Here is a 72,089-nt window from a genome sequence, read left to right on the forward strand (position 1 = left end):
GCAAACATCCCAAATATTTAGAGTGTCATCAAGTCAGAGGGAATCTGACAGTGTTAAGTCTCTTGACCCCAGGCCAGATGTGTTTGTTTAGTCCATTAATTTCAACTCTCAAAAGATACAGCAAGAAGACCTTGGTAAGTCAGAGGACAGCCAGGTCTACATAGCACATCAAGCACAGCTAGGATTCTAAAGATAGACAGAAGTCTCAAACTACACACAAAAAATTTCTAACCCCAAATTGATACCTGTGTGCCTTTGATGCAATTGAGAGAAATAGAGCTGTTGTGAAACTTGACTTGGTTTTTAACCTGTATTTTATACTCCAAGACTGTGGCAGAAAGACTTGGTATTCATAGGCCAGGTGTCAGAAAGATGCGGCTCTCTCTAAAAAAACAAACATACAAACAAAACCAAAACCAAACCAAACCAAACCAAAACAAACCAAACCAAACCAAACCAAACCAAAACAAAACAAAACAAAACAAAACAAAACAAAACAAAAACCAAACGAAAGTCTAGACATGCTCATAAATGATGGTAGGGTCTTACCCATCAAAGACATGAGTGTTCAGATCTCTGACATCACAGTCTGGTGCAGGATCTTTTGAGAGTCATCAAGCAGTGTTCATTCCTCCCAGGAGAAGTACACAGCCACATCCTCAAAGGATAAACAGTCCTGAACAGTTCAACAGAAAGTTGAAATTATATGAATCCTCCTTGTCAGGTATTCCTGGTATCCTTATGTCATTCCCACTGAGCTTCCTACCTCAGAGGGTACCAGGCTGTGAACCTATTCTACTGATACCTAGTCTGTCCTTGAGGTCCCACCGACTACTGTGCTCATCACTTAGCAACAACAGTTGACATAGTGGCTTAATTACTTTTCTATTACTGTGAAGAGACACCATGACCAAGGCAACTTATGATAACAAGGAGTTTATTGGGCCTAACACCTCAGAGGGTCAATCTGTAACCTCCATGTCAGGGAGGATGGATACAGGCAAACACAGCACTGGAACATTTGCTGAGAGCTTACATCCTAATCCATAGTACAGTACCAGGCAGAGAGAGTTAACAGGGAATGGCAAGAGCTTTTGAGATATACTAGCCCAACCCCAGTGACACACCTCCTCCAACAAGGCTATACATCATTAATATCTCCAAAGTGTTCCACCAATAAGGAACAAGTATGCAAGTCTATGACTGTTTGGAGGGTGAGTTCATTGAAACCATCACAGCTGGAGTCAATCCAAGCGAGAAGAATGTCCCTCCTTTCAATCTGAGAATTCACATGGACTCCTTCCAATCAGACACTAACATGGATTCCTCCCAATCATCTGTTTCACACAGACTACATTTGGGGCACTGTTGTCCACTCTGTCCCTGGCACAAAGGCCAGGAAGCCATGTGTCCATGACCTCAGGACACACACTTCAGTCTTCACACTGAGCTTCCATTCAATCTCAGTATGCAGACTTAGCCCACAGATGTTGTGCTACTACAATTCCTACCTTCCACTAAAGCCAGCTGATCTCATGCATGCCTGAGCATTTCTAATCATCCCCAACCCATCTCACTTCCAGACCTGGTCTAATGTCATCACTGGAGATTTAAGACCTTTGAATCTTCAGCCAATGGTTACCATAAAGGGAAGCCTGTCCATGTAATCCCTGCTGTGGACGTGGGGACCTTTCATTCTGAGCATGTGCCAGGGAAATCCAATGGAAGGACAGAGACAATTCTAGCACAGAGTCCCAGGACTCCACAGTCCCAGAGTCCCTTATGTGTTAAGTGAGGAGTGTGATTCCTGGGCATCCTCCACTTACCTTTTCCTGGTTGGCAGGTTTCACTGAATACTGGGAAACCTGTAGAAAAACAAGATTGTGAGTAATAAGCAAGAGTGTTGGTATCCCAAAATTTCACCCAAGTCCCCTCTCATACATGCTGTCAGGTACCCACTGGGCTCCATCCTTTAATGGTGTCTCTTACTGGGTGACCTTGGACAAAGATTCAATCTCTTCTGTTTGTTATCTGAGGATAAAATTTACTGTTTTATTGCCGTGAAGAGACATCATGGCCAAGGTATTCTTACAATTAAAAGAAAGCATTTAACTGGGTGCTAGCTAACAGTTTCAGAGTGTTCATCTAGGATTAGCTTGGTGGGGAGAAGAGAGGCTTGGGGCCAGGGCAATACCTGAAGACTTTACATTCTGATCTACAGGCAGTAGCCACACACATACACACACACACACACACACACACACACACACACACACACACACACACACACACATGCACTGGATTAGGTGTGGGCTTCTGAAACCTCAAAGTTCACTCCCAGCCACGATGTTTCTCCATCAGTACCTCACCTCCTAATCCTTCCAATTCTTCTCAAACAGTTCCACACCCTGGGGATTGAGCATTGAAATATCTAAGCCTATGGAAACTGTTCTCATTAAAACTAACATACCTTCCTATTCCAAAAAGAGACTCATTGGTCTGGAGAGATCACCCTCTTTTGGTGTTTTTGAAGATAGCAACTGTGCACTCATATACATAAAATAAATAAATCTTTAAAAAAACAAACAAAAGAGAATCACAGTCTCAAACTCAGTCCTATGTGTGAAGTATTTGGTACAGGCTCTTCCTGAGCACATGATTAATGCTTCTTTAAAAAGTTTCACAAATGGGTACATATGATTTCAAAATGTTGTTTTGTCTACCCACATTGAATTAAGACTTTGGAATTAGCCTTTATACAACATTTGCAAGGCAGAAGCAGGCAGACTTTGTGCGTCTGAGGCCACCACGATGTATATAGGCCAGCTAGAGTCATGGAGAGTTTCAATGGGGAGAGGGAGGATAGCTAATAACAAGGCAGACTACTCAAATGCTGAATGCAATCACACAATGGTAAAATCTTTCAGTAGTACTTAAAATTAGTAATATTAATTTTAATTACTAATATATCTTCGTAATATTATTTAAAAAATAAAATTTATTTTTCATTTAATTTTCCCCCACAGCTACACTTAGCTCAGCAGCACATCCTGATGCCTGAGTTTTTAAAATTCACTGGAAAGGTAGGTGTGTTTGGCTTCGAGTAGGGCGCTTCCACCATGAACCAGAGTTCAGTTGGCAGCCCTTACCCAAAGGAGACCCTAACCCTCAAGAACGCAAATCTCTGTGAATTCGAGGCCAGTGTCGTGTAAACAGTGAGTTTGAGCCAAGATTAAAAATAAATAAATAAAGTAAAAATATAACAAAGTGTCCTTTTTCTCATCAATTGGGAGTTAGAGATAGAAGGATCTCTTTGAGTTTGAAGATAGTGTGGTACATAGAGAGACAGGACAGCCATGACTACATAGAGAGACACAGTCTGAGGTAGAGGTAGGGGGAGCGGGAGGGGGAGCGGAGAGGGGCAAAGTGAGAGGGGAGAGGGAGGGAGTGCATGAGCTCACAAGGCCCCCTGTGGGGGGCAGCAGTGGAGGAAAGTACAGAGAGGGTTGGAAATGGGCATACTGAGAGAATAAAATAACTCCATCCAAGATTTTAACACCACCATCACCCACCCTACTGTCATGCCCCCTTAGCCAGCAAGGAAGAAACCACACGGTGGGATTCTTCTCAACAGCCTTTATTGCAGGAATGCCTAGATGCCACTACAGAGACCACGGGAACCCTGGGAGGACTGCTTATATGAACCACAGCACAGGAGAAGCCTCTGTGTCCCCGTGGGATTTGTCAGTCTGCAGGCACCTAATTTGCATGCACCCGCTCCAGAAGGGTTGGTACCAGATTTGGGCTAGCGCCTGAGCAGTGGTGTTGTTTACCACAAAGGACACTGGAAACCGGCGCCATCTTAGAGTTGGCTTCCTACATCGTTCTCTTTTTGTTTAATAAAATGAGGCTGGTCTAGGCCTGGGCAAATCTGTCCATTGGCCATGGCTCCTGTCTTAGGTCGATCCTCTAATATCACTGCCTTACCAGTCATAGGGTTATCCTATCACTTCCAGGCCCCTTGTCTTAGGTTGGTCTGTGCACGAAAAAAGGTGCCCGTCTCTGGATACCATGAATCTGTGTGACTACAACTGCCAAATGACCTAGGGCAAACTCTTACTTTTTTAAAGAGACCAGCCAAATAGTGGGAGATGTGCCATCTTCAATTGCCAACAAAGTTTGGTAGACCACTGATTTATGCTGAGCATGCTCTCTTTTTAGTTGACACAATAGCCAGATGCAGAAGACACACCCCATGAGGACCAATGCTCCCCAGGCCAACATTCCTGCCCACTCCTTAAAAAAAGAGAAGGCATTGGTGATCCAGGAGGTGAAGTCTCCCAGGGTAACAGGTCGAGTCAAGTGCCATTGAGTTTGGCAATCTGGAGGAGCAACTTTCTGGACAGCTGCTCTGCCTTGGCTGACCAATTTCCTTTAAGATAAGGAATTTTTGTGTCAGCCTTTCTGGTACCCAAATCGGATATTCTTTATCCTGTGGAAAAACACAAAAAGCTCCCCTAAATTTCAAAATAACGGGATCTGGGCCATGCCATTTACCACTTAAGACATCCTTCCATTTTACATCATGCTGAACTATAGGTGAAATCATGGCATGTCTGTCTGCAGCCGAGCGACCATGATCATTGAAAATTAAAAAAATTGACTCGAGCCCCAGGCTTCCTTGCCAGCGGAGTTGCCAGACATGTGCAAGGGCCCACACAGTATTCCCCACGGGATCCTAAGACCTCCGGTGAGTGGAACACAGCGCCAGCCCCAATCCAATCGCGCGGAACCTGAGACTGCGGTACATAGGGAAACAGACTACCCGGGCCTGACCCGGGGCAAAAGCCCCTACCGCTCCACTCGAGCCTCGGGCTTCCTTACCAGCGGAGTTGCCTGACACCCGCAAGGGCCCACACAGGATTCCCTACGGGATCCTAAGACCTCTAGTGAGTGGAACACAACTTCTGCCAGGAGTCCGGTTCGAACACCAGATATCTGGGTACCTTCCCTGCAAGAAGAGAGCTTGCCTGCAGAGAATACTCTACCCACTGAAACTAAGGAGAGTGCTACCCTCCCAGGTATGCTTATAGAGGCTAACAGAGTCACCTGAAGAACAAGCTCTTAACAGAGACAACTATAACAGCTAGCTTCAGAGATTACCAGATGGTGAAGAGCAAACGTAAGAATCCTACTAACAGAAATCAAGACCACACACCATCATCAGAACGCAGCACTCCCACCCCACCTAGTCCTGGGCACCCCAACACACCGGAAAATCTAGACCCAGATTTAAAAACATTTCTCATGATGATGCTAGAGGACATCAAGAAGGACTTTCATAAGTCACTTAAAGAATTACAGGAGAGCACTGCTAAAGAGTTACAGGCCCTTAAAGAAAAGCAGGAAAACACAGCCAAACAGGTAGAAGTCCTTAAAGAAAAACAGGAAAACACATCCAAACAGGTAATGGAAATGAAAAAACCATACTAGAACTAAAAAGGGAAGTAGACACAGTAAAGAAAACCCAAAGCGAGGCAACGCTGGAGATAGAAACCCTAGGAAAGAGATCTGGAACCATAGATGCCAGAATCAGCAACAGAATAAAAGAAATGGAAGAGAGAATCTCAGGTGCAGAAGATTCCATAGAGAACATCGACACAACAGTCAAAGAAAATCCAAAATGCAAAAGGATCCTAACTCAAAACATTCAGGAAATCCAGGGCAGAATGAGAAGACCAAACCTACGGATAATAGAAATTGATGAGAATGAAGATTTTCAACTCAAAGGGCCAGCTAATATCTTCAACAAAATAATTGAAGAAAACTTCCCAAACATAAAGAAAGAGATGCCCATGATCATACAAGAAGCCTACAGAACTCCAAATAGACTGGACCAGAAAAGAAATTCCTCCCAACACATAATAATCAGAACAACAAATGCACTAAATAAAGATAGAATATTAAAAGCAGTAAGGGAGAAAGGTCAAGTAACATATAAAGGAAGGCCTATCAGAATTACACCAGACTTTTCACCAGAGACTATGAAAGCCAGAAAGAAGAGCCTGGACAGATGTTATACAGAAACTAAGAGAACACAAATGCCAGCCCAGGCTAATATACCCGGCCAAACTCTCAATTACCATAGATGGAGAAACCAAAGTATTCCACAACAAATCCAAATTCACACAATATCTTTCCACGAATCTAGCCCTTCAAAGGATAATAACAGAAAAGAAGCAATACAAGGACGGAAATCACGCCCTAGAACAAGCAAGAAAGTAATCCCTCAACAAACCAAAAAGAAGACTGCCACAAGAACAGAATGCCAACTCTAACAACAAAAATAAAAGGAAGCAACAATTACTTTTCCTTAATATCTCTTAATATCAATGGACTCAATTCCCCAATAAAAAGACATAGACTAACAGACTGGCTACACAAACAGGACCCAACATTCTGCTGCTTACAGGAAACCCATCTCAGGGAAAAAGACAGACCCTACCTCAGAGTGAAAGGCTGGAAAACAATTTTCCAAGGAAATGGTCTGAAGAAACAAGCTGGAGTAGCCATTCTAATATCTGATAAGATTGACTTCCAACCCAAAGTTATCAAAAAAGACAATGAGGGACACTTCATACTCATCAAAGGTAAAATCCTCCAAGAGGAACTCTCAATTCTGAATATCTACGCTCCAAATGCAAGGGCAGCCACATTCATTAAAGACACTTTAGTAAAGCTCAAAGAACACATTGCACCTCACACAATAATAGTGGGAGACTTCAACACACCACTTTCATCAATGGACAGATCGTGGAAACAGAAACTAAACAGGGACACAGTGAAACTAACAGAAGTTATGAAACAAATGGACCTGACAGATATCTACAGAATATTTTATCCTAAAACAAAAGGATATAACTTCTTATCAGCACCTCACGGGACCTTCTCCAAAATTGACCATAAAAATGGTCACAAAACAGGCCTCAACAGATACAAAAATATTGAAATTGTCCCATATATCCTATCAGACCACCATGGGCTAAGACTGATCTTCAATAACAACATAAATAATAGAAAGCCAAAATACACGTGGAAACTGAACAACACTCTTCTCAATGATACCTTGGTCAAGGAAGGAATAAAGAAAGAAATTAAAGACTTTTTAGAGTTTAATGAAAATGAAGCCACAACGTACCCAAACCTATGGTACACAATGAAAGCATTTCTAAGAGGGAAACTCATAGCTCTGAGTGCCTCCAAGAAGAAACGGGAGAGAGCACATACTAGCAGCTTGACAACACATCTAAAAGCTCTAGAAAAAAGGAAGCAAATTCACCCAAGAGGAGAAGACGGCAGGAAATAATCAAACTCAGGGGTGAAATCAACCAAGTGGAAACAAGAAGAACTATTCAAAGAATTAACCAAACGAGGAGTTGGTTCTTTGAGAAAATCAACAAGATAGATAAACCCTTAGCTAGACTCACTAAAGGGCACAGGGACAAAATACTAATTAACAAAATCAGAAATGAAAGGGGAGACATAACAACAGATCCTGTAGAAATCCAAAACACTATCAGATCCTTCTACAAAAGGTTATACTCAACAAAACTGGAAAACCTGGACGAAATGGACAAATTTCTGGACAGATACCAGGTACCAAAGTTGAGTCAGGATCAAGTTGACCATCTAAACAGTCCCATATCACCTAAAGAAATAGAAGCAGTTATTAATAGTCTCCCAGCCAAAAAAAGCGCAGGACCAGACGGGTTTAGTGCAGAGTTCTATCAGACCTTCAAAGAAGATCTAATTCCAGTTCTGTACAAACTATTTCACAAGATAGAAGTAGAAGGTACTCTACCCAACTCATTTTATGAAGCCACTATTACTCTGATACCTAAACCACAGAAAGACCCAACAAAGATAGAGAACTTCAGACCAATTTCTCTTATGAATATCGATGCAAAAATCCTCAATAAAATACTTGCTAACCGAATCCAAGAACATATTAAAGCAATCATCCATCCTGACCAAGTAGGTTTTATTCCAGGAATGCAGGGATGGTTTAATATACGAAAATCCATCAATGTAATCCATTATATAAACAAACTCAAAGACAAAAACCACATGATCATCTCGTTAGATGCAGAAAAAGCATTTGACAAGATTCAACACCCATTCATGATAAAAGTGTTGGAAAGATCAGGAATTCAAGGCCCATACCTAAACATGATAAAAGCAATCTACAGCAAACCAGTAGCCAATATCAAAGTAAATGGAGAGAAGCTGGAAGCAATCCCACTAAAATCAGGGACTAGACAAGGCTGCCCACTTTCTCCCTACCTTTTCAACATAGTACTTGAAGTATTAGCCAGAGCAATTCGACAACAAAAGGAGATCAAGGGGATACAAATTGGAAAAGAGGAAGTCAAAATATCACTTTTTCCAGATGATATGATAGTATATATAAGTGACCCTAAAAATTCTACCAGAGAACTCCTAAACCTGATAAACCGCTTCGGTGAAGTAGCTGGATATAAAATAAACTCAAAAAAGTCAATGGCCTTTTTCTATACAAAGAATAAACAGGCTGAGAAAGAAATTAGGGAAACAACACCCTTCTCAATAGTCACAAATAGTATAAAATATCTTGGCGTGACTCTAACTAAGGAGGTGAAAGATCTGTATGATAAAAACTTCAAATCTCTGAAGAAAGAAATAAAAGATCTCAGAAGATGGAAAGATCTCCCATGCTCATGGATTGGCAGGACCAACATTGTAAAAATGGCTATCTTGCCAAAAGCAATCTACAGATTCAACGCAATCCCCATCAAAATTCCAATTCAATTCTTCAACGAATTAGAAGGAGCAATTTGCAAATTCATCTGGAATAACAAAAAACCTAGGATAGCAAAAATTCTTCTCAAGGATAAAAGAACCTCTGGTGGAATCACCATGCCTGACCTAAAGCTATACTACAGAGCAATTGTGATTAAAACTGCATGGTACTGGTATAGAAACAGACAAGTAGAGCAATGGAATAGAATTGAAGACCCAGAAATGAACCCACACACCTATGGTCACTTGATCTTCGACAAGGGAGCTAAAACCATCCAGTGGAAGAAAGACAGCATTTTCAACAATTGGTGCTGGCACAACTGGTTGTTACCGTGTAGAAGAATGCGAATCGATCCATACTTATCTCCTTGTACTAAGGTCAAATCTAAGTGGATCAAGGAACTTCACATAAAACCAGAGACACTGAAACTTATAGAGGAGAAAGTGGGGAAAAACCTTGAAGATATGGGCACAGGGGAAAAATTCCTGAACAGAACAGCAATGGCATGTGCTGTAAGATCGAGAATTGACAAATGGGACCTAATGAAACTCCAAAGTTTCTCCAAGGCAAAAGACACCGTCAATAAGACAAAAAGACCACCAACAGATTGGGAAAGGATCTTTACCTATCCTAAATCAGATAGGGGACTAATATCCAACATATATAAAGAACTCAAGAAGGTTGACTTCAGAAAATCGAACAACCCCATTAAAAAATGGGTTCAGAACTGAACAAAGAATTCTCATCTGAGGAATACCGAATGGCAGAGAAGCACCTGAAAAAATGATCAACACCCTTAATCATCAGGGAAATGCAAATCAAAACAACCCTGAGATTCCACCTCACACCAGTCAGAATGGCTAAGATCAAAAATTCAGGTGACAGCAGATGCTGGCATGGATGTGGAGCAAGAGGAACACTCCTCCATTGTTGGTGGGATTGCAGGCTTGTACAACCACTCTGGAAATCAGTCTGGCGGTTCCTCAGAAAATTGGACATAGTACTACCGGAGGATCCAGCAATACCTCTCCTGGTCATATATCCAGAAGATGCCCCAACTGGTAAGAAGGACACATGCTCCACTATGTTCATAGCAGCCTTATTTCTAATAGCCAGAACCTGGAAAGAACCCAGATGCCCCTCAACAGAGGAATGGATACAGAAAATGTGGTACATCTACACAATGGAGTACTACTCAGCTATTAAAAAGAATGAATTTATGAAATTCCTAGCCAAATAGATGGACCTGGAGGGCATCATCCTGAGTGAGTTAATACATTCACAAAGGAACTCACACAATATGTACTCACTGATAAGTGGATATTAGCCCCAAACCTAGGATTCCCAAGATATAAGGTACAATTTGCTAAACACATGAAACTCAAGAAGAATGAAGACTGAAGTGTGGATACTATGCCCCTCCTTATAATTGGGAACAAAACACCCATGGAAGGAGTTACAGAGACAAAGTTTGGAGCTGAGATGAAAGGATGGACCATGTAGAGACTGCCATATCCAGGGATCCACCCCATAATCAGCATCCAAACACTGATACCATTGCATACCCTAGCAAAATTTTATCGAAAGGACCCAGATGTAACTATCTCTTGTGAGACTATGCCGGGGCCTAGCAAACACAGACGTGGATGCTCACAGCCAGCTAATGGATGGATCACAGGGCTCCCAATGGAGGAGCTAGAGAAAGAACCCAAGGAGCTAAAGGGATCTGCAACCCTATAGGTGGAACAACATTATGAACTATCCAGTACCCCGGAGCTCTTGACTCTAGCTGCATATGTATCAAAAGATTGCCTAGTCTGCCATCACTGGAAAGAGAGGCCCATTGGAAACGCAAACTTTGTATGCCCCAGTACAGGGGAACGCCAGGGCCAAAAAGGGGGAGTGGGTGGTTAGCGGAGTGGGGGTGGGTGGGTATGGGGGACTTTTGGTATAGCATTGGAAATGTAAATGAGCTAAATACCTAATAAAAAATGGAAAAAAAAGAATTGGGAAAAAAAAAGAAAATTAAAAAAATTAAGGTAAATAAAGCTAAAGATAATTGTTCTTTGGGTGCTCGTCCATAGGCAATTCCCTCCTTTTGTTTTTGTAACAGTTCTTTCAAGGTGCTATGTGCTCTTTCCACAATATCTTGGCCTTGTGGGTTATAGGGAAGGGCTGTGGTATGACTAACTTCCATAGTTTCGCAGAAGACTTGGAAGGATGTTGATGTATATGCAGGTCCATTATCAGTTTTTAAATTAGATGGTTTTCCCCAAGCTGCCCATGCGTCTAAGCAATGGCTAATAACATTGCAGGTTTTTTCACCAGACATAGGGGAGGCATACATGATACCTGAACAGGTGTCAATAGAAACATGGACATATTTAAAATTTCCAAAGGCTGGAACACGTGTAACATCCATTTGCCGTATTTTTAGAGGTATCAATCCAAGAGGGTTAATCCCAACATGGGGAGGGTGATGAAAGTGCACGAATTGTGGGCATTGCAATACAACAGTTCGGGCTGAGGCCCGGAAAATATTAAATTTTTGCTGCAATGTTGCAGTGGGGACATTATACAATTGATGAAAACCTTTTGCAAGCTCTAATGGAGTAAAATGAAAAATGAATTCCATATGAGTACTTGCATCTACCAGGGTATTCCTTTCAGTCATAGGGCCTGGCAGAGTAGAATGAACCGGAATATGCTGGATAAAAAATTTACTTTTCCTATTCCAACAAGTTTTGTAATTCTAATAAGATGGTGTACACAGGGCTGGTGGGTCTATTGGGTCCCTCAATTTCTTTTTTTTTTTCTTCCATTTTTATTAGGTATTTAGCTCATTTACATTTCCAACGCTATACCAAAATTCCCCCATACCCACTCCCCTCACTCCCCTGCCCACCCACTCCGCCTTTTTGACCCTGGCGTTCCCCTGTACTGGGGCATATAAAGTTTGCAAATCCAATGGGCCTCTCTTTCAAGTGATGGCCTATTAGGCCATCTTTTGATACATATGCAGCTAGAGACAAGAGCTCCAGGGTACTGGTTAGTTCATAATGTTGTTCCACCTATAGGGTTGCAGTTCCCTTTAGTTCCTTGGGTGCTTTCTCTAGCTCCTCCATTGGGGGCCCTGTGGTCCATTCAATAGCTGACTGTGAGCATCCACTTCTGTGTTTGCTAGGCCCCGGCATAGTCTCACACGAGACAGCAAAATCTTGCTAGTGTATGCAATGGTGTCAGTGTTTGGAAGCTGATCATGGGATGGATCTCTGGATATGGCAATCACTAGATTGTCCATCCTTTCATCACACTTCCAAATTTTGTCTCTGTAACTCCTTCCATGGGTGTTTTGTTTCCTATTCTAAGAAGAGGCAAAGTGTCCACACTTAGGTCTTCGTTCTCTTGAGTTTAATGTGTTTAGCAAATTTTATCTTATATCTTGGGTATCCTAAGTTTCTGGGCTAATATCCACTTATCAGTGAGTACATATTGTGAGAGTTCCTTTGTGATTGGGTTACCTCACTCAGGATGATGCCCTCCAGGTCCATCCATTTGCATAGGAATTTCATAAATTCATTCTTTTTAATAGCTGAGTAGTACTCCAGTGTGTAAATATACCACACTTTCTGTATCCATTCCTCTGTTGAGGGGCATCTGGGTTCTTTCCAGCTTCTGGCTATTACAAATAAGGCTGCTATGAACATAGTGGAGCATGTGTCCTTCTTACCGGTTGGGACATCTTCTGGATATATGCCAAGAAGAGGTATTGCTGGATCCTCCGGTAGTACTATGTCCAATTTTCTGAGGAACTGCCAGACTGATTTCCAGAGTGGTTGTACAAGCTTGCAATCCCACCAACAATGGAGGATCATTCCTCTTTCTCCACATCCTCACCAGCATCTGTTGTCACCTGAATTTTTCATCTTAGCCATTCTGACTGGTGTGAGGTGGAATCTCAGGGTTGTTTTGATTTGCATTTCCTTGATGATTAAGGATGTTGAACATGTTTTCAGGTGCTTCTCTGCTATTCGGTATTCCTCGAGTGAGAAATCTTTGTTCAGTTCTGAGCCCCATTTTTTAATGGGGTTATTTGTTTTTATGGAGTCTACCTTCTTGAGTTCTTTATATATATTGGATATTAGTCCCCTATCTGATTTGGGGTAGGTAAAGATCCTTTCCCAATCTGTTGCTGGTCTTTTTGTCTTATTGACGGTGTCTTTTGCCTTGCAGAAGCTTTGCAATTTTATGAGGTCCCATTTATCGATTCTCAATCTTACAGCACAAGCCATTGCTGTTCTATTCAGGAATTTCCCCCCTGTACCCATATCTTCGAGGCTTTTCCCTACTTTCTCCTCTATAAGTTTCAGTGTCTCTGGTTTTATGTGGAGTTCCTTGATCCACTTATATTTGATATCAGTACAAGGAGATAGAAATGGATCAATCCGTATTCTTCCACAATATAACTGCCAGTTGTGCCAGCACCACTTGTTGACAATGCTGTCTTTTTTCCATTGGATGGTTTTAGCTTCCTTGACAAAGATCAAGTGACCATAGGTGTGTTGGTTCATTTCTGGGTCTTCAATTCTATTCCATTGGTCTACTTGTCTGTCGCTATACCAGTGTCATGCAGTTTTTATCACAATTGCTCTGTAGTACAGCTTTAGGTTAGGTCAGGCATGGTGATTCCACCAGAGGGTTTTTTTTTTCCTTTGAGAAGAGTTTTTGCTATCTTAGTTTATTTGTTATTCCAGATGAATTTGCAGATTGCCCTTTCTAATTCGTTGAAGAAATGAGTTGGAATTTTGATGGGGATTGCATTGAATCTGTAGATTGCTTTTGGCAAGATAGCCATTTTTACTATGTTGATCCTGCCAATCCATGAGCATGGGAGATCTTTCTATCTTCTGAGAACTTCTTTAATTTCTTTCTTTAGAGACTTGAAGTTGTTATCATACAGATCTTTCACTTCCTTAGTTAGCATCACACCAAGGTATTTTATATTATTTGACTATTGTGAAGTGTATTGTGCCCCTAAATTCTTTTTCAGCATTTTTTTCCTTTGTGTAGAGAAAGGCCATAGACTTGTTTGAGTTAATTTTATATCCAGCTACTTCACTGAAGCTGTTTATCAGGCTTAGGAGTCCCCTGGTTGAATTTTTAGGGTCACTTATATATACTATCATATGTTCTGCAAAAAGTGATATTTTCACTTCTTTCTTTGCAATTTGTATCCCCTTGGTCTCCTTTGTTGTCGAAATGCCCTGCCTAGGACTTAAAGTACTATATTGAATAGGTAGGGAGAAAGTGGGCAGCCTTGTGTAGTCCCTGATTTTAGTAGGATTACTTCCAGCTTCTCACCATTTATTTGATTTTGGCTACTGGTTTGCTGTAGATTTATCAGGTTTATATGTGGTCCTCGAATTCCTGATCTTTCCAAGACTTTTATCATGAATGTGTATTGGGCTTTGTCAAATGCTTTCTCAGCATTAAGGAGATGATCATGTGTTTTTTTTCTTTGAGTTTGTTCATATAATGGATTACGTTGATGGATTTCCATATATTAAACCATTCCTGCATCCCTGGAATGAAACCTACTTGGTCAGGATGGATGATTGTTTTGATGTGTTCTTGGATTTGGATAGCGAGATTTTATTGAGTATTTTTGCATCGATATTTATAAGGGAAACTAGTCTGAAGTTCTCTATCTTTGTTGGGTCTTTCTGTGGTTGAGGTATCAGAGTAATTGTGGCTTCATAGAATGAGTTGGGTAGAGTACCTTCTATTTCTATTTTGTGGAATAGTTTGTGCAGAATTGGAATTAGATCTCCTTTCAAGGTCCGGTAGAACTCTGCACTAACCCATCTGGTCCTGGACTTTTTTTTGGCTTTTTTTTTAAAGGACTGCTTCTATTTCTTTAGGTTATATGGGACTGTTTAGATCATTAATTTAATCCTGATTTAACTTTGGTACCTGGTATTTGTCTAGAAATTTGTCCATTTCGTCCAGGTTTTCCAGTTTTGTTGAGTATAGCCTTTTGTAGAAGGTTCTGATGGTGTTTTGGGTTTCTTCAGGATCTGTTGTTATGTCTTCTTTTTCATTTCTGATTTTGTTAATTAGGATGCTATCCCTGTGCCCTCTAGTGAGTCTGGCTAAGGGTTTATCTATCTTGTTATTTTTCTCAAAGAAATAGTTTCTGGTTTGGTTGATTCTTTGAGTAGTTCTTCTTGTTTCCACTTGGTCGATTTCGCCCCTGAGTTTGATTATTTCCTACCATCTACTCCTCTGGGGTAAATTTGCTTTCTTTTGTTCTAGAGCTTTTAGGTGTGTTGTTAAGCTCTAGTGTGTGCTCACTCTAGTTTCTTTTTGTAGGCACTCAACGCTATGAGTTTTCCTTTTAGAAATGCTTTCATTTTGTCCCATAAGTTTGGGTATGTCGTGGCTCATTTTCATTAAACTCTAAAAAGTCTTTAATTTCTTTCTTTATTCCTTTCTTGACCAAGTTATTATTGAGAAGAGTGTTGTTCAGTTTACACGTGAATATTGACTTTCCATTATTTATGTTGTTATTGCAGATCAGCCTTAGTCCATGGTGATCTGATAGGATGCATGTGGCCATTTCAATATTTTTGTATCTGTTGAGGCCTTTTTTGTGACCAATTATGTGTTGAGTTTTGGAGAAGGTACCATGAGGTGCTAAGAAGAAGGTATATCCTTTTGTTTTAGGACAAAATGTTCTGTAGATATCGGTTAAATCCATTTGTTTCATAACTTCTGTTAGTTTCACTGTGTCCCTGTTTAGTTTCTGTTTCCACAATCTGTCCAGTGATGAAAGTGGTGTGCTGAAGTCTCTCAATATTATTGTGTGTGGTGCAATGTGTGCTTTGAGCTTTACTAAAGTTTCTTTAATGAATGTGGCTGCCTTTGCATTTGGAGCATAAATATTCAGAATTGATAGTTCCTTTTGTAAGATTTTATCTTTGATGTGTATGAAGTGCTCCTCCTTGTCTTTTTTGATAACTTTGGGTTGGAAGTTGTTATTTTTAGATATTAGAATGGCTACTCCAGCTTGTTTCTTCAGACCATTTGCTTGCAAATTTGTTTTCCAGCCTTTCATTCTGATGTAGTTTCTGTCTTTTTCCCTGAGATGGGTTTCCTGTAAGCAGCAAAATTTTGGGTCCTGTTTGTTTAGCCAGTCTGTGTGGAGAGCTGTGCCTTGAGCAATTGCATGCGTGCTGTGAGCAATCGCCATTATAAGATGGTGCTGGCTTCCACTGTGCCTAACTAGTAAATAAGCCTTATGCGCAAGTGCAAGAGTGAAATCACGCCTAGTCACTGCCCATCTCGCGGCTAGTAATGGGTTGATGGGTGAGCAACGAATCAGGAGCTGTCACGCCACATCAGGTGCTGAAACGTCATGCTGCGGGCTATATAAGCAGCGCCATTTTCCCGGTTCGGGGTCTTCCCTCCTAATAAGTAAGCAATAAAAGCTTTGCCGCAGAAGATTCCGGTTGTCCTGAGTGTGTTCTTGCCAGCGGGGACAAAAGCTCGGGATAAGTCTGTTAGTCTATGTCTTTTTATTGGGGAATTGAGTGCATTGATATTAGGAGATATTAAAGAAAAATAAATGTTGCTTCCTATTATTTTTTTTTTTTTAGAGTTGGCATTCTTTTCTTGTGGCTGTCTTCTTTTAGGTTTGTTGAAGGATTAATTTCTTGCTTTTCTAGGGCTTGGCTTTCATCCTTATATTGTTTGTTTTTTCTGTTATTATTCTTTGAAGGGCTGGATTCATGGAAAGAATATATGAATTTGGTTTTCTAGTGGAATACTTTGGTTTATCCATCTATGGTAATTGAAAGTTTGGCTGGGTATAGTAGTCTGGGCTGGCTTTTGTGTTCTCTTAGTGTCCGTATAACATCTGTCCAGGGTCTTCTGGCTTTCATAGTCTCTGGTGAAAATTCTGGTATAATTCTGATAGGCTTGCCTTTATATGTTACTTCACCTTTTCCCCTTACTGCTTTTAAGATTATATCTTTATTTAGTGCATTTGTTGTTCTGATTATTATGTGTCGGGAGGAATTTCTTTTCTGGTCCAGTCTATTTGGAGTTCTGTAGGCTTCTTGTATTTTCATTGTCATCTCTTTCTTTTGGTTTGTGAAGTTCTCTTCTATAATTTTGTTGAAAATATTTGCTGGCCCTTTAAATTGAAAATCTTCATTCTCATCTACTCCTATTATCAGTAGGTTTGGTCTTCTCATTGTGTCCTGGATTTCCTGGATGTTTTGAGTTAGGATCTTCTTGCATTTTGTAATTTCTTTGATTGTTGTGCCGATGTTCTCTATGGAATCTTTTGCACCTGAGATTCTCTCTTCCTTCTCTTGTATTCTGTTGCTGATGCTTGCATCTATGGTTCCAGATTTCTTTCCTAGGGTTTCTATCTCCAGCTTTGCCTCACTTTGGGTTTTCTTTATTATGTCTAGTTCCCTTTTTAGGTCTAGTGTGGTTTTGTTCAATTCCATCACCTGTTTGGTTGTGTTTTCCTGTTTTTCTTTAAGGATTTGTAACTCTTTAGCAGTGTTCTGTATTTCTTCAGTGAGTTATTAAAGTCTTTTTAGATGTACTCTACCATCATCATGGGATACGATTTTAAATCCAGGTCTAGCTTTTCAGGTGTTTTGGGGTCCCCAGGACTGTGCAAGTTGGGAGTGCTGGGTTCTGATGATGGTGACTGGGCTTGGTTTCTGTTAGTAAGGTTCTTACGTTTGCCTTTTACCAACTGATAATCTTTGAAGTTAGTTGTTATAGTTGTCTCAGGTTATAACTTGTTCCTCTAGTGATTCTGCTAGCCTCTATCAGCAGACCTGGGAGACTAGATCTCTCCTGAATTTCAGTGGTCAGAGCACTCTCTGCACGAAAGGTCTCCTCGTGAAGGGAAGGTGCACAGATATCTGGAGTTCGAACCTGCCTGCTGGCAGAAGATGAAGGCCTGAAACAGGGCCTGTCCCAGAAGCTGTTAGCTTCTGTAGTCCACATTCTCACCTGCACAGACTAGTCTTGGAGAAATCTTGGAACCAAGATGGCTCCCTGAGGTGCTCTGGCAAAACCCTCCCTGGTAGGGCGAACACCTCTCCTCTGGCATGAAGTTGTCCAGATGTCTGGTGTCTGAAACCGTGTCTGTCTCAGAAACTCCGTGGCTTCTTCCTGTCTCAGAAGCTGTTAGAGTCTGTAGTCCATGCTCTTACCTGCGAAGACTTGTCTCAGTGGAATCCCACAGGACAGTGTCCTAATTGAGAAAGTCAGAAATGAAATGGGAGACATAACAACAGAATCTGAGAAATAAAAAAAAAAAAATCATCAGATGCTTCTACAAAAGCTTATATTGAACAAAACTGGAAAACATGGATGAAATGGACAATTGTCTAGATACATACAAGATACCAAAGTTAAATGAGGATCAAATTAACAATGTAATATTCCCATATCCCCTAAAAAAATAGAAACACTCAGTAATAGTCTCCCAAAGGAAAAAACCCCAGGACCTGATGGATTTAGTGCAGATTTCTATCAGACCTCCAAGAGGACCTAATTTCAATACCCCTTAAACTAGTCCACAAAATAGAAACAGAAGGTACTCCATGCAATTCATTTTATGAAGCCACAATTACTCTGATATCTAAACCACACAAAGACAAAACAAAGAAAGGGAACATCAGACCAATTTCCCATATGAATATAATGCAAAAATACTCAATAAAATTCTTACAAACAGAATCTAAGAAGAATCTAAGTACACATCAAAATGATCATCCATCATGATCAAGTAGGCTTCATCCCAATGATGGAGGGATGGTTCAATATACAGAAATACATCAATGTAATCAGCTATGTAAACAAACTCAAAGACAAAAATGACATGATCACCTCCATAGAGGCTAAGAAAGCATTTGGCAAAATCCAACACACATTAATGATAAAAGCCTTGAAAATATCAGGAATTCAACGCCCATACCTAAACACAATAAAAGTAATATACAGCAAACCAATAGTCAACATCAAACTAAATGGAGAGAAAATTGAAGCAATCCCACTAAAATCAGTCACTAGACAAGGCTCTCCACTCTCTCTCTACCTATTCAATACAGTACTTGAAGTCCTAGCCAGAGCAATCAGACAACAAAAGGATATTAAAGGGATACAATTTGGAAAGGAGGAAGTCAAAATATCACTGTTTGCAGATGATATGATGGCATTTATAATTGACCCCCAAAATTCAGCCGGAGAACTCCTAAAACTCATAAACAATTTCATTGAAGTAGCTGGATGTAAAATTAACTCTAACAAATCAAGTATCCTTTTTCTACATAAAAGATAAGTAGACTGAGAAACAAAGTAGGGAAACAACACCCTTCAAAATAGTCACAAATAATATAAAATAACTTTGTGTGACACTATTTAAGGAAGTCAAGTTCTGTATAATAAGTTCAAGTATGTGAAGAAGGAAATCAAAGATGATCTCTGAAGATGGAGATCTCCCATGTACATGAATTGGCAGGATTAATATACTAAAAATGGCCATCTTGTCAAAAGCAATTTACAGATTCAATGCAATTCATATCAAGTTCCAACTCAATTCTTCAGAGTTAGAAAGGGCAATTGAAAATTCATCTGGAATATCAAAAACAAAACAAAACAAAACAAAACAAAACAAAAACAACCAAACAAACAACCAAAAAAATGAGGATAACAAAAATATTTTCTTTTTTAAAATTTTTAATATTTTTTATTATGTATTTTCCTCAATTACATTTCCAATGCTATCCCAAAAGTCCCCCATACTGTCCCCCCACTTCCCTACCCACCCATTCCCATTTTTTTTGGCCCTGGTGTTCCCCTGTACTGGGGCATATAAAATTTGTGTGTCCAATGGGCCTCTCTTTCCAGTGATGGCCGACTAGGCCATCTTTTGATACATATGCAGCTAGAGTCAAGAGCTCTGGGGTACTGGTTAGTTCATAATGTTGTTCCACCTATAGGGTTGCAGATCCCTTTAGCTCCTTGGGTACTTTCTCTAGCTCCTCCATTGGGAGCCCTGTGATCCATCCAACAGCTGACAGTGAGCATCCACTTCTGTGTTTGCTAGGCCCTGGCATAGTCTCACAAGAGACAACTATATCTGGGTCCTTTCAGCAAATCTTGCTAGTGTATGCAATGGTGTCAGTGGCAAAAACTATTTTCAACAATAAACAAACCTCTGGTGGAATCACCATGACTGACCTCAAGCTGTACTACAGAGCAATTTTGATTAAAAACTGCATGGTACTGGTACAGCGACAGACAGGTAGATTCGTGGAATAGAATTGAAGACAAAGAAATGGACCCACACATCTATGGTTACTTAATCTTTGACAAAGGAGCTACAATCCTCCAGTGGAAATAATACAGCATTTTGAACAAAGAACTGGTATAACTGGCACTTGTCATGTAGAAGAATGTGAATTTATCCATTCTTATCTTTTTGTACAAAGCTCTATTCTAAGTGGATCAAGGAACTCCACATAAAATCAGAGACAATTATCTTATAGAGGAGAAAGTAGAGAAGAGTCTCGAAGATATTGGCACAAGGGAAAACTTCCTGAACTACAGAAATGGCTTGTACTGTAAGATCAAGAATTGACATATGAGACCACATAAAATTGCAAAGCTTCTGTTAGGCAAAGTATAATGTCAGTAAGACAACAAATGGCAAATGTCAACAAACAGATTGGGAAAAGATCTTTACCAATCCTAAATCAGATAGGGGACTAATATCCAATATATATAAAGAATTTAAGAAAATAGAGTCCAGAAAACCAAATAACCCCATTAAAAATGGGGTACAGACAGAGTTAAACACAGAATTCTCAATTGAGGAATACCGAATGGCTGAGAAACACCAAAAGAAATGTTCAACATCCTTAATCACCAGGGAAATGCAAATCAAAATAACCCTGAGATTCCACCTCACACCAGTCAGAATGGCTAAGATCAAAAATTCAGGTGACTGCAGATGCTGGGGAGTATGTGGTAAAAGAGGAACACTCCTCCATTGCTGGTGGGATTGTGAGCTGCTACAACCATTCTGGAAATCATTCTGGTACTTCCTCAGAAAATTGGTGGACATAGTACTATCTGAGGATCCATTAATACCTCTCCTGGACATTTACCCAGAAGACGTTCCAACTCGAAATAAGGACACATGCTCCACTATGTTCATAGCAGCCTTATATATAATAGCCAGAAAATGGAAATAACCTGGATGCCCCTCAACAGAGGAATGGATACAGAAAATGTGTTACATTTACACAATGGACTACTACTCAGCTATTAAAAACAATGAATTCATAAAATTCTCAGACAAATGGATGACTCTGGAGGATATCGTCTTCAGTGAGGTAAACAAATCTCAAAAAGAATTCACTTGATATGAACTCACTGATAAGTGGATATTAGCCCAGAAGCTCACAATACCCAAAATACAATTTGCAAGACATATGAAATTCAGGAAGAAGGAAGATCAAAGTTTGGATACTTTGATCTTTCTTAGAAGGTGGAACAAAATAACATGGGAGGAGTTACAGAGACATATTTTGGATCAGATACCATCCAGATACTGCCCCACCTGCGGATCTATCCCATAAAAAACCACCTATGCCAGACACTATGGCAGATTCCAACAAGTGGTTGCTGACTGGAGACTGGTATAACTGTCCTCTGAGCGGCTCTGCCAGTGCCTGACTAATACAGAAGGGGTGTTCAGTCTTCCATTAGACAGAGCACAGGGTTCCCAGTTGAAGGATCCAGAGTTAGTAACCAAGGAGCTGAAGAGGCTTACAGCCTTCTTGAAGGAACAACAATATGAACTAACCAGTAACCCCACAGCTCCCTGGGACTAAACCACCAATCAAAGAAAACACAGGGAAGGATTCGAGTGTGCATATGTAGCAGAGGATGTCCTGTTCAGTAATCCATGGGAGGAAAGTCTCATGGTCCTGTGAAGATTCTTTCCCCCAGTGTATGGGAATGACTGGGTCAGGAAGCATGGGTGGGTGGGACGGGAAGCAGGGGGAGGGAGGAGTGTATAGGGATTTTTGGAGAGTAAACTAGGATAGGGATAATCTTTGAAATGTAAATAAAGAAAATATCTAATAAAAACATAACAATTTTATAATAGTTGTATAATAACCTGAGGAAGGACTCAAGTCATCATATTTAATGTTAAGGGATTTAACTCCTTATCTATCATGCTGGCCACAAATGTTCGTTAAAGACATTGATTTCCTTACAAATGATTACAGGCTAAATCTATCAGTCTCTCATTTATGTGTAGCCAAAGGTAAACAAAAATCTTTAGGGTAATATTGGTTTTGTAGTTTACAACACAATTTGAATAAATGTGCAATAATGTTTTCACCCATTAAAATGCAGCATAATAAACGGGATGTGTTTAGAAATACCAAATACAGCATTCATCATATTCTATAAGTAATGTATCAAAAATTATCCCCAAATTTTAGATATCAAGTCATGTGAATTTTAGAAATGGAGGTGTCCAGATCATGAATGAAGTCTTAAGTCACTTCCTTAGCTGGATTCTTTTAATGTAACAAGTCATCATTTGTCCTCTTCATTAATCTAACAAAGGTTTCAAACCTTGATTTCCACATCCAACTCGTACTCTCCTGTTGACCTTTGCCATTTTCTGTTCTCCACTGGATCCTGCACTTACATGGTGACTAGAAAATATACAGGGACATATACTTAAATGTAAAAGAGAATAAGTAAATATTATTAAAATTCAAGATTGGAATATAGAATAAATGTTATTTTAGAGGAGATCAGTTATTAGAATACATTTTCTATATCCATTCCTCTTTTGAGGGGCATCCAGGTTCTTTCCATTTTCTGACTATTATAAATAAGGCTGCTATGAACATACTGGAGCATGTTTCCTTATTACAAATTGGAAAGTCTTCAGGGTAAATGCCCATGGGAGGTATTGATGGATCCTCGGTAGTACTATGTCTGCCAATTTTCTGAGGAACTACCAGACTGATTTCCAGAGTGGTTGTATCAGCTCTCAATCCCACCAGCAATGGAGGAGTGTTCCTCTTTTACCACATCCTCGCCAGCATCTGCTATCACCTGAATTTTTGATCTTAGCCATTCTGACTGCTATGAGGTGGAATCTCAGGGTTGTTTTGATTTGCATTTCCCTGGTGATTAAGGATGTTGAACATTCTTTTATGTGCTTATCATCCATTTGGTATTCCTCAGTTGAGAATTAGTTGTTTAGCTCTGTCTGTACTACATTTTAAAATGGGATTATTTGGTTTTCTGGAGTATAGCCTCTCGAATCTTTATATATATTGGATATTAGTCCCCTATCATATATAGGATTGGCAAAGATCTTTTCCCAATCTGTTTGTTGCTGTTTTGTCTTACCAACATACTGTGCCTAACAGAAGCTTTCCAATTTTATGAGGTCTCATTTGTCAATTCTTGATCTTACAGCACAAGCCACTGCTGTTCTATTCAGGAATTTTTCCGCTGGAAAATATCTTCGAGGTTTTTCCCTACATTCTCCACTACAAGTTTTAGTGTTTTTTACGTTTTTATAAGACACTATTTATTATATATATAAACATATATTTATATATTTTACATTATATATTATTATATATTTATATTATTTCTATATTATACTTTATATAGGTTATATGTTATATATTATAGTTAAATAATTATATATTTATATTATTTTTATATTAAATGTGTATATATTCTATATAAGACTTTAGTATATATATTGTATATATTGTATATAAGTCTTTATATGTTTATATATATTTTCTATTATACATTTATATTATTTGTATATTATAATTTTATATATTATATATTTTAATTATATAATTATAGAAGTATATATTTATATAATTTTATATTAAATATTTATATATATCATATAAGGGTAAGTTTTTATAAGCTTTTATAATTCACTATTGCCTATGCTAGCAACAGTTTCTGACAGGACCGTGATATAGCTGTCTCTTGTGAGGCTCTACCAGTGCCTGGCAAATCCAGAAGTGGATGCTCAGTGTCATCTACTGTATGGAACACAGGGCCCCCAATGAAGGAGCTAGAGAAAGTACCCAAGGAGCTGAAGGGGTCTGCAACCCTATAGGAAGAACAACAATATGAACTAACCAGTATTCCCAGAGCTTATGTGTTTAGCTGCATATGTAGCAGAAGATGGGATACTCTACCATCATTGAGAGGAGAGGCCCTTGATCTTGTGAAGATTATATGCCCCTGTAGAGGGGAATGCCAGGGTCTGGAAGCAGGAGTGGGTGGGTTGGGGAGCAGGGTGGTGAGAGTTTATAGGGGATGGTATTTGAAATGTAAATGAAGAAAATGTCTAATAAAATAATAAAAAATTAAAAAAGAATACATTTGTGAAGAATCCATTAAACGGGAGTTTGAATATCAAATCTTTCTTGAAACAATGCCATCTTCCACGAATTTTCAATGAGTAAAATGTAGATGTTAATGAAGAATGTGTTCCTTAAAGGGACAGTGCTAATGATCATATTTCTATGAAGACTGACTTAGGGAAGTGATTGTTTTGTTAATGCATTTTAGACCCATTTGGTTTCCCTTTATATAATGAGAATTAATAAATGTGAAATATTTAGTGTAGCCGCAAACACTCAATTGTCTGAAAATGTCATTTTCTAGAAAGCAGCGTAATTAAAGCATCTGGCTCTCATTCTGTTTTCCAGAATTTTCTGAGTCCAGGACCTCAATCAGAACTGCACACAGAGGGAAATCTCTGAAAGAAATTAGGTTCATGCAAATGTCAGTAGTTTTACTTATCCCTTCCATAACTACAATATGAATAGCATGTTGACATAGCTACAAGCTTATTTCATTGTATTTTTTATTTATTATTATTCAATATTTTTTTACAGTCTAGTGGTTATCCCCCTCCTGGTTTGCCCCCTGACTCTTCCTCATCTAACAACTCCTCCCCCATCTCCAAGATGATATCCCTACCTCCCCAACGCCCAGCCCTTCCCAATCCCTGGAGACTTAAGTCTCTCTGGGGTTAGGTGTGTCTCTCCCACTGATGCTAGACCAGGCAGTCTTATGCTGCATATTTGTTGGGGGCTTCACATCAGCTAGTGTATGATCTCTGGTTAGAGGCTCAATGTCTGAGAGATCTTGCTTGTCCAGGTTTGTTGAGAATGCTGGTCACCCTCCTCCTCAGCTTCTTCCCAATATTCCCAATTCATCCAGAGAGTCCCTGGGCTTCTGATCATTGTTGGATATAATATATTTTTATTTGACAGCAGAAAAGGAACATTTCCTCCTTAGACTATTGGCCAGTAGATTGAAGAACAGATGAAAAAAGTAAGTATTTTCTTATGTGTGTGCTCTTACTGGAAGTCAGAAAATATGTTCTGATTTCATCTTTGCTGATTATTTAGTTAGTCTGTGTTTCTCATTGATTATTTGATTTGGTAGATGGTTTTTATGTGTAACCCTGTCTTCCTAGATCTCATTTTTCTACACAAAGTGGTGGATTCAACTGCCTTATCAACATTTTTTGGCTGTTACCAGAGGGCCGTCTCCATGAAAGCAAAATAAAGAATAAAATTGTAATAATTAGAGAGTTTAGTTCTCTGAGAGAAAATGAAGAAAGTGAATGAGTGCAAGATTTTATGGACACTGTAGGGAAGTTCAGTAGATATGATACTTCCTGATATCACTAGAGCAACCAGTGAGAGTGATTCTAAAACTAGACACATGCACTATAACCCAATATTTGGTGGGTATGTACCAACTTTACATTTGACAGAATTCCTAAATATTTGTTCAGAAATATGATTTTTCCCTGATCTTTTGGGTAGAATTTCTCTCTGGTCGCATAAAAATGATATAAATCTTGGGTACAAAAATACATCCAAGGATCCCTGCACTGGATGCCAAGATGGAGAAGATCTCCACAGCAACCATGTGTTTGCCCTTGGTGCTATGGTAGACAGGGAGGAAGGTGACCCAGACACTGCAGAACACTAGCATGCTGAAGGTCAAGAACTTGGCTTCATTGAATGTGTCAGGCAGATTCTTGGCCAAGAAAGCCAGAGAGAAGCTTCCAAGTGCCATGCAGGCCAAATATCCCAGGATACAGTAGAATGCAGTATCTGAGCCCTTGTTGCACACAATGATGATGTGGCCATGGAGAGTGTGTTCATCAATATCAACAAAGGGAGGAGAAACTGCTAGCCAGATTGCACACAGAACACATTGGAGTAGGGAACATATAGGAATAATGTAGTTGGGTGTCCCTGATACAAGGAAGTTCCTCAATCTTCTCCCTGGGTCTGTGACTTTGAAAGCCAGAACCACAGTGACTGTTTTGGCCAGAACTGTGGAAACAGCCACAGTGAATACAATTCCAAATGTGATTTGCTGTAAGACACAGATGGCTCTGTTTGGAAGGCCAATGAAGAAAAAGGAGCACAGAAAACAGAACATGAGTGACATGAGTAATAGGTAGCTGAGGCTTCTGTTATTGGCCTTCACAATAGGAGTGTCATGGTGCTTCACAAAGACACAAAGTACCACAGCTGTGAATGCAGAGAAGCAGAAGGCCATTAAGGCAAGTGCCATCCCCAAGGGGTCTTCATAGCTTAGGAAGGTGACACCTTTCTGAATACATTTGTTCTGTTCTGTGTTGGCATATTGGTATTCTGGACAATTCACACATTGATCCATATCTGATTTCCAAAGGAAAGCTTAGTTAGGTCTGCTTCAGAAATTTTATTGTCAAGGTAATTCAAGTAAGGGTAATGAAAGAAGCCTTGCAATGCTGCCTTTGATGCTGATATGTAATGTGAAGGATGCTGTTGCCGAGCATTGATTTCAATTCATAATGTTCATAAAGATTTAAATGAAATAAAACAAAGCAATTTGTTCTTTGTATACTTAACTTCATTGAATCATTTATGATGTTATTTGAAAGGGGTTTGTGGTGTGTGGGCAGGTGAGAGGGGAACCGATCTCTGAGGACCAGCAAAAAGAATATAAACAGGCAACCTCAGGTAATAGGAGGGTGGGTGGACCCACCAAAATGCACCAGAGACTTGGGAGGTCAGAGACCTTAGATGAAATGTACTACAGTAGATAGTGGGAACTTAAAGAGCCCACCTCCAGCGGGAAGACAGGACATCAAGTGAGTGATGGGATTCCCATCCCATAGTCACATCTCCAGCCCATAATTGTTCCTGTCTGAATGCAAGGATGAAATGGAGAGGAGCCTGAGGAAAAGAAGGTCCAATGACAGGCCCAAAGTGGGATCTAGGTCAAGAGGAGGTCTTATTGCCTCACATTTTACTGAGGCCCTGGAGCACTCACAAAAAGCATCTATCATTACTACCCTCCTAAATACAGTTATTTGCACCCAACCAGTGTACAGAAGCAACTAATTCCTGAATTAGGGAAGGCTGAAAGTAGTTGAGGATAAGGTAATCTTACAGGCAGACCAACAGTCTCAGTTAATCTTGACCCCAGAAATCTCTCAAACAATGTACCACCAAACAGACACCATACACCAGCTGGTATGGGTCCCCCAATACAGTAAAGGGCTTCTGGGTTTGTGTTCATTCACAGAAGGTGCACCTAACCCTCAAAGACTGAAGGCCCCAGGGAGTTTAGAAGACAGGTGGTGTGGGGCATTGGTCTATGCACAGACAGGCTGGTCTCCAGTCGAGCTGGGATTCAGTGGTCATAATTTACCTACAGAGAAGGGAAGGAGTTCTATCATGGTCCTGGAACACTGGCTCCTGCCTAAGTTACCTTCCACTACAGCCCCCACAAGAGAAACAAGGCTAGAAGTCATGTAGGCAATATCCCAAGCTTTTGACCTTCAGGCTAAACTCCTCCCCAGTTACCTAGCAACAGAAAAGATAGCATATTTTAAAGGGGTTGTTTGGCCATTCCTTGCCCCCCCCTCCTTTGTTTGCTTGTTCTTATTCTCCTCTCAATCTCTCCCTCTTACTCTCTCTTTTTTTCTACCCCCTTCCTCTCTCCCACATTGTTTCGTTCTCTTGGACTTTGTAAAATAAAGCTCTAAAGGCATAGACAGTCTCTCATCATCAAGGCTGTGCTCACTCTTGCCAGTGTGGGAACCTGACTTCCCTCTTCCCTCACTCCCATAACCCCTGGGCTACAGGGTGTTGCCCCAGGGCCTCCAGGTTGGGCTGCCCCTTGTCCATCCCCTGTTGAGTGAGTCAGAGGCTTGGATGCCCACCCAGAGCTGAATGGAAAGTGTCTGGCAACCCTCCCTAGTCTGCCTGTCCAGGGCATAAGTGGAATTCTAGCTGGACATGGGTCCTCACTCCCCCCTCTTTTCCCAGGCCCCCTTTTAGTTCCTATAAGGTGGTGTGGGGGATGGGGGTTCAACGTGAAGAGTTTGGGTTGGGGAGAAGGTGTGGGATGTGGAGTATTCAGTCGGTGTATGGGGGGATGGGTAATGGAATATGAAATGTAAAAAATAAATAAAAAAGAAGTTATCAGAAAGCTAAGATTTCCTAAGCCATTTTTTTAGTTCTATGTTAACATCAAGTAGATTATTTATTTCAGAGAAGATACATTCATAAACCACAATGTGGTTGGGTATATTTTATAAATACAAAACCCTATACTCACTGTTTTCTGAGATCAGTGACTATTTTATCAATTGATTCCCTATGACACATTGAGATTCTGACTTCTACTGGGAAAAGCTGTATAATAGCTGCTGGAGAATTTACTAGCTCAAACTTGTTGACACAGAAACAACACAAAATTGAACAGGTAGGCTGTATGTATATATGTGCGTTCATGTGAAGGTAGATATTGCATTATTGTATTTAAGTGATTCCTGTCATAAGTCATATAAGAAGGTGGGATATGAGAGGAAATATAATGTTTATGTTTGAATAGTAGAAAATATTAATGAAATAAGCCCTAAGATGTTTCCTCATCTGGCAATAATTAGTCAAAAGTTCTGGTTATTGTTCATGATGTGCACTAATTTTAGCACTGAAGGAAAAATATCTCTGTAGATACTTTGTACTAAAAGTTCCTTCACCTTGATTCCTTCTTCATATGGAAAGCTGAGCACTTTAATTCTTTCCTCACCTTCATTCATATGAGAATCAAGGATGAAATCAGTGTTGTGATACAGAATCAGCAAAATAACAAAGGAATCTTCTGGAAAGGGTGGTAACCCAGATAGGTTGTGTTAAGCAATTATACTCCATTCTGAAATTGTAATCCCAACTCGGTAACAACATGAACAGTGATTGTAATTGCACTTAATTTACAAGTCATTTCAAAGAATGTTGATGTGCTTCCTTGGTTTTCAGAATTCTCATCTACAACAATGCATTTGTGGACAGATATTATTTGATAAGTTGCCTAAGAGTCTAAGAAGGTGGATTAGATATAAATAGAATATGTTGTTCTACCAGAGAATCTGAGTTCAGATCCCAGTACCCATGACAGATATCTCACAAATAAATATAAATTTAATGACAGCAGTATTATTTGCTCTTATGTGCACCTGTATATGTGTTATCCACTCCACACACTTAAGCAAATAATGCAATAAAATATTTTATGGAATTTTTGTATTAAATTTTGATGTACATATTAATTTTTTTACATCTAATACAATTTTGTATACTTTAAATTTGTTTTCAAGTACAGTATATGTTAAAATGTATGACTTCAAAAGACAACTTAGTAGATTGCTTGGTTTTACTCCATGCATCATGGGAATAAACTCAAACTGTAAGCCTTAGCAACAAATGATTTAACTGTTTAACTGTCTCACAGGCATAATATGTCTTTTAAGAATTTTAATTCATTATGTAGAAGGAAAGGCAAAATATTTGAAAAGGTAACCATAAACTTATTGCATTTTGCCAACCCTAAAAAATTATTTTAATAATGGGTGTAGTATGTAATATAATGAATATGACTCTCATGGTATATTGCAATTGACAGGTCAACTCTTATCCCCTACATCCTGGATTCTTACTACATCTGGGTTTGAACATGGCCCTCTTAATATCGCATACTTAGCATTTTTTCATAAATTTGCAAATACTTTTGTCTTCTATATTAATCTTACAGAGAACATGGATTTTGCACCTAGTCATCTCATGATCTAATCCAGTAGATTAAATATAATATTCAGTTTTTCATGGGCTCTTATATGTACATGGTGTGCATAATCATATTTAGGATAGATAGATTCATGAAATATGAGTAAATCAATACTAACAAAATTAGTGACTAAAATCTAAATGTACATGTAGTTTTATAATAGATTATCTGTTTGGAAAATCTTGTGCAGTATTCCTGCAAATTGCAGTTATATTTTCTAAAGTATTTGTGAAATAAAATCTTCCATGAATTTTCAATGAGTCACTATGTGGGTCAAGGCTCCAGGCATGTTTCTTTGCTTTTGCAACATTTTGTTAAGGATTTTTGTATCTACAAGTAGTAAATTTGATAAGTAATATACTTTATATCTGCAGTTGCCTTTTAGCTGACTTCATTATTCCAGGGTGATGGAAGAGAAATACATATCTTCAGAATATATCAGAGCAGCAAACACTCACTTGTCTCATTAGAAATTTCATTTTCAGGGCAGGGGCTGCAAACAAAACAGCAGGCTGCCATTCCCTCCTTCCATAATCTTCTGAATCCAGGACTACAATCTGCACTGCACACAGAGGATGGCATCTGAGAAAAATTACACACATATTGGTAACGAATTTTAGAAGGTTCTTTTATGTTTTAGATTAGCACTTTAAGATTTCAATAAGCTCATTTCATTCACACAATCTGATTGACATTTATTTGTTTGGTCTTTTTTGTGAGTGTGTTTTGAGGCAGGGTTTCTCTGTGTAGCCCTGGCTGTCCTGGAACTCACTTTGTAGACCAGTCTGGCCTCAAACTCAGAAATCCACCTGCCTCTGCCTCCCAAGTCCTGGGATTAAAGGTGTGTGCCACCACCACCAGGCCCCTGATTGACATTTTACAATGTCCATTATTTAATGGCCAGAACTGAATATTGGAAATGCATTGAAGAAATGTTGCATATTATCTGAGTGTCTAGTAATTTAGGAAAAAGAGCTGATATTGAGCTGTATGTGAAAACTACAGAAGTTGCAACCGGATGTTTTTTAGTTAAGTATTTTCAACTTGGTACTAAGTGCTATGGAAAGAGGAAACTTAATTGAAATATTTTCTCAGCCAACACTAGCCTGTCCTCATATCTTTGAAGCATTTTCTTCTTTGGTAATTGATATAAGAATGCCCATCTTACTGTGGACAGTTGATCCAGTAAGTAGTGTTCTTTTAAGATCTCTTGGAAAAAAAAAAACAGCCTAAAGTAATGTTGGCAGTTTTTCCACTAATGGGAGAATCAGAAAAATGTTCTGGGAAACTGATATTAAAAGATTTTGCCTTGCCTTATCATAAAGAAAAAAATCTATTCTTTAGTTCTTTTCCTGATATCCACACCCGTCTTTCTATAACTATAAGGCATATGTCAAGTCACACCTTCCTCCTCACTTTCCTTATTATCAAAGTTTAATTAAATCAACAGAGAAGCAAGTTAGTATTTGAAGAAATTTGTAATAGGAAAAAATATATCCTTCAGTCACAGATAACAAATATGACCTCAAATAAATTACTGTTGCAAAGCAAGAGAAAATGTATATAAAAATAGTGGAGTATGCAGACACTGGTTTAATATGGTTGGAGATGATAAATTAATCCGTAGCGACCTTGAATATGGAGTATTCCATGACGTCAAAATGCTCTATAGTGGCTTCACATATTGGAAAAAGCTGGATAAATATTAGATTGTTTAAAGTTAATTGATGATTTGAAGAATTCTTTCTATATTTTTGATATTGTTGAAAAGGGTCTTACACTTTCCCATCAAATATCAGAATATATTTCCCCTGTCCATCATTTTCTTTCTTTCTTTCTTCCTTTCTTCCTTTCTTCCTTCCTTCCTTCCTTCCTTCCTTTCTTTCTTTCTTTCTTTCTTTCTTTCTTTCTTTCTTTCTTTCTTTCTTTCTTTCTTTCTTTCCTTCTTTCTTGCTTGCTCCCTTGCTCCCTTCCTTCCTTCCTTTCCCTTTCCCTCTTTCCCTCTTTCTTTCCCTCTTTACCTCTTTCTTTCCCTCTTTCACTCTTTCCCTCTTTCACTCTTTCCCTCTTTCCCCTCTTCCCCTCTTTCTTTCTTTCTTTCTTTCTTTCTTTCTTTCTTTCTTTCTTTCTTTCCTTCCTCCCTCCCTCCCTCCCTCCTTCCTTCCTTTCCTTCTTTCTTTTTTTTTTTTTCGAGACAGGGTTTCTCTATATAGCCCTGGCTGTCCTGGAACTTTCTTTGTAAACCAGGCTGGCCTCGAACTCAGTAATCTGCCTGACTCTGCCTCTCAAGTGCTGGAATTAAAGGTATGTGCCAACATGCCTGGCTCCCATCATTTTTTTTAACTGTATATTAACCCTTTGTTATATTTGAAAGACTATTTTGTGTTGGAGTATGGAAAGTCTGCATACTTTTGTACTTTATGATAATTTATATTAAGGTAGTGTCTCCATATCACACATGGCTGTTTTGGACTCACAATATAGGGTAGACTCGGAAGAAACAGACAGAGATTTTCAGATTTTGTCTCTAAAGTGCTTGGATGAAAACATGAATCACAAAAACAACCTGACATTTTTTCTGACTTTCATAGATAAAATTTTCTCTGCATGTATTATAGTATTGTGAATAGTTTTGTGAAATAAAATGTCCTAATATCAATATAGGTTCCTGCTGTTCTATCACTATTTTTGTTTCTTTATCTTTGAATTAATGTTGGAGTTGTCTAAGAGCCATTTCTGAAGGCTTTTGGAAAACAATGTAATTCTATATTTTGTCTTTTATTGCATTTAATGGAACTGCATATATTGAAGTATGCTTGCATCCCTGAAATAAATTCTCCCTTAGAGGAAGGAAACAGGGGGAGGGGGGAAATAGGAGCAGAATCAGGTATGGTAGAAGATGGAAGATGTGTACACAGGTCAGGAAATTGAACAGAGGTGTATAGCAATCAGGGATGGGTTCTTTGGGTAGCAACCAGAGAGTCCCATATGCCAGGAAATCAAGAGCATCCCAGGAACCCACAGGGATGATATTAGCTGAAATATCCTAGAATCGGGAGGAAGAATCTGTTGATACCATAACCAGAGGTTATACATGCCCCCCCCGCCCCCAGTTGAGGAATAGGGCCACCCACACATCCACAAAATTTTAACCCAGAATTGTTCCTGTCTAATGGAAATAATATGGATGCTCACATTCAACCAATGAACTGAGTACAGGGACCCCAATGGAGGTGTTAGGGGAAGGACTGAAGGAGTTAAAGTTTCCTATCTGGCAACAATTGGAGGGGAGTCCTTTGGTTCTGTGAAGGCTTGATGCCCCAGTGTAGAGGGATGCTTAGGTGCTGAGGAAGGAGTGGGTAGTTGGGTGGGAGAGCATCCTCAAAGAAACAGGGTAAGGGGGGATGGTATAGTGGCTTTGTGGAAGGGAAACAGGGTAAAGGAGTAACATTTGAAATGTAAATAAATTAAATCTCCTATTTAAAAAATTGAAAAAAGCCACAAATAGCAAAATCACAATAAAAATGGGAGTATAATTCATGGGTAGCTTTTAGCCTAACACATACTAGGTTCAATCTTCAACTCTAAGAATATAATAAACAACAGTAAAATAAGAGCAGGTATTTTTTTTATTTTTTATTTTTATTTTTTTGTAAAGGCTTTATATGTCTTACTTTTATTAAGTCAAAGGCAGCTGGACAGTGGTGGCACACACCTTTAATCCCAGCACTTGGCAGGCAAAGGCAGGCAGATTTTTGATTTTGAGGCCATCATGGTCTACAGAATGAGTTCCATGACAGCCTGATAATAAATATAGTTTTTTGTTTTGTTTTGTTTTGATTTTTTTGTTTTTGATTTTTTTTTGGCTTTAGTCTGTTTTATACCAGTTGAATGTTAGGAATATGATTGCAAATTTTCCCCATAAAAGCCGTACTACATATCAGGCCCTATTCAAGGCACAAAGGTAAAAAATAATAAATTTGTGTGTGTGTGTGTGTGTGTGTGTGTGTGTATACATATATATATATATACATATATTTAATATTATATAAACTTGTATTAAAGTATACTGCGATTAATGATACTTATATTTTCATGCATTGCGCCACATAGATACATATGAGGAGTATCTAACACTCATTTATTGCCATGTAGTGCTTCCTAAATATTTTATAAGTAGCACAGCTCCAAAAATAACAATTTTCAGAGTGAATGATAAAGAGTTGACAAAAATCCAAAGTAGAAAAAAAGAATGAGCAAGCCAGGATTATCAGCAGTTGTGGAGGTGTATTAACTCTGATTAGTTTGCAAGCAACGCTGAGAATTAGTCTCATCCCACAAACCTCAAGAAATCCTGTCTACAATAGATTGAATAGACAAGTGGAATCAATGAGTTGGTCTCATTTGGGCTCAAATATCAATGTGATTATATTTTCACATTGTCCTGAGTACATTCAGTTTATATAAGATTAATTTCGAGGTAGGAGAACAGGGCATTTGTGAGTCACAAAAATTTTCCTACTGTCCCTTGTATTTGGTAATTATGCTATGGTTAATCAGTGATAAAAGAAGGTACCAACAGTGTTTGACTACCAGATTTTTATGTTTTGGCTGGCTTTGAAAAGGACAGTCTATTTCAGGGTGTTTGTGTAGAATTCCCATTTATATATAACATCACTTTGTCCAAGGAATTCCTTTTGCAGTTTGACATTAATAGTTTATAGGTGCTTCTTCTTATGTTTGTTCACATGCAAATGTGGAATAAATAATTTATATCAGTAGTTCCAGATGTTCTGATTGTCAAATTGACAGTTAGAATTATATTTTCAAAATAAAATATTCTTAGTACTAAACTGGGAATAACTGTCACTCAATTGTCTATCACTAACTCATGCTTCATTCACTACTATTCGTATGAGGTATGAAATAGTATTTCGTGGTCTTTTCATCTAGCTCAATTTCATATGTCTAGGTACCAGAATGTGTTATGAAAATTTTGTTCTATTATGATGGATTAGATTTGTTTAAACTTGTTGTATTTTATTATTCTCTCATAGAATCCTGTCATTTTCTAATGAGTGACATAAAGAGGATCTGATAATAAGGAAAGGAAATAGGCATATTAACTATGATATATTTGCCAGTAAAACTGACAATTGTTCATATCCCAATAGAAGGAATGGAAACTGTAATTAGGATATATTATGTGAGAAATACAAGTTATTTTCAATCAATAAAACAATTAAAATTTTAAAAAATCTCCCTGTTCTCAGAGAATGATCTTTCTGTTGTGTGTGGTGTTCTTTTGGTAGGTGTTTTTGTAAAGAATTATTCCACACATATCCATCAAATATATTGTTTTTGAATTACCTTTTTCCCTCTTATTAAACATTATACTGTTTTCCTCCATTTTTTAATAAAGAAAAGTTCTCCTCTTGTATATGAATATGTCTTCCTACCCTCTGCAGGCAACTTAGGAATGTCTTAAAAAAATCCAGTTTTGTTGTCTTTGATTTCATTTAGAGAATGTTAACAAAAAAGTTCAATTATAACTGAAAATTATTTGATGATTTTGTCTGGTTGCTGTTATTGCTGTACTTGAGGTGTGTTAATAACCTTTATTTTTTCTGTTGTTCTAGTGCTGTCTATAGGTTCCTTTGACCTTCTGGTCATCTTATGTAAAAGAGTGAACGGAATCTTTAAATTTACTAAAAAGTCATGTTTCTATGAATATGATTTTCTGTAATTGTGTTCATTAGTGAATGTGTTGAATGTCCTTTTATTATATGGTAAACACTTTTGGATATAATGACAAGGGATAGCAATTATGACTACTGGTGTTTCATAACTGTAACATTAGCCTATTTCATACCAATACCTGTTCCAGTAGTTTAAGGTAAGGGAGGAAATTACTGTTTCATTAGAGCAATTATGTGAAGAAAAATTTGTTTAATTTAAAGGAAAGAATATCAAACTGGTGAAAAACAGGTTTTTTCATTTATTAAATTTCAAAAAATGGTTCTGGTATGACAAAGGTATATTTTATGCATGTTTGAAATCTTCAAATAATTGGTAAAAATGTGAAAACTGAAAAATGAAATATCATACAGGAGACTAGAAATTGGTTCCTTATGTGACTAAATTGTTCATTTCAATGTGTTGCCGTGTATTCATCTGACACTGTTTACTGCTCTGTATTATAAACCAGTAAGCTAGCACACACTTACCTTTCTTCTTCCTGTGGCCAACTCAATCATGTCTACATATAAGTGAGAGTGTCGACCATGTGGTAAATATGGGCTGAACTTTCCTAACTTCATCTTAATCCCAAGGTGTTGTGAGAGATTCCCAAAGTGAATAATATCATATTCATCCTGCATTATTACTCTTTGCTTCATAAACACTTTGTCCCCAAGAGGATTAGTGAAGCAGGTCCTTCTTAGAAAGGAGTTTACCTAAAATACAAGCATTGCACTATAATGTATGTATCATTCCTTCAAGTCATAAAATTCATTCTGATTTCATAGCAAAGGCAAATGTATTTAAAGAAAGAAAGGAAGAGAGGAATTACAACAAATGCAATTGCATAAATGAAATTATCAGAATATTACAAGAATTTCAGTTTTCTCAGTGAAGAATTCCAAACACAGTGAAAAATGCAGATCCAAACACAGGTATGCAACACACACACACACACACACACACAAACACACACACACACACACACACACACACACACCAAACACACGCACACAAACACACGAATATACACACAGACACCTAGAGTGGCTCACATCTTTTCCATGTCACACATATAATACATCTATACATTCATTTACAAACAAATATACGTACATGTTGACACACATATGTAAATATTCATTCACATAAGTGACAATCATATCCACTCAAATAAAAAGACAGATATGAAATCACACAAAATAATACACTGGCACACATACAACTACACATACAGACATACAGACATACACACACACACTCACACAAACACACACACACACACACACACAAACACACACAGAGAGAGAGAGAGAGAGAGAGAGAGAGAGGGAGGGAGGCTGACAGCAAAACACGGGGAGTGGTATAAATATATAAGGAACAGCCATGAATAATATTGACACACAGAGAGTTTTATATTCACACCTAAAGACAAAAAGGAAGGCAAAGGCCTTGCCAAGTACAAAGAAATAGGCAGACACATACATAGTAAAGCAGGTACAAATCCATATAAGTACTTATAAACACTTACAAAATACATACATTGTACACAATGAAACCTACTCTGTCAAAACCCCAAAGAAACATACACACATATATAAACAAACACTTATAGAAAGAAATTCCTACATAGAAATAATTGTTGCTCAATTCCACTTTCATACAGAGAGATAAACATATATGTTGAAAGTAACACAAATATGAATGCAGATACACAGAAAGAGTAGAAAATATACATATACTCAGTGAGAAGCATACATTCACACATATAAACATATTTCTACAGACAGAAATGAATACCAACACTATTTCTTGTTTAGTTACTCTCAGAAAACCCAGAATGTTCTCCAGAGCCTACACTCTTTGCAGAATCACTGGATTACACTAATGAAAATAATTCCTCCAAATGATTTCCATATAATTGACAAATATAAATAAAAACTCATCTTCTAATCATGGAGAAATTTAATGAGGAAAGACTTTTTATATCCAATATTAGAAGGGGCATGCTAATAGATATTTGTTTGCTCTGTATAAAACCAAACATTTTCATTGCTAATCTGTGATTTCTTTTTTCAATCACATTCATAACAATCTATAGATTTGCTTTTGTTAAGGTAAAATGTTCGGGAAACCTATCTATTTTGGAAAATATTTCTTATTTCTTTATGTCTGGGCATCTGAAAGACTCTAAACAACTATGCAATTGAAGATACCAAACCTCGGCCAATAGAAGAAACTTTTACCTTCAAGCAGTGAGAACTGGCTCCTTTTCCATTGCCTATTGCCTGATTATCAGCCTGTTGCAGATTCATCTCATGGAGGGCATGGGCTATGGCATGCACAGCATTGTATATGTTATGACTATTCTCACTAAAGGTCATGTCAAACTTCTGTTCCATTAGCCAATCAAATGAGGCATCAGATGAATTGTTCTTCAGTATTTTACAATTGGATGCTGAGCTTACATAGTTAAAATAGTTCCACTCTGGCATTACTAAATATAAATCTGTGTTTCTGACATGGAACCATGTCTGTACAAACTTTTTAAAGCCAGAAATCTCACCATGGTGGGGTAGAAAAGTAAGTGATCCATAGAATGTGCCATGACTTATGTCTGTCTTCCTGGTAGGGAAATTCAATTGTTTTGTGGTGATCCATATTCTCTGTAAAATGGGAGGTTCCCACATTCTGAAGATCAAATAAATGAAATTGCGTGTTTCTCCATAAATGATAATAACATTTGTGGATGACATCACAATTTGGTTGTAGTCCATTTCAGTTTTATGTGGAAATGAAGTATCATCAACAGAGATCATTTTCACAAAGGCAAAGCAAATTTCCTTGTTTTCACTCTGTTTCTTCAACTCTAAAAGAAATTGGTTTCCTTGATCGTCATCTGGGATGACAAGGCCAATCCAGTTCCATTTCAAATAAAGTATGAAGGAGACCATTGCCAATGCTAGAGATGTGTCCTTTGGGGCCATCTGATAGAGATAGGGATATTGTTCATCATCACTGAAGATAGAATGGAAAGGTCCATAGGTAAGCTGAAGGATCTAAAACACAGAGAGCAGCATGAGGTGTGGTGCATGTAAAAACACTTGTAATCATATTTACCTGCAAACAGTTGATTACCTGTGACTTTTTCTCTCTGATTCAAATGAGCAAATGTGGAAGCCTGGCACATCCAGTTCTGATGGGAACAGCAAGCATAGCTGTTTGACAAAGATGTTACAAATGTATTCAGATGTTATAATGACTGCCTTTCTGTCTTTCAGTTTTAGTCTTGATATCTCTGTTTCAAATGTTTGAAGGGATTTTTATACTTTTACAATTTGGGATATTTGATTAATATTTATTAAAAAGGCTTTTATGCCATAATCCATAAAACTACTAAAATGAAGAGTAGAGTCCTGTACATAATACTGATACAGCATTTGGAAGAGATATTTTTATATTGTCCTACTTGAAAGTAATATTGTACACTAGATGTTGTGACTCACATAAAGCTGCCAAGATCTTCTTTTTAGGTTTTGTTCTGAATTACTCTGGCAATGTCTGCCTCTGTGCCTCCCCAGGAAACAGACAATAAGATCAAAGTATTTGTAAAAATGTAAACTAGATTTTGCAGCCTAAAAGTGTTAGCAGCAAATTGGATTAGAAAAACTGTTCTTAATATATACCCAGGTAATTCTGGTGCAAAATAATTGGGATTCATAAGTTGTACATCCTGAGGAAAATATATAGAAATGAAGTTAGATTGAATGGTATTTTGTCCACTTTAAAAAGCGATTATAAAATGAGTTGGGTAGAGTACCTTCTACTTCTATTTTATGAAATAGTTTGTGCAGAACTGGAATTAGATCTTCTTTGAAGGTCTGATAGAACTCTGCACTAAACCTGTCTGGTCCTGGGCTTTTTTTGGCTGGGAGACTATCAATAACTGCTTCCATTTCTTTAGGGGATATGGGACTGTTTAGATGGTCAACTTGATCCTGATTCAACTTTGGTACCTGGTATCTGTCCAGAAATTTGTCCATTTCGTCCAGGTTTTCCAGTTTTGTTGAGTATAGCCTTTTGTAGAAGGATCTGATGGTGTTTTGGATTTCTTCAGGATCTGTTGTTATGTCTCCCTTTTCATTTCTGATTTTGTTAATTAGGATTTTGTCCCTGTGCCCTCTAGTGAGTCTAGCTAAGGGTTTATCTATCTTGTTGATTTTCTCAAAGAACCAACTCCTCGTTTGGTTAATTCTTTGAATAGTTCTTCTTGTTTCCACTTGGTTGATTTCACCCCTGAGTTTGATTATTTCCTGCCTTCTACTCCTCTTGGGTGAATTTGCTTCACAACCACTCTGGAAATCAGTCTGGCGGTTCCTCGGAAATTTGGACATAGTACTACCGGAGGATCCAGCAATACCTATGCTGGGCATATATCCAGAAGATGCCCCAACTGGTAAGAAGGACATATGCTCCACTATGTTCATAGCAGCCTTATTTATAATAGCCAGAAGCTGGAAAGAACCTAGATGCCCCTCAACAGAGGAATGGATAAAGAAAATGTGGTACATCTACACAATGGAGTACTACTCAGCTATTAAAAAGAATGAATTTATGAAATTCCTAGCCAGAGAGCTAGGAGAAAAAACCCAAGGAGCTAAAGGGATCTGCAACCCTATAGGTGGAACAACATTATGAACTAACCAGTACCTCGGAGCTCTTGACTCTAGCTGCATATGTATCAAAAGATGGCCTAGTTGGCCATCTCTGGAAAGAGAGGCCCATTGGACACGCAAACTTTATATGCCCCAGTACAGGGGAACGCCAGGGCCAAAAAGGGTGAGTGGGTGGGTAGGGGAGTGGGGGTGGGTGGGTATGGGGGACTTTTGGTATAGCATTGGAAATGTAAATGAGTTAAATACCTAATTAAAAAATGGAATAAATAAATAAATAAATAAAATATAACTTCAAAAAAAAGCGATTATAATGATTTAAACATCTTCATGTGGAAAAATACGGAACAACGAGGACACACTGAGAAGACCAAACCTACGGATAATAGGAGTAGATGAGAATGAAGATTTTCAACTTAAGGGACCAGCAAATATCTCCAACAAAATAATAGAGGAAAACTTCCCAAACCTAAAGAAAGAGAATCCCATGAACCTGCAGGAAGCCTACTGGACTGGACCAGAAAAGAAATTCCATTGACATATAATAATCAGAACAACAAATGCACTAAATAAAGATAGAATATTAAAATCAGTCAGCGAAAAAGGTCAAGTAACAAATAAAGGCAGGCCTATCAGAATTACACCAGACTTTTCACCAGAGACTATGAAAGCCAGAAGATCCTGGACAGATGTTATACAGACACTAAGAGAACACAAATGCCAGCCCAGGCTACTATATCCAGCCAAACTATCAATTACCATAGATGGAGAAACCAAAGCATTCCAAGGCAAAACCAAATTCACACATAACCATTCCACGAATCCAGCCCTTCAAAGGATAATATCAGAGGAAAAGCAATACAAGGACAGAAACCACACCCTAGAAAAAGCAAGAAAGTAATCCCTCAACAAACCAAAAAGAAGACAGTCACATGAACAGAATGCCAACTCTAAAACCAAAAATAATAGGAAGCAACAATTACTTTTCCTTAATATCTCTTAATATCAATGGATTCAATTCCCCAATAAAAAGACATAGACTAACAGTCTGGCTACAAAAACAGGACCCAACATTCTGCTGCTTACAGGAAACCCATCTCAGGGAAAAAAGACAGATACTACCTCAGAGTAAAAGGCTGGAAAACAATTTTTCAAGCAAATGGTCTGAAGAAACAAGCTGGAGTAGCCATTCTAATATCGAATAAAATTGAACTCCAAACTAAAGTTATCAAAAAAGACAAGGAGGGACACTTCATATTCATCAAAGTTAAAATTCTTCAAGGAGAACTCTCAATTCTGTATATCTATGCTCCAAATGTAAGGGCAGCCACTTTCATTAAATTAACTTTAGTAAATCTCAAAGCACACATTGCAACTCATACAATAATAGTGGGAGACTTCAACACACCACTTTCATCAATGGACACATCGTGGACACAGAAACTAAACAGGGACATAGTCAAACTAACAGAATTTATGAAAAAAATGGACTTAACAGATATCTACAGATCATTTAATCCTAAAACAAAAGGATATACATTCTTCTCAGCACCTCATGGTACCTTCTCCAAAATTGACCATATAACTGGTCACAAAACAGGCCTCAACAGATACAAAAATATTGAAATTGTCCCGTGCATCCTATCAGACCACAATGGACTAAGGCTGTACTTCAGTAACAACATAAATATTGGAAAGCCAAAATTCACGTGGAAAATGAACAACACTCTTCTCAGCGATACCTTGGTCAAGGAAGGAATAAAGAAAGAAATTAAAGACTTCTTAGAGTTTAATTAAAATGAAGCCACAACATAACCATACTTTTAGGACACAATGAAAGCATTTGAAGGAGGGAAACTCATAGCTCTGAGTGCCTCCAAAAAGAAACTGGAGAGAGCACACACTAGCAGCGTGACAACACACCTAAAAGCTCTAGAAAAAAGGAAGCAAATTCACCCAAGTGGACAAGATGGCAGAAAATAATCAAGCTCAGGGGCAAAATCAACCAAATGGAAACAAGAACTATTTAAAGAATCAACCAAATGAGGAGCTGGTTCTTTGAGAAAATCCACAAGAATGATATACCCTTATCCAGACTCACTAGAGGGCACAGGAACTGCATCCTAATTAACAAATTCAGAAAGGAAAAGGGAGACATAACAACTGATCCTGAAGAAATCCAAAACACCATCAGATCCTTCTACAAAATGCTATACTCAAGAAAACTGGAAAACCTGGATGAAATGGACAAGTTTCTAGACAGATATCAGGTACTAAAGTTAAACCAGGATCAAGTCAAAGATCTAAACATTCCCATATCCCCTAAAGAAATAGAAGCAGTCATTAATAGTCTCCCAACCAAAAAAAAGCCCAGGACCTTATGAGTTTAGTGCAGAGTTCTATCAGACCTTCAAAGAAGACCTCATTCCAGTTCTGCAAAACTATTCCACAAAATAGAAGTAGAAGGTACTCTACCAAACTCATTTGATGAATCCACAATTACTCTGATACTTAAACCACAGAAAGATCCAACAAAGGTAGAGATCTTCAGACCAATTTCCCTTATGAATATCGATGCAAAAATACTCAATAAAATTCTCGCTCAACAAATCCAAGAACACATGAAAACAATCATCCATCCTGACCAAGTAGGTTTCATTCCAGGGATGCAGGGATGGTTTAATATATGGAAATCCATCAATGTAATCTATTAGATAAACAAACTCAAAGACAAAAACCACATCATCATCTCCTTAGATGAGGAGAAAGCATTTACAAAACACAACACCGATTCATGATAAAAGTCTTGGAAAGATTAGGAATTCAAGGCCCATACCTAAACAAGATAAAAGCAATCTACAGCAAACCAATAGCCAACAGATAAGTAAATGGTGAGAAGCTGGAAGCAATCCCACTAAAATCAGGGACAAGACAAGGCTTCCCACTTTCTCTCTACCTATTCAACATTGTACTTGATGTCCTAGCCGGAGCAATTTGACAACAAAAGGAGATCAAGGGGATACAAATTGGAAAAGAAGTTAAATTATCACTTTTTGCAGATGATATGATAATATATATAAGTGACACTAAAAATTTCACCAGAGAACTCCTAAACCTGATAAATAGCTTCAGTGAAGGAGCTGGATATAAAATTAACTCAAACAAGTCAATGGCCTTTCTCTACACAAAGAATAAACAGGCTGAGAAAGAAATTAGGGAAACCACACCCTTCTCAATTGTCACAAATAATATAAAATACCTTGGCATGACTCTAACTAAGGAAATGAAAGATATGTATGATAAGAACTTTAAGTCTCTGATGAAAGAAATTAAAGAAGGTCTCAGAAGAAGGAAAGTTCTCCCATCTCATGGATTACCTAGCTCAACATTGTAAAAATGGCTATCTTGCCAAAAGCAATCTACAGATTCAGTGCAATCCCCATCAAAATTCCAACTCAATTCTTCAAGGAATTTGAAAGAGCAATTTGTAAATTCATCTGGAAAAGCAAAAAACCTAGGATATCAAAAACTCTTCTCAAGGATAAAAGAACCTCTGGTGGAATCACCATGCCTGACCTAAAGCTGTACTACAGAGCAATTGTGATAAAAACTGCATGGTACTGTTATAGTGACAGACAAGTAGAGCAATGGAATAGAATTGGAGACCCAGAAATGAACCCACACACCTATGGTCACTTGATTTTCGACAAGGGACGTAAAACCATCCAGTGGAAAAAAGACAGCATTTTCACCAAATGGTGCTGGCACAACTGGTGGTTATTATGTAGAAGAATGCGAATTGATCCATTCCTATCTCCTTGTACTAAGGTCAAATCTAAGTGGATCTAGGAGCTCCACATAAAACCAGAGACACTGAAACTTATAGAGGAGAAAGTGGTGAAAAGCCTCGAAGATATGGGCACAGGGGAAAACTTCCTAAATAGAAAACAATGGCTTGTTCTGTAAGATCGAGAATTGACTAATGGGACCTCAGGAAACTGCAAAGCTTCTGTAAGGTAAAACACACCGTCAATAAGACAAAAAGGCCACCAACAGACTGGAAAAGAATCTTTACCTATCTTATATCAGATAGGGGACTAATATCCAATATATATAAAGAACTCAAGAAGGTGGTCTCCAGAAGATCACATAACCCCATTAAAAAATGGGGCTCAGAGCTAAATAAAGTATTCTCACTTGAGGAATACCGAATGGATGAGAAACACCAAAAAAATGTTAAACATCCTTAATCATCAGGGAAATGCAAATCAAAACAACCCTGAGATTCCATCTCACACCAGTCAGAATGGCTAAGGTCAAAAATTGATGTTACAGCAGATGCTGGCGTGGATGTGGAGAAAGAGGAACACTCCTCCATTGTTGGTGGGATTGCAGGCTTGTACAACCACTCTGGAAATCAGTCTGTTGGTTCCTCAGAACATTCGACATGGTACTACCGGAGGATCCCACAATACCTCTCCTGGGTATATATCCAGAAGATGTTCCAACTAGTAAGAAAGACACAAGCTCCACTATATTCATAGCAGCCTTATTTATAATAGCCAAAAACTGGAAAGAACCCAGATGTCCCTCAAAAGAGGATTGGATACAGAAAATGTGGTACATTTACACAATAGAGTAATACACAGCTATTAAAAAGAATGAATTTATGAAATTATTAGGCAAATGGTTGGACTGGTAGGGCATTATCTTGATTTAGGCAACCCAATCACAAAAGAACTCAAATGATATGTACTCACTGATAAGTGGATATTAGCCCAGAAACTTAGAATACCCAAGAAATAAGTTACAATTTGCAAAACACATGAAACTGAAGAAGTACGAAGACCAAAATATGGACAGTTTGCCCCTTCTTAGAATTGGGAACAAAACACCCATTGAAGGAGTTACAGAGATAAAGTTTGGAGCAGAGACAAAAGAACAGACCATCTAGAGACTGCCATATCCATGATCCGTCCCATAATTAGCCTCCAAATGCTGACACCATTGCATACACTAGCAAGATTTTGCTGAAAGGACCCTGATATAGCTGTCTCTTGTGAAACTATGCAGGGACCTAGCAAATACATAATTGGATGGTCAGAGTCAGCTATTGGATGGATCATAGGACCCCCAATGGAGGAGCTAGAGAAAGCACCCAAGGAGCTAAAGTGATCTGCAACCCTATAGGTTGAGCAACATTATGAACTAACCAATACCCCGGAGCTCTTGTCTCTAGCTGCACATGTATCAAAATATGGCCTAGTAGGCCATCAATGGAAAGAGAGGCCCATTGGACTTGCAAACTTTATATGCTCCAGAACAGGGGAATGCCAGGGCCAAAAAGTGGTAATGGGTGAATAGGGGACTTTTGGGATAGCATTGGAAATGTAAATGAGGAAAATACCTAATAAAAAAAGAAAGAAAGAAATTAAGGATCATACCAAAAAAAAGTGTCTTATAATGATGCAAAATTTTTCATGTGGAAAAATATGGAAGAACAAGGTATTGGAACCCCATAACTCCTCTTTCTTAGAAAAGTTCACTTGTGAAGTTCTAATCTTGTATCTTACGGTGTGGAAGCAAAAGAAAAAAAAACAAGATGAAACATAGCAATACATTCTACAAGGTTTATAATAATATTATATACTGATAATAATATAATAATTTAAATTAATTACTTTAATAATGTCATCATATTATTAAAGAAAATGACTTATTAAAGGTATAGCACTATGGGTGTGAAATTTTTGCCAGCGATCTAATGTCAATTTAAATTCTGACTTTTAATAGTTCGACATACAATCACAGGTAGTCAAATGACTAACTCCACAGACCGGTTTGGAGCTTTTCATCCTTTCTAGTACTACTGAAATGTAATGAGTTGCCAGATTAAGAATGGTATTTTATGCCTTTACAAAAAAAATACTCCAGATAGTTAAAAGGTAAGTTATAGAGAAAATGTTGTTAAAATTTATTTCTGTTCCATCACAGTTTATCTCTGATGACTAAACTTATAACGTGACCATAATTCTGTTATTTCATAGTTTACCAATGATAATTTAATCTTATGACCAAGATGAAGATAACTCCTATCTGGGGACAGAAATAATAAGCTCTAAGTTTTGGAACAGCATGAACCAATCTCTGCTTGCTGATTTTGGTATAAATAATGAAGCATTCTGACTGACAGTCAGTCAAGGCTGTAAGATTCTCTCTTCCATCATGCCAGACTCAATTCTCCATGGCCTCTTCTATTCCTCCGTGCTGGTATTTGTCAACTTCTGGTGGTAGCCTCTAGCAGAAGTCCTATCATGTTTCTAAATAGTAAGTATCCTGGAACTACCTAGATTGACATAAGCATAAGTCCAACCACATCCATTAACTTTCTTAATAGCTATCAAAGTCCCCCCAAAATACATGATGTTAAGAATTCCTGGCCAATGATAACTCACACGCAGAGATAAGAAGCTGTCCAGGTACATCCAGAAACTTAAAGATACATCCCACTTGGGTCCTGAAAGCTGAAATGAACACATAGTCTCTTCATTACAGAAATAATTAGGAATAGGGCTTTGTTTTTTTTTTATGAAATAAATATGGTGTAGGTGTTACAGTTTTTCCATCACAAAGGCCCAAAGTGTATCTTATAATCAAAGACATATTTGGTAAAAGATCAGGATTTCTGTTGATTTCATCCATTGCAAACACCAATGCCAAAGCATATTTGTGGTTTTTAGTTGTTTTTCTGTAAAAGAATACAGTGTTTATTATGGACAGATGATTATACATGAGCATTTGTACTCAATAGAAGCACTACACTATACTGGAAGTTTCTGCATCTGACATCTAAAGACGGGAACAAATGGCTTTTGTTATAAGATTGGATTGACAGATGGACCTGGAAAATAGAAAGCACTTTAAAAATTTATGACAGTGTTGGTCCCATAATTAAGAGATGGTATTGACCTCATCCACAGAGATAATTTCCATTTTTGTTTTTGAGTGCTTGATCAGAAGGAAAAGAGATAACCACAGATATTGACAAAACAGTAATTCTGATCATGTCTTCATTTTGAAATTATTGAGCAATAAATGTATTTGTTATTAGAGCCACTGAGTTCATGATATTTTCTCGTGAAATTAACTGAATTGGTTAAGGAAATGAAACCATAGCCAGGAGTGGTGTCATTCTCCTTTAATCCCAGCACTTGGGATGCAGAAGCAGGTGGATTTCTGAGTTTGAGGCCAGCCTGGTCTACAAAGTGAGTTCCCGGAGAGCCAGAGCTATACAGAGAAACCCTATCTCAAAAAAAAAAAAAGAAAGAAAAGAAAAAGAAAATAGAAAAAAGTAAGAAAGAACGAAAGAAAGAGAGAAGGAAAGAAAAAAAGGAAGAAAGAAAGAGAGAAATAAATAAATAAATAAATAAATATATAAATAAATGAAACCATGATTTATTAATGCATAACGGTCTCTCTCTTCAGCAACATTTGATTCCTGTACTTATAATCATTTACAATTAGAGGTCAAAATTCTTGACACATCCCTTCATATCTATCCTCATGCTGTTATTTTTTCAATCTTTTATTGAAATAAAATATTTTCTAAAGTTTTATTTTTAATTAAATTCAAATATCAAAAATGAATTTGGTAATTGATACATGTCAATATATAAGTTTGTATGTATTTGAGCAAGGACTATTTAGGTTATAAGATTGCAATACATCCAAATGTTCTATAAGATACTTTCCTGTAGACTATCCTCAATTCAAATGCACAGATATGCAGCAGTGACAGGTGTTTAGTGCAGAGATTAAGGGCTTGTCCCACCACTAATGTATCATTCTCCTACTTCCTAATTGCAAAGAAATGTGATATATTCACTCTGGGTATTTTATTCATTATAAATTAATTTATAGGAAACATCTTTGACAACCTTTGTCATTACACTAAAACAGTACTAGTATCCTACTGAGAACTAGGAAAATAAGGAAATATCCGTGATATTTGTATATGCCAGTATTATATGCTTATAATATAGAAGAGCTTTTTTGTGTAAATTTATATGATATATTCATTGTATTTGTAAAAAAAAAAAAGTGGACCACTAGACCATGGGAATGGAATAATACCACATTGGTTTCATTTATGTTTATGAAAAGAATAGTATCTCCTGTTTTATCCTTGTCATTTCATATAATTTTATCAATGAACAATATATGTACACCTACATATTTAATGATTAGAGTGAAGTAAATACAGTCTTTCACTAAAAATTATACAACTCTTGTGTTTTCATTCTATACCCTATAAAATAGGTCATTTTATTATTCTTTACTACCTCACACACACACACATACACACACACAAATCTCAATTAATGTTTTACTAATATACAAAATAAATTTGAGAGTAGAAGTTGTGCAATGCTCAAACTACTACCTATAACTGAAATTTAGGAAACATCAGTTACTTAAGATGTCTGTGTAGCCTAGTTTTCTAAAGGCTGTGTTTTAAAACAATGATCAGCAATCCACAAAAATTGGTATTGATACCAAGTTGGTAACATATGCACTAATATTTACTAAAATTATTGAAATAAGTCCCACAAGATTTAGATATTTTAAAAGGTCAGAGATTAACCAACTCATACATGAATGGAGAAGACATTTTTCTTAAATAATGACAAAAAACTAATAGAAAGCTCCTGTAACACTGTCCTCAAACATTCCAACTATCCCACAATACAATTGTCACCCATGCCAGTGATAAGTGAAATAAGCAGTCACCACTCTTATTGATAGCCTGCTTATTCAAAGAATGTAATCATATCATTGGATTCCATATGTTCCAAATATGGTTTACTCTAAAGAGAGAGTGCCCAATTGAACTTTGCAAAACATAAAAGCCAGTGAATGTACATAAATAGTGTGAAGTACGAAGCCACAGTGCTCTTGGACTTTATCTTTTAAAATACTTCGAAGTCTTGACCCCTAATGAGCAAAATATTCCTTGCTCATATACATACAAAGGCATTCATATGAAATAGGAATTTCTGAGTCCAGGTATCTTCTCTTTCCAAAACTGATGAAGGTTTAGAAGTGAATAAGTGACCACATACAATGACTTTGAGACAGTAAGCTTGTATGTATGTACAGTTTTTGACAACTATATGTGCCATGAATATTACTGGAGCAGCAGACTTATGGAAGGACTGTCAGCAGAATTCATGACCATTTATTTACATGTACTTTGGATAAAACATAATGCAATATTAAAGGATCAATTTCAATAAGTCATCTCTGTCTAGAGTGCAATATAAAGTATCAAAAGGAGGGCTTTATGTTAAAGATCAATGTAGATATTCCTTTATTCCAAAGCTTCCAACCTTTATATTAGAAGCCACCTGGAGGAAAAACAAAACCTCCACTGGATTAATTAAATGGAGAAAATTGGATTAAATCTGTAAAAGATTTAAGGTTGTTTTTCAGACTTAGCACCAGGACAGAAGACTCAAGAATTTGCCTAATCTTCATCCTCAAAGCACTGAAGAAATATTGATGTTCTCATTTCAATTTAAAATACAAATTTACTTACAGAACATTAAGAGTCTTGTTGAAATAATCTTTTTCAGTGGGTGTCTGAACTGCTGCCAGGATGAAAGTACAAGATAATCCCAAATATTCATCCGTTATTTCATCCAAATTTATTCTCCAAAAGCACCTGGGATCAATGAAATTGGCCATGAGAAGTGTAATATTAAGGAGGAAGAAGACTCCCATGAAAATGAACATATTTTTCCTGCCTTAAACTTGGGCAGTGCGGATTTTGAAGTGCCATGCATATCAGCACATCAGATTTCTACCAGCTTTTATTTCTTTGTGCAAAGGTGAGGTTTATTGCATATTCATGACTCATTTTATTTTCAGGTTTCTCCTGAGCCCTGGAAGAAACTTAAATACTTTCTTCTGCAACTGGTGTCCACAGCCCATGTAATAAACACATGTAGGTAAATACTTAGGAGGATAATTCATACTCAGTCTCCATGATATCATTCATGTTTGTGAATCTGTGGAAGGAAGCCCCTGTGTTCAAATTTAGTCCTTGAAAAGTTTCAACAATCTGATTATGTGAACACAGTTAGAAATGATGTCAGTGGATTGTATCACATTATTCACAGTGAGACATCCAGTAATATCAAAACTGGAGCTACTGAGGACATACAGTATACTTTATTACACAGTCCAAGTCAGGGAAACACAGACTCATGTTTATAGTCACTGGGATCCAAAGACCATGTAGAGTGTGGACTATGTCACTAAGTGACAGAAATATCTAAACAAGACCTGTGCTTCCATTATCTTGAGAATCCATAAACAGATCAAATCCAAAGTATATGTAATCCAGCTCTATCTGAAATCATACATTTCTTCACATATCCACCGTTAATTTACATGGTAAAGATTGAGTTTTAAAGGCTCAACAAGACCCATAAAATATGCGATATTTTGTTCTTTATTTCCAATGAAACGAAAAGTCACTCGACTTTCCAAAAATTAATTATTAATGAAAAAGTCACGTTAATATTTGAGTTCCAAACCATTATGTCCCTCCCACGTGCTCAATTTTTTTCAACTTAATATCCTAGGCTGAGCATCTATTCTACATCATATTTGTTTTCCTACATTGCTTTTTGTCATTTTACATTGAGGTAGTGGCTGTTAAGGAATCTTATTTACAAATAGCTATTAAATATCTTAGAAACAAGTAGTGACTATGACGGGACACTGTGGTTCAATGTGTAAACTTTTCCTATACATTCTTTCTACCCATGTATATTTGGTTGCAGTCTAGAGTCAACAGTGACAATCTGAGAATTTACTGAATATTGTACACTTATGAACCTGTTTCATTGGATTTGGACTGAAAACGAGCAGAGTTTATATAGACAGTTCTTCAGTTTGGGCGATGATATGCTCCAATTTAATACTGAGTGACACAAACAAGTTTAGTGTTTTGCATTGTATATTTCTGCATTATGTAAAAGTCACTGTTTTTCCTGTGTATGACTGCTGAATCTCTGATAAATTCAGAGTGCAGAAACTTTTTATGTAGAGGAATGATAATGGAGCAATCTTTCATAAGGATACAGAGTCAATTTGTTTTTCCAGTGTGCAAATGAAATTTTCAGTAGTTCAATTTTTTAAAATAATTTTTGTTTAATAATTATTATTTCCTGTACATTACCGTACATTATTGAGTGTTTCATTTTGGCACAATGACTCAAATGTAGCATGTACTTTGCTGGTATCTGCACCTCCATGGCCCATGTCTGTCACCCATCTGGCCACTGACTCATTCCTCAGTTCAATCCACATTCTTGTCCCTTCAAGACATTCTGTGTCATGCTCAATTTACAACTCAAGAATGATATTTTTCTTTCAAATTTCTGACATAAGCTTCATATTTCCTTTATTCCTTTATGCCTTCCCAATACCTTTATGCCTTTTTAGTCAAATAATTTCTCACTTTCTTCAGTTATTTACTTTTAGATCTATTCATTTATTTTATTTCTATGTATATGTATGTTTTATTAATAATTATTGCTTATTTTATTTATTTGCATTTCAAATGTTATCCTCATTCTTATTTCCCCTTCAAACCCCCACAGCACAATCCCCTCCCTTCTGATTTTATGAGGGTGTATGCCCACCCATCCACCCACCTTACTGCCCTAACTTTTTCTTAAGGAATGGCGTCAAGCCTTCACGGAACTTAGTTCCTCCCCTCCCATTGATGCAGGATAAGGCCACCCTCTGTTATATATGCAGCTGGAGCCATGGGTCTCTCCATATGTATTCTTTGGTTGGTGTTTTAGTTCCTGTGAGTTTTGGGGTGTCTAGTTGGTTGATATCACTACTCCTCCTATGGAGTTGCAAATCCCTTCAGCTCCTTTGGTATTTCTTCAACTCCCCCACTGGGGTTCCTGTACTCATCCAATGGTTGCCTGCAAACATTTGCAACTGTATCAGTCAGGTTCTCATTGTGTCTTTCAGGAGACATCCATAACTGTTTCCTGTAAGCAGGCACTTCTTGACATCAGCAATAGTGACTGGGATTGTTGACTGCATATGGAATGGATCTCCAGGTCGGAGAGTCTCTGGATGGCCTTTCCTTCATTTTCTGCTCTACTCTTATCCCTGCATTTCCTTTAGACAGAAGAAATTCTGGGCAAAAATTTGAGAAGGGGTGGGGGTGGATCCAACCCTCAACTGGTGGCCATTCCTAACCTCTGGATTTGGTCTCTACTGCTCTCTCCCCTTGGTTGGGCATTTCAGCTAATGTCATCACAGTTTTGTCTTAAGAGCCTTTTGCTTTCCTGGCATCAGGGACTTTCTGTTGGCTACCCCCAGTTTCTCACCTCCCCTTGCTACCCACCTCTCATTAATTTATTGATCCTTTGTATATCTCCCCCATCTCCCCTCACACTTGATTCTGCCCCTTTTTTCTTTTCCCATTCTCTCTTTCTCCCAAATACTTTTCACCCTGTACCTCCTGTGATTATTTTGCTCCCACTACTATATAGGAGTGAAGAATCCACACTTGGTCATCCTACTTCTTGAGCTTTGCATGGTCTGTAAGTTGTATCATGGGCATTTCAATCTTTTTACCTAATACCCACTTATCAGTGAGTATATACCATGTGTGTTCTTTTGTGACTGTGTTACCTCATTCAGGATGAAATTTTCTTGTTCCATCCATTTGCCTGTGAATTTCATAAAGTCATTGTTTTTACTAGCTCTGTAGTACTTCACTGTGTAATTGTACTACCTTTTCTGTATCTATCCCTCTTTTGAGGGACATCTTATTTGTTTCCATCTTCTGGCTATTATAAATAAGGCTGCTATGAACATAGTGGAGCATGTGTCCTTGTTATATGTATAGGATGTGTCCTTCTTATGTGTAGGAGCATCTTTTGGTTATATGACCAGGAGTGCTATGGCTCGGTCCTCAAGTATGACTATTTCTAATTGCCTGAGGAAGCATCAGAATGATTCCAGAGTGGTTGTACCTGTTTACAATCTTAGAGAAATGGAGGAGTGTTCCTCATTCTGCACATGCTCACCAGTGCCTGCTGTCACATGAATTTTTGACCTTAGCCATTCTGTCTGGTATGAGGTAGAACCACAGTATCATTTTGATTTGCATTCCCTTGATGACTGAGGATGTTGAATATTTCTTTAGGTGCTTCTTTGATTTTAATTACGTATTTATTTCATTTACATTTCCAATGCTATCCCAAAAGTCCCCCATCTGCTTCCCCACCAACTCCCCCACATACCCACTCCCACTTCTTGGCCCTCATGTTCCCCTGTACTGAGGCAGATAAAGTTTGCATGACCAATGGGACTCTCTTCCCACTGATGGCCGAGTAGGCCATCTTATGATACATATGCAGGTAGAGACACGAGCTCTGGGGTGTACTCGGTAGTTCATTTTGTTGATCCACATATAGGGTTGCAGATTCCCCCAACTCCTTAGGTACTTTCTGTGGCTCCTCCATTGGGGGCACTGTGATCCATCCAATATCTGACTGTGAGCATCCACCTCTGTGTTTGCTAGACCCTGGCATAATCTCACAAGAGACAGCTATATCTCCGCAAAATCTTGCTAGTGTATGCAATGGTGTCTGCGTTTGGAGGCTGATTATGGGAAGGATCCCTGGAAATGGCAGTCTCTAGATGGGCCATCCTTTCTTCTCAGCTCCAAACTATGTCTCTGTAACTCCTTCCATTGGTGTTTTGTTCCCAATTCTAAGAAGGGGCAAAGTGTCCACACTTTGGTCTTCGTTCTTCTTGAGTTTAATGTGTTTAGCAAATTGAATCTTATATCTTGTGTATTCTAGTTCGTGGGCTAATATCCACTTATCAGTGAGTACATATTGTGTGAGTTCTTTTGTGATTGGGTTACCTCACTCAGGATAATGCACTCCAGATCAATCCATTTGCCTAGAAATTTCATAAATTCATTTATTTAATTGATGAGTAGTACTCTATTATGTAAATGTACCACATTTTCTGTATCCATTTTTTTGTTGAAGGGCATCTGGGTTCTTTCCAGCTTCTGGCTATTATAAATAAGGCTGCTATGAACATAGTGGAGCATGTGTCCTTCTTACCGGTTGGAACATCTTCTGGATATATGCCCAGGAGAGGTATTGTGGGATCCTCTGGTACTACTATGTCCAATTTTCTGTGGAACCTCCAGACTGATTTCCAGAGTCATTGTATAAGCTTGTAATCCCACCAAAAATGGAGGATTTTCCTCTTTCTACACATCCTTGCCAGCATGTGCTGTCACCTGAATTTGTGACCTTAGCCATTTTGATTTGGGTGAGATGGAATCTCAGGGTTGTTTTGATTTGCATTTCCCTGATGATTAAGGATGTGGAACTTTTTTTCAGGAGCTTCTCAGCCATTCTTTATTCCTCAGGTGAGAATTCTTTGTTTAGCTCTGAGCCCCAATTTTTAATAGGGTTATTTGATATTCTTGAGTCCACCATCTTGATCCTTTATATATATTGGTTATTAGTCTCCTATCTGATTTAAGATAGGTAAAGATCCTTTCCCAATCTATTGGTGGCCTTTTTGTCTTATTGACGGTGTCTTTTGCCTTGCAGAAGCTTTAAAATTTTATGGGGTCCCATTTATCGATTCTCAATCTTACAGCACAACCCATTACTGTTCTATTCAGGGATTTTTCCCCAGTGCACATATATTTGAGGCTTTTTCCTACTTTCTCCTCTATCAGTTTCAGTGTCTCTGGTTTTTATTGGAGTTAATCCACTTAGATTTGACCTTAGTACAAGGAGATAGGAATGGATCGAGTTGCATTCTTCTACATGATAACCACCAGTTGCGCCCACACCATTTGTTGAAAATGCTGCCATTTTTCAAGTTGATGTTTTTTGCTCCCTTGTCAAAGATCAAGTGACCGTAGGTGTGTTGGTTCATTTCTGAGTCTTCAATTCTATAACATTGATCTACTTGTCTGTCGATATACCAGTGCCATGCAGTTTTTTTTTTTTTTTTTTTTTTTTTTTTTATCACAATTGCTCTGTAGTACAGCTTTAAGTCAGGCATGGTGATTCCACCAGAGGTTCTTTTATCCTTGAGAAGAGTTTTTGCTATCCTAGGTTTTTTGTTATTCCAGATGAGTTTGCAGATTACCCTTTCTAGTTCGTTGAAGAATTGAGTTGGAATTTTGATGGGGATTGCATTGTATTTGAAGATTGCTTTTGGCAATATAGCCATTTTTAGTATATTGATCCTGCCAATCCATGAGCATGGGAGATCTTTCCATCTTCTGAAAACTTCTTTAATTTCTTTCTACAGAGACTTGAAGTACTTATCATACAGATCTTTCAATTCCTTCATTAGAGGCATGCCACGGTATTTTATATTACTTGTGACTATTGAGAAGGGTGTGATTTCCCTAATTTCTTTCTCAGCCTGTTTATTCTTTGTGTACAGAAAGGCCTATGACTTGTTTGAGTTGATTTTATATCCAGCTACTTCACTGAAGCTTTTTATCAGGCTTAGGAGTTCTCTGGTAGAATTTTAGGATCACTTATATATACTGTTATATCATCTGCAAAAAGTGATATTTTGACTTCTTCCTTTCCAATTTGTGTCCCCTTGATCTCCTTTTGTTGTTGAATTACTCTGGCTAGGACTTCAAGTACAATGTCGAATAGGTAGGGAGAAAGTGGGCAGCCTTGTCTGCTCCCTGATTTAGGTGGGATTACTTCCAGCTTCTCACCATTTACTTTGATGTTGGTTTCTGGTTTGCTGTAGATTGCTTTTAACATATTTAGGTATGGGCTTTGAATTCCTGATCTTTCCGAGACTTTTATCATGAATGGGTGTAGGATATTGTCATATGCTTTCTCCCCATCTAACACTATGATCATGTGGTTTTTGTCTTTGAGTTTGTTTATATACTGGATTACATTGATGGATTTCCATATATTGAATCATCCCTGCATCCCTGGAATGAAACCTACTTGGTCAGGATGGATGATTGTTTTGATGTGTACTTGGATTCTGTTTGCAAGTACTTTATTAAGGATTTTTGCATTGATATGCTTAAGGGAAATTGGTCTGAAGTTCTCTATCTTTGTTGGGTCTTTTGTGGTTTAGGTATCAGAGTAATTGTGGCTTTATAGAATGAGTTGGGTAGAGAACCTTCTGCTTCTATTTTGTGGAATAGTTTGTAAAGAACTGGGATTAGATCTTCTTTGAATGTCTGATAGAACTCTGCCCTAAACCCATCTGGTCCTGGGTTTTTTTTTTTTTTTTTTTTTTTTTTTTGGGCGGGGAGAATATTAATGACTGCTTCTATTTCTTCAGGGGATATGGGACTGTTTAGATCATTAACCTGATCCTGATTTAACTTTGATACCTGGTATCTGTCTAGAAATTTGTCCATTTATATCCAGGTTCTCCAGTTTTGTTGAGTATAGCCTTTTGTAGAAGGATCTGATTGTGTTTTGGATTTCTTCAGGATCTGTTGTTATGTCTCCCTTTTCATTTCTGATTTTGTTAATTAGAATGCTGTCCCTGTGCCCTCTAGTGAGTCTGGCTAAGGGTTTATCTATCTTGTTGATTTTCTCAAAGAACCAGCTCCTCGTTTCAATGATTCTTTGAATAGTTCTTCTTGTTTCCACTTGGTTGATTTCACCCCTGAGTGTGATTATTTCCTGCCTTCTACTCCCCTTGGGTGAATTTGCTTCCTTTTGTTTTAGAGCTTTTAGGTGTGCTGGCAAGCTGCTAATGTGTGTTCTCTCTAGTTTCTTATTTGGAGGCACTCAGATCTATGAGTTTTGCTCTAGGAAATTCTTTCATTGTGTCCCATAATTTTGGGTATGTTGTGGATTCATTTTCATTAAACTCTAAAAAGTCCTTAATTCTATCTATATTACTTCCTTAACCAAGTTATCATGGAGGACATTGTTGTTTAGTTTCCACGTGAATTTTGGCTTTCTATTATTTATCTTGTTATTGAAGATCAGCCTTAATCCATGGTGATCTGATATGGGACAATTTCAATATATTTGTATCTGTTGAGGCTTGTTTTGTGACCAATTATGTGGTCAATTTTGGAGAAGGTATCATGAGATGCTGAGGAGAAGTCATAGCCTTTAGTTTTAGAATAAAATGTTCTGTAGATATCTGTTAGATCCATTTGTTTCTTAACTTCTCTTAGTTTCACTGTGTCCCTGTTTAGTTTCTGTTTCCATGATCTGTCCATTGGTAAAAGTGGTGTGTTGAAGTCTCCCACTATTATTGTGTGTGTTGCTATGTGTGCTTTGAGCTTTACTAAAGTTTCTTTAATGAAGGTGGCTGCCCTTGTATTTGGAGCATAGATGTTCAGAATTGAGAGTTCCTCTTGGAAGATTTTACCTTTGATGAGTATGACGTGCCCCTCCTTGTCTTTTTTGATGACTTTGGGTTGGAAGTCAATTTTATTAGATATTAGAATGGCTACTCCAGCTTGTTTCTTCAGACCATTTTCTTGGAAAATTGTTTTCCAGCCTTTCATTCTGAGGTAATGTCTGTCTTTTTCCCTGAGATGGGTTTCCTGTAAGCAGCAAAATGTTGGGTCCTGTTTGTGTAGTCAGTCTGTTAGTCTATGTCTTTTTATTGGGACATTGAATCCATTTATATTAAGAGATAGTAAGGAAAAGAAATTTTTGCTTCATATTTTTTTGTTATTAATGTTGGCATTCTGTTCATGTGGCTGTCTTCTGTTAGGTAGTTGAAGGATTACTGTCTTGTTTTTTCTAGTGCTTGGTTTCTGTCCTTGTATTGGTTTTTTTCTGTTATTATATTTTGAAGTGCTGGATTTGTTGAAAGATAATGTGTGCATTTGGTTTTGTTATGGAATGCTTTGGTTTCTCCATCTATGGTAATTGAAAATTTGGCTGGGTATAGTAGCCTGGGCTGGCATTGTGTTCTCTTAGTGTCTGTATAACATCTGTCCAGGATCATATGGCTTTCATAGTCTCTGGTGAAAAGTCTGGTGTAATTCTGATAGCCCTGCCTTTATATGTTACTTGACCTTTTTCCCTGACTGCTTTTAATATTCTATTTTTATTTAATGTATTTGTTGTTCTGATTATTATATGTCGGGATGAATTTCTTTTCTGGTCCACTCTATTTGGAGTTCTGTAGGCTTCTTGTATGTTCATTGGCATCTCTTTCTTTATGTTTGGGAAGTTTTCTTCTATATTTTTGTTGAAGATATTTGCTGGCCCTTTGATTTGAGAATCTTCATTTTCATCTACTCTTATTATCTATAGGTTTGGTATTCTCATTGTGTCCTGGATTTCCTGGATGTTTTGAATTATAATCTTTTTGTATTGTGGATTTTCTTTGGTTGTTGTGCTGATGTTCTCTATGGAATCTTTTGCACCTGAGATTCTTTCTTCCATCTCTTGTATTCTGTTGCTGATGCTGGCATCTATGGTTCCAGATTTCTTTCCTAGGTTTTCTATCTCCAGCGTTGCCTCACTTTGGGTTTTCTTTATTGTGTCTACTTCCCTTTTTAGGTCTAGTATCGTTTTGTTCATTTCCATCATCTGTTTGGATGTGTTTTCCTCTTTTTCTATAAGGACTTGCAACTCTTTAGCAGTGTTCTCCTGTATTTCTTTAAGTGAGTTATTAAAGACCTTCTTGATGTCCTCTACCATCATCATGAGATATGCCTTTAAATCTGGGTCTAGGTTTTCGGGTGTGTTGGGGTGTCCTGGACTAGCTGAGGTGGGAGTACTGGGTTCTGATGAAGGTGAGTGGTCGTGGTTTTTGTTAGTAAGATTCTTTTGTCTGCTTTTCGTCATCTGGTAAACTCTGGAGTCAGTTGTTATAGTTGTCTCTGGTTAGAGCTTGTTGCTTTCGTGATTCTGCTATTTTCTACCAGGATACCAGGGAGACTAGCTTTGTCCTGAGTTTCAGTGGTCAGAGCTCTCTCTGTAGGCAGGTTCTCCTCTTTCAGGGAAGGTGCACAGATATCTAGCGTTCACACTTGCCTCCTGGCAGAAGATGAAGGCCCGAAACAGGACTGGTCCTAGAAGCTGTTAGCTTCTGTAGTCCACACTCTCACATGTGCAGAGTAGTCTCGGTGGAGTCTTGGATCCAAGATTTCTCCTGCAAATGCTCAGGCAAAGCAATCCCAGGCTGCTCAGACACTTATCCTCTGTGCAGAGTAGTCTCAGTGGAGTCCGGGATCCAAGATGTCTCCTGAAATTGCTCAGGTAAAGCCCTCATGGGCCGGGCAGACACCTCTCCTCTGGTAGGGCAGACACCTCTCCTCTGGTAGGGAAGGTGCCCAGATGTTTGGAACTCGAAAAGGGGGCTGCCTCAGAAGGTCTATGGCTCCCGCCTGTCCCAGAAGCTGTTAGCTTCTGTAGTCCACACTCTCACCTGTGCAGAGTAGTCTTGGTGGAGTCCGCGATCAAAGATTTCTCCCGCAGATGCTCTAAAACCTTTAAATTTTAAGATGTGGTATATAGTATTACTCCCCGGAGGTCCTCAATATTTATACGTTTGCATTGATGGCTCAACTTAGTATCTTGGAAGTTTCTAGTTTCCTCTTGCTTTAGGAAAATTAGATTGATGTATATGCTGGTTTGAATGAAAGTGACTCCCATAGGCTGGTATGTTTGCATTCTTAGTCCACAGATTGGAGATATGTTTGGTAAGGTAGAAGAGAACTGATGTTGTTGGATATGATCTCTTACTGCACTGAGATGTGAGTTATTACATACTTATACCTAAATTTGCCAGTTTTTTCAATTGTATTTTTGGTCCAAAAGGAGAGCTCTCAGCTGTTCCATCTGTTCTGCATGTACTCTAACCCACTGACACTGTAAACCAAATTAAAGGCTTTCTTTGATAAATCAAATTATTCATTGGATTTTATCACAGTAATATGAAAGGAATTAGTACATGAAATCATATGTAGCTTATAGAAGAAGTGATATCATATACTGTATATTATCTTCAAATATGCATTCAGCAGATCTACTTGTTATTCAATTCTCTGTTGCTAATGCTGAGAGAATACAAAAAGTTTCTGATTCTTATTATTTGAGAAATTTGCTCTGTAAACCCCAGGGTGGCCTGGAATACAATATGTAGTCCAGGGATGTTTCTATCTCAATGCATCTGCCTGATCCTGCCTCCAAAGTGTTGGTATAAAGTGCCACTCAATGTGTGGGCTGTATCCCCTTTGGGGTTGCATATCAGTTATTTACAAAATGATTCATAACAGCAGCAAAATTATAGTTGTGAAGTAAAAGCAGAATATATTTGTTGGGGATCACCACTATATGAAGCTTACAGTTTTAGAAAGATTGAAAGAACCACTTTATTACAAGCTTGTGAAGTATATCCATCTGTTTTATAGGTGCTTTATGTACAAAGCCATTCTTTGTCAACCCACAATAAATACCTAATAAAACCCACCATTTGTATAAACTGAAACATTCAGATATGCAGCAGAATCTTCATGTGGGACCCCTACCAGCTGGAGTAGTAGCTGTCTTTGACTTTGATGCCTGTTCTTGGATTCCTTTCCCATAATTGGGCTGGCTTGTCAGCTTCAGTAGGAGAAATTTACCTAGTTTTACTGCAACTTGATATGCCAAAGTGGATTGATATCAATGAGAGGCCTCCCATTTACTGAGGAGAAAGGGAAGTGTAGTGGACAGTGGAGGGGATGAAATGAGAGGACTGAAAGGAGGAAAGGCAGGAGAGGCCGCAATTGGGATGTAAAGTAAATAAATAAGATAAGGCAATTACTATTACTATTACTACTAATAATAAGAAATAGTAATAATACAGGGCTAATATCTAACAAAACAATGTGATGGAAAATAAAATCAGGATAAACATAGTGAGATGGTTTGAATTTTTAGCCTTAGGGAGTAGTGCTATTTGGAGTTGTGGCCTTATTGGAGACCTTGTAGGATGAAGCATGTCACTGCATAGGTGGACTTTGAAGCCTTCTACATGTAAGCTCTGATTAGCGTAGAAGAGACCATCATCCTGGCTACCTGCAGAAGACAGTCTCCTTCTTTCTACCTTAAGACTGCTGGAGACTCTTGATTTCTAGAGTACCAAGTCTGCCAGAATGTTGCCACGCTTCCACGCTTCCACCATGATCATAATGGACTAAATCTTGGAAGCAGTAAGCCAGCTCCAATTAAACACTGTACTTTATAAAAGTTGTCTTGATTATGGTGTCATTTCACTCCATTTACACAATAGAGTACTACTCAGCTATTAAAAACAATGACTTCGAGCACCGGGTCACCTCGGGTGCAGAGTCAGCAGACACCCCCCAGGTTACCCTAGAGGATTCTCCATGCCATCTTAGGACCACCGGTGAGTGGAACACAACTTCTGCTCCAATCCAATCGTTCAGGACCTGAGACAGCATTAGGGAAGCTGAAAAGCCGGCCTGACCAGGGTCACAAATCTCTTCTGGTCAGTGCCAGCAATGGGTCTGCTAGTTCTGGGGACGGCAGACACCCCCAAGATCCCTAGAGTACAGCTTCTGAGGCAGACCCCATTTTGGGCTCCAGACATCTGGGCTCCTTCCCTGCCAGAGGAGAGGTGTCCGTCCCACCCAGGAGGGCTTTACAGGAGTATCTGGGGGTGCTATCTTGGTTCCCGGATCCTTGAGACTAGTCTGCACAGGTGAGAATGTGGACTACAGAAGCTAACAGCTTCTGGGACAGGCCCTGTTTTGGGCCTTCATCCTCTGGCAGGAGGGAGGTCCGAATACCAGATATCTGTGCACCTTCACTGTAAGAGGAGAGCTTGCCTGCAGAGAGTGCTCTGGCCACTGAAACTCTGAGGAGAGAGCTAGTCTCCCAGGCCTGCTGATAGAGGCTAACAGAATGACTAGAGGAACAAGCTCTAACCAGACACAACTATAACACCTAACTCCAGAGATTACCAGATGGTGAAAGGCAAACACAAGAATCTTACAAACAGAAACCAAGACCACTCACCATCATCAGAACACAGCACTCCCACCTCGCCCAGTCCTGGGCACCCCAACACACTCAAAAAGCTAGACCTGAATTTAAAAGCATATCTCATAATGATGGAGGAGAACATCAAGAAAGACTTTAATGAGACATCCAGGCACCTTCTCTGTCAGAGGAGAGGCTTCGTCCAGGCCCAGGAAGCCATTGACTGAACATCTGCCAGAGACATCTTGGTTCCCAGATCCTGCCAAGACAAGTCAGCAGAGGTGAGAGTGTGGACTACAGAACCTAACAGCTTCTGGGTCAGGCAGGAGCCACAGAGCTTCTGTGGTAGATCCTGTTTCACACTCCAGACATCCAGCACCTTCCCTGCCAGAGGAGAGGTGTTCACCCCTCCCGGGAGGGCTTTGCCTTAGCATCCTTGGGAGCCATCTTCCTTCCTGGATCCCACCAAGACTAGTCTGCACAGGTGAGAGTGTGGACTACAGAAGCTAACAACTTCTGGGACAGACCCTGTTTCAGGCTTTCATCTTCTGCCAGGAAGCAAATCTGAACAACAGATATTTGTGTACATTCTCTGCAAGAGGAGAGCTTGCCTGAAGAGAGTTCTCTAACCACTGAAAATCAGAAGAGAGCTAGTCTCTCAGGTCTGCTGGTAGAGGCTAACAGAATCATGATAGGAACAAGCTCTAACCAGAGACAACTATAACAACTGAGTCCAGAGATTACCAGATGGTGAAAGGCAGATGAAAGAATCTTACTAACAGAAACCAAGACCACTCACCATCATCAGAACCCAGAACTCCCACCTCAGCCAGTTCTGGGTACCCCAACACACCCGAAAACCTAGACCCGGATTTAAAGGCACATGTTATGATGATGGAAGAGGACATCAAGAAGGACTTTAATAATTCACTTAAAGAAACACAGGAAACACTGCTAAAGAGTTATAAGTCCTTAAAGAAAAAGAGGAAAACACATCCAAACAGGTGATGGAAATGAACAAAATGATACTAGCCCTAAAAAGGGAGGTAGACACAATAAAGAAATCCCAAAGTGAGGCAACGCTGGAGATAGAAACCCTAGGAAAGAAATCTGGAACCATAGATGCGAGCATCAGCAACAGAATATAAGAGATGGAAGAGAGAATCTCAGGTGCAGAAAATTCCATGGAGAACATCGGCACAGAAATCAAAGAAAATACACAGTGCAAAAATATCCTGACTCAAAACATTCAGGAAATCCAAGACACAATGAGAAGACCAAACCTACTGATAATAGGAGTGTGTGAGAATGAAGATTCTCAACTCAAAGGGACAGCAAATATCTTCAACAAAATTATAGAAGAAAACATCCCAAACCTAAAGAAAGAGATGCCCATCAACATACAAGAAGACTACCGAACTCCAAATAGACTGGAGCAGAAAAGAAATTTGTCCCGACACATAATAATCTGAACAACAAATGCACTAAATAAAGATAGAATATTAAAAGCAGTCAGGGAAAAAGATGAATTAAAATATAAAGGCAGGCCTATCAGAATTACACCAGACTTTTCACCAGAGACTATGAAAGCCAGTAGATCCTGGTCAGATAATATACAGACACTAAGAGAACAAAAATGCCAGCCCAGGTTACTCTACCCAGCCAAACTTTCAATTACCATAGATGTAGAAATCAAAGTATTCCACTAGAAAACCAAATTCACACATTATCTTTCCACAAATCCAGCCCTTCAAAGGATAATAACAGAAAAAAAAAAACCAATACAAGGACGGAAACCATGCTCTAGAAAAACAAGAAAGTAATCCTTCAAAAAACCTGAAAAAAGACAGCCACAAGAACAGAATGCCAACTTTAACAACAAAGATAATCGGAAGCAACAATTATTTTTCCTTAATACCTCTTAATATCAATGGACTCAACTCCCTAATAAAAAGACATATACTAACAGACTGGCTACACAAACAGGACCCATCATTTTGCTGCTTACAGGAAATCCATCTAAGGGAAAAACCCTTACACCACTTTCACCAATGGACAGATCATGGAAATATAAACTAAACAGGGACACAGTGAATCTAACAGAAGTTATAAGACAAATGGATCTATCAAATATCTACAGAACATTTTATCCTAAAGCAAAAGGATATAACTTCTTCTCAGCACCTCATGGTACCTTATCCAAAATTGACCATATAATGGGTCACAAAACAGGCCCCAACAGATACAAAAATATTGAAATTGTCCCATACATTCTATCAGATCCCCGTGGACTAAGGTTGATCTTCAGTAACAACCATATGATAGAAAGCCAACATTCATGTGGAAACTGAAAAACACCCTTCTCAATGATAACTTTGTCAAGGAAGGAATAAAAAAAGAAATTAAGGACGTTTTGGAGTTTAATGAAAATGAAGCCACTACATACCCAAACTTAAGGGACACAATGAAAGCATTTCTAAGAAGTAAACCAATAGCTTTGAGTACCTCCAAAAAGAAAGTAGAGAGAGCACATACTAGCAGCTTGACAACACACCTAAAAGCTCTAAAACAAAAGGAAGCAAATTCACCCAAGATTAGTAGAAGGCAGGAAATTATCACGCTCAGGGGTGAAATCAACCAAGTGGAAACAAGAAGAACTCTTCAAAGAATCAACCAAAGGAGGAGGTGGTTCTTTGAGAAAATCAACAGGATAGATAAACCCTTAAGAAGACTCACTAGAGGGCACAGGGACAGCATCCTAATTAACAAAATCAGAAATGAAAAGGTCTTCATTCTATGAAGCCACAATTACTGTGATACCTAATCCAAAAAAGACCCAACAAAGATAGAGAACTTCAGACCAATTTCCCTTATGAATATCAATGCACAAATCCTCAATAAAATTCTCGCTAATCAAATCCAAGAACATATCAAAACAATCATCTATCCTGCCCAAGTAGGTTTCATTCCAGGGATGCAGAGATGGTTTAATATATAGAAATCCATCAATATAATCCATTATATAAACAAACTCAAAGACAAAAACCACATGATCATCTCTTATACTAGGAGAAAGCATTTGACAAAGTCAAACATCCATTCATGATAAAAGCCTTGGAAAGATCAGGAATTTGAGGACCATACGTAATCATGATAAAAGCAATCTACAGCAAACCAGTAGCCAACATCAAAGTAAATAGTGAGAAGGTGGAAGCGACCCCACTAAAAACAGGGACTAGACAAGGGTGTGCACTTTCTCCCCACATCTTCAAAATTGTACTTGAAGTCATAGCCAGAGCAATTCGACAACAAAAGGAGATTAAGGGGATACAAATTGGAAAAATAGAAGTCAAAATATCACTTTTTGTATATGATATGATAGTATATATAAGTGACCCTAAACATTCCACCAGAGAACCCCGAAACCTGATAAACAGGTTTAAGAATTATCAGGATATAAAATTAACTCAAACATGTCAATGGACTTTCTCTACACAAAGGATAAACAGGCTGAGAAAGAATTTAGGGAAACCACAGCCTTCTCAATAGTCACAAATAACATAGAATACCTTGGCATGACTCTAACTAAGGAAGTGAAAGATCTGTATGATAAGAACTTCAAGTCTCTAAAGAAAGAAATTAAAGAAGTTTTCAGGAGATGGAAAGTTCTCCCATGTTCATGGATTGGTAGGATCAATATAGTAAAAATGGCTATCTTACCAAAAGCAATCTTCAGATTCAATGCAATCCCCATCAAAATTCCAACTCAATTCTTCAATGAATTGGAAAGGATAATCTGCAAATTTATCTGGATAACAAAAACAAAAAAAAAAAAAACTAGGATAGCAAAAACTCTTCTCAAGAATAAAAGAACCTCCGGTGGATTCACCATGCCTGACCTAAAGCTGTACTAGAGAGCAATTGTGATAAAAAACTGCATGGTAATGGTATGTTGACAGAGAAGTAGACCAATGGAATAAAATTGAAGACCCAGAAATGAACCTACACCTATGGTCACTTGATCTCGACAAAAGAACTAAAACCATCCAGTGGAAAAAAGACAGCATTTTCAACAAATGGTGCAGGCATAATTGGTGGTTATCATGAAGAAGAATGTGAATTGATCCATTCCTCTCTCTTTGTACTAAGGTCAAATCTTAGTGTATTAAGGAACTCCACATAAAACTAGAGACACCGAAAGTTATAGAGGAGAAAGTGCGAAAAACCTCAAAGTTATGGGCAGAGGGGAAACATTCCTGAATAGAACCGCAATCAATTGTGCTGTAAGATCGAGAATCGACAAATGGGACATCATAAAATTGCAAAGCTTCAATAAGGCAAAAGACACTGTCGATAACACAAAGAGACCACCAAATGATTGGGAAAGGATCTTTACCTATCCTAAATCAGATAGGGGACTAATATCCAGTTTGTATAAAGAACTCAAGAAGGTGGACTCCAGAAAATCAAATAACCCCATTAAAAATGGGGCTCAGAGCTAAACAAAGAATTCTCCCCTGAGGAATACAGAATGGCTGAGAAGCACCTGAAAAAATGTTCAGCATCTTTAATCATCAGGGAATTGCAAATCAAAATAACCCTGAGATTTCACCTCAAACAAGTCTGAATGGTAAGATCAAAAATTCAGGTGACAGCAGATGCAAGCAAGGATGTGGTGAAAGAGGAACACCCCTCCATTGTTGGGGATTGCAAGCTTGTACAAACAATCTGGAAATCATTCTGGTGGTTCCTCAGAAATTTGGACATAGCACTACCAGAGGATCCTGCAATACCTCTCCTGGGCATATATCCAGAAAGTGTTCAAACCAGTAAGAAGGAAACATGCTCCACTAGGTTCATAGCAGCCTTATTTCTAACAGCCAGAAGCTGGAAAGAACCCAGATGCCCCTCAACAGAGGAATGGGTACAGAAAATGTGGTACATTTACACAATGGAATATACTACTCAACTCTTAAAAAGAATGAATTTATGAAATTCCTAGGCAAATGGATGGACCTGGAGGGAATCATCCTGAGTGAGGTAACCCAATCACAATAGAACTCACACAATATGTACTCACTGATAAGTGGATATTAGCCCACAAACTTAGAATACCCAACATATAATATACAATTTGTAAAACACATGAAACTCAAGAAGAACGAAGACCAAAGTGTAGACACTTTGCCTCTTCTTAAATTGGGAACAAAACACCCATGGAAAGAGTTACAGAGACAAAGTTTGGACCTGAGACGAATGGATGGACCATCCAGAGACTGCCAAATCCGGGGATCCATCCCATAATCAGCTTTCAAACGCTGACACCATTGCATACACTAGGAATATTTTGATGAAAGTACCTTAATATAGCTGTCTCTTGTGAGACCATGCTGGTGCGTAGCAAACACAGAAGTGAATGCTCACAGTCAGCTATTGATGGATCACAGGGCCTGTAGGAAACCATTTCAGACTCCCTGGCCAGCCTGATTTAAATCTGTGCCAGGCAGTAAACAAGCCCATATTTGGTGGATGGCTTACCCTTAATCCCTGATTGGCTGAGCAAGCCTGCCCGGGGAGGTGATGTGACCTGTGGTGATTGGTTGAAGCATGGCGGTGGCTTGAGTGGATAAAAACGCTTGTACCCTGAAACACGGGGGATTTGAAGAGAGAAGCTGCCTGAGTAAACTGCTTTAAGAAGAACCAGTGTTTGGAGCTGAGATGAAAGGATGGACCATGTAGAGACTGCCATATCCAGGGATCCACCCCATAATCAGCATCCAAACGCTGACACCATTGCATATACTAGCAAGATTTTATCGAAAGGACCCGGATGTAGCTGTCTCTTGTGAGACTATGCCGGGGCCTAGCAAACACAGAAGTGGATGTTCACAGTCAGCTAATGGATGGATCACAGGGCTCCCAATGGAGGAGCTAGAGAAAGTACCCAAGGAGCTAAAGGGATCTGCAACCCTATAGGTGGAACAACATTATGAACTAACCAGTACCCCGGAGCTCTTGACTCTAGCTGCATATGTATCAAAAGATGGCCTAGTCGGCCATCACTGGAAAGAGAGGCCCATTGGACTTGCAAACTTTATATGCCCCAGTACAGGGGAACGCCAGGGCCAAAAAGGGGGAGTGGGTGGGTAGGGGAGTGGGGGTGGGTGGGTATGGGGGACTTCTGGTATAGCATTGGAAATGTAAATGAGCTAAATACCTAATAAAAATGAAAAAAAAAACCAAAAAACAAACAAACAAACAAACAAAAAAACAATGCTGGAAAAAAAAAAAAGAAGAACCTGTGCTTGCATTTTCCTTGTGTGCTGAGTTGGACACAAGAAGTGGTGCCGAAACCCGGGACCCGACTCCCCCACTGAAGAGGTTCATAACTTTCTGCAGTCAGGGTCTGTCGACAGGATGAGTACTGTAAGGAACTCACCATCCTGAGGTTGGGATTAGGCTCTCTGTAAGAGACGATTAGGTTCTTGGTATGAGACAATTAGTCTCTCGGTAAGAGACAATTAGGCTCTTGGTAAAGAGACAATAAGGCTCTCGGTAAGAGACAATTAGGCTCTTGGTAAAGAGACAATTAGGCTCTCTGTAAATAGACAATTAGGCTCTCGGTAAGAGACAAAAAGGCTCTCCGGCTCTGGAGACAAGAAAGTGAAGGTAAGATGGTAGTGAAAGTAAGAGGGTAATAGGGACAGTCTATGGATTACTTTCTTTTTCTAGCCATTTGGGTAACTTTTCTAACTGCATTTTGGTTTAAGGACTGGCCAAAAGGATGGCCGATTCAGGAGTCAGAACAAATATTACAAGGCCTGGGCTATGCGAAGAGCCCAGATGTAAGTGCCAGGATGCTCCCCTGGAAAGATAAGGAATGGCATAATGGGATGTTTCAAACATATGTGCTTGAACTGCCCATTAGCTTATGGGGTAGGTATTTGTTGAAAATAGTGTCCTATTTAGGAGCAAGGATTGCCCCTACGGCCATTTGGCCTCAAATGATACAGTTGAGGGTTGATTCCTTGCATTCTTTAAATGATTTTCAGAAATTGTTAGGCGATATCAATTGGATTCGGCCCTATTTGAAGATCTCAAATGTTAAATTAAAACCTCTGTTTCAAATTTTAGAAGGAGACTCATAGTTAAGTTCCAAAAGGGAATTAACACCTGAGGCTAGAAAGGCCCTTACCCTAGTGGAAGAATTGGTTAAAGCCCAGCTTCAGCGTTGTAGAGAAGGGTTACCCATCATTTTGATAATATTACCTACTGAGATGCAACCCACAGGATTATTGTGGCAAGGAGGCCCATTGTGATGGATCCATTCCAAAATATCTGCTGGGAGGACATTAGATCATTACCCTACAACAGTGGCTTCTTTAGCCTTGTTGGAAATTCAGCATTGTTTACAATTTTTTTTTTGGTATAAAACCCAGCTGTATTGTAATCCCTTATGATGGGTATCAGCAAAAGGTCCTAACAGCAAATATTGATGAGTGGGCTATTTTAGCCTGCATTAATGAGGGCCCATTTGATAATCATTATCCCAAACATCCGTTAATGACCTTTTTTAAGGAACATCCAGTCATTTTCCCTCAAGTGGTGAGGAAAACACCCATTAAGGATGCAGTTAATGTGTTTACTGATGGATCAAAAACTGGATGCAGAGTAGATATGTTAGAGGGGAATGATCCTGTGTCAGGCAGTATTATCACTGTACTCCGCAGATGGTGGAATTACAAATAGTTATTGAGGTCATTAAGGATTGTGATTTTCCTTTTAATCTAATTTCAGATTCACAATATGTAGTTAATTTAGTTTTATACCTAGAAGTGGCTGGCCAAATAAAAGCTCGTAGTACCATCCAAGCCTTAGCCTTGCAGAAGTTGCTGTGGGAAAGACGCCAACCATTATCTATTGGACATGTCTGCCTATAGTGGGCTTCCAGGACCCTTAAGTAGGGGAAATGATATTGTGGATAATTGTACTCATATGGAGTTCATATTTTTAGCATCCCCTATTGAGTTAGCCTCACAATTTCATTCTAAATTTCATGTTAATGATAAAACTCTGCAGAGAAAATTTGGAATCTCTAGAACACAAGCTTGGGATGTAGTCACTACCTGTGGACGTTGCCTTGAGTTTCAACACCCACCTTTTTATGGAGTGAATCCTAGAGGATTGCTCCCTCTACAGGTGTGGCAGATGGATCTGACACATTTTTCAGAATTTGGCAAATTGAAATACATTCATGTATCCATTGATACATGTTCAGGAATAGTTTATGCATCTCCCATGGCATGGGAAAAAGGCCTCCCATGTTATACAGCATTGTTTGGAGGCCTGGGCAGCTTGGGGTAAACGCCAACAACTTAAAACAGATAATGGCCCTGCATATACTGCCAAAACCCTGGTGTCTTTTTGTCAACAGATGGAAGTACACGTTAAACACAGCCTGCCATATAATTCTCAAGGCCAAGGTATCATTGACCAAGCACATAGAACCTTAAAGGAATTATTAATAAAACAAAAAGGGGGAATAGGCTATGGCCATACTCCAAAGATAAGACTCTCCTTAGCTCTTTTTACCTTAAATTTTTTTGCAATTGGATAAGGAAGGTCGCTCTGCTGCTGAACGGCATGCTAATACCAGCCCCAGTAAACTGGGGTATGCTAAATGGAAGGATGTGCTTACAGGATCATGGAATGGTTCAGATCCCGTGTTGGCCTGGGCGAGAGGGTGTGTTTGCATGTTTCCACAGAATCGCGCAGAGCCAGTGTCGATTCCAGAGTGGCTAGTGTGACACTGTCAAAATGAAATAGCTGATCTTGCTGGTGATGAGCATGTGTCTGCCCCTGATGGGTGCAGAACCCAGATGGGGGATACTGTAGGTGTTTAAATTGGACTGCAAATTTTGATGGCAATATGAATGAGCTTTGCTCGGCAATTGTCATTGTGAATTCTACCTGAGTGGATCCTGGCTTGGCATTGGGAAAGAATGGGCTGGGATAGGTGCCCTTGCTGTGGCCCTTGTTTTGGCATGCATGTTGTGTGTATGGTGTATATGTTGGTTGTGGAATGCCCAGGTCCTCACTGCTGCCATGGTGGTGCAAGCTTTTGCCACAGTTGAAGCAGGGCAATCACCTCAGATTTGGGTTGCTGCCATGAACAAGGAACAATGAAGCCATCGCTCTGCAGGGTTGTAAGGGTAAGCACTGCACAGAGGTTAGTCTGGAAGATGTTTGACAATCTCTGAGAGGTATATCTGATTGCATGAGGGTTGATTGTCCTAGTGTTCTTCCCCCAGGAAAAATGGCATGGGAGCAGGCCAGGGTTGCTCTGGGTAAAAACCTGTGAGCCTAAGTGTCAATCCTGTACATGGCCCCTATTTCTGCACACTGGGGATCAGACCTCTATCTTCACCCAGGAAGCTTGCTTCAAAAGAATATAAAAGGGGAAATTGTGGGAAGCCATTCCGGACTCCCTGGCCAGCCGGACAGAAATCTGTGCCAGGCAGTAAACAAGCCCAT

At 38.6% G+C, this 72,089-nt stretch overlaps 1 long non-coding RNA gene and 1 pseudogene across 2 annotated transcripts; both read right to left on the minus strand.

The window, feature by feature from the left end:
• Positions 1-519: 519 nt before the first annotated feature.
• Positions 520-2,003, minus strand: LOC108167405. 2 transcript variants are annotated; one of them, XR_001778037.2, is made up of 3 exons: positions 1,960-2,003; positions 1,827-1,865; positions 520-676 (listed from the first exon to the last, which is right to left on the minus strand). It is a non-coding gene; the product is annotated as an uncharacterized LOC108167405 (long non-coding RNA). The 2 variants fall into 2 exon arrangements; XR_001778036.2 differs by having other exon boundaries at positions 1,942-2,000.
• Positions 25,760-50,304, minus strand: Vmn2r-ps44 (vomeronasal 2, receptor, pseudogene 44; annotated as a pseudogene).

This window comes from Mus musculus, chromosome 7 (assembly GCF_000001635.26).
Source record: "Mus musculus strain C57BL/6J chromosome 7, GRCm38.p6 C57BL/6J".
Lineage (NCBI taxonomy): Eukaryota > Metazoa > Chordata > Mammalia > Rodentia > Muridae > Mus > Mus musculus.